Genomic DNA, 70658 nt, shown 5'->3' on the forward strand with positions numbered 1-70658 from the left:
AACTAGTTTTTCGAACTGATGGTCTTGGTGCTTTCTGTGCCCATGTGCTGTGGTAGCAGTTAAGATTGCTTGGAGTGGGTAGGTAGCAGAAGCAGAACATCACCAAACCCTACCAGTAATTGGTAACTATCGGGTTGAGAGCTGCTGTGTGGTTGCTGGCACGTTTGCAGTTCGGGTTCCTGGCTGTTGGTCCTTAGCAGGAACCTAGATTAAGTTGCAGCAGCATCCGATGACGGCATCCAGCATCTCCAAGAACTTTCCGTTCTTCGTGGTGCTCTTCCGGCTTTGAACCACCGGTCTTAACTGCGCGTTCTGGTACTCAATGAGATGACTCAGTTTCAAAGGTGCTTGGGCTTTTTTTACTTGTAGTTGACAGTAGCTGTCACCTTGTTGTTTTTCAGTGGAATCGAATGGAATCTCGGAGTTTGCAGCCTGGTCGTTTGCCTAGGGCTCGTTGTGGACGCGCACACCCCTAGCCGCGGCAGAGCTGTGTTCCAAGGGTTGTCCTTTTTAGACGTTTGACAGATGCACGTCCCCAGCCCCCGCGTGTTCGCTGTGAGCCAAGGCGCGGCACAGCGTCCTGCGGCCTTCCCGGCCACGGCGCCCTTCCCCGGGGGCGAGGCAGGCCGGCCGCTGGGAGGAGCGGAGCGCGGGCAGGCGGCCCGGCCGGGCCGCGCTCGGGAGGCGGCGGTGCCCGGCGGGTCCGGCCGTGCGGCTCCCCGGGCTCAGCCCCGCCCCGCCCCGGCCCGGCCCGGCCGTGCCACGTAGCAGCGCAGGCGCGGCGGGCGCTTCCGCGGGGGGAGCGGGAGCGCCGGGCTCGGCCGAGCCGCCATGAACTTCTTGCGGGGCGTCATGGGCGGCCCCAGCGCCGGCCCGCAGCCCTCGGGAGCCGACACGGTGAGCGGGGGAGCGGCAGGGCCGGGGGGCCGGGACAGCTCGGCTGGGGCCGCGCTGGGGCCGCCGGCTGCGCCGCTGCCGCTGGCAGGCCCGGGTGGTGCCCGGGGCCGAGAGCCGCGGGCTGGAGCGGGGAAGGAGCGGCTCTGGGCTCCGAGCGGTTCCTGACCTTCGGCTGTGTGTCGGGAGCCTGCCCTGCGGCCCCGCCGTGCCGGCTTACCCCGTGTGTTTGTTGCGCGTACCCTTCCAGATCCAGAAGCTGTGTGACCGAGTAGCTTCGTCCACGTTACTGGATGACCGGAGGGATGCTGTCCGTGCTCTCAAGTCCTTATCCAAGGTACGTAGCCGACTTCCTGAGTAGCGGCGTGAATTTCAAGTAGCTTTGTCAGATGTTGTCAAAAAGGCATTGTTTGGAGTTCTGGCTTCGCTATTAACGATTTGTCGCTTGTCCGAACAGAAATACCGGTTGGAGGTCGGCATACAAGCCATGGAACACCTCATCCACGTTCTCCAGACAGACCGGTAAGCGTCCTGCAGCTGCTCTGGGCTGCTGACACAGCAGGTGCACAGCTGGTGCTGTACTGATGGAGCTGGGAGGGCGGCTGGGTTTCTGGCAACTCCACTGCTGCCTTGGCTTTTTATGCTGGTAAACATCCTCAGAGCCTATTTGGAGGTAAAAAGAACAGAATTCCAGGATGAGGGACAGAATGACAAGCTCTAGAGTAAAGGTGCTGCCAAAGTAGGTCTTAATGCTTCTCAGGGGCATCTTTCCACTACTGCAGCAAGGTGAGCATAAAGGGACGGCATGAACAAAATCTGTTATTTGGAATGACCTAGATCAAGCTGTTATTGGGCAAAAAGTGAGCTAGACGGAAGAGGGAAAGAATGAGGTCGGCAGGTGTGTTTTTGCTCATGTGTGTTAAAAAGCAGAAAAAGCAGTTGGGTTCAGGTAAACAAGAGAACAGGACCCCAGGGCTGCTGCTGAGGCAGATGGCATGGTTCTGAGTGCTCTGTGGACTAGAATGTAATAACTATGCACTCCAGTGTTTGGAATATCTTTACTATCTATCTCTGCCATCACTGCTGTAGCTGGTAGTGTCTACATGTTGTACTGTGGAACCTGTTTGCACTCTTTGGTTTTAAGCTTCAAATACTGGTGTTTAGGTAGGCAAAGGTATGCGGAGAGTCCTTCAGTCTGGATTTGAATGTCAAGCCAGTAAATTTATGAGACAGTTAGGAGGCTGTGCAATACCTACATGTGCATACCCTGGAAGGAGCAGCGTGTCCTTTGATGCCAGTACTGAGGAGAATTCGGAAAGCTCCAGTTCAGTGTCTGCAGAGAGGCCTCCTGCTCCAGTTATGGATACAGGACATGAAACTCTTCAGTGCTCAACCAAAGGCTGCTGATTGAGGCCTTCCTTGCCTGGCCAGTTATGCCAGCTGGGAAGTAGGTGGCAGCCTGCTGTCTAGGCAAGTCCATGTTGTTGGTATTCTGTGGGCTGGGTGGTTGAAGTGGAATGTCTGACCTGATGCAAACAGTGAAAGGGAAGGAAGGCTATGGGAGTAACTGTCAGGGATGTGAAGGGAAGCCCTTTGAAAAACTGGGTTAAGGAGCCTGCCTTCATCCACTTATCTGCTCTGAGGGCGGATTTGAACTTTGAAAATGGAGGCGGGGCTGTACTGATCCACTTGAGAAGGCGACCTGAACCCTTTAGGGCAGGGACCTGGGACTTTTCAGTGCTTCTTGGGCTCCAGGTGGTCCTTCGTGATTCGTGTGTGCTGGGGTTCTGTGCACATATCTTGTGTGACTCAGGCTGCAGTTGAAATAAAATCATAAATACCTGGGGGTTTTGGGTTTTCAGCTGAGGAAGTGCTGGCTTCTAGGATATGGTGCTGGAGTCATTTGCTGTTGCATGTTTGCTGGGCCGGGTGTTGGGTGCTGTGGCTTCTTGGAGAGAGAGTTGTGGTGTCTGTGTGCGAGGAGTGCAGGTGTAATGTGCTGGACTTGGTGTTACTCTTGGTTGTCAGTAACGGTAGAGGTGAGGTTTCATGGACTCTCACTGGAAATCAAAACCAGTTGAGCTGATTAAGTTGGTAGAGCAGTCACAGGCTCAGCTGTGCCTAAGACCTGGTGTGCTGGGTTTGTTGAACTGGGAGGCTGCTGATGTGACAGAGGCTGCTCTTCTGGTGTGTGCCTACTAATCTTTGGACCTTTGCAGTGTCCACCTGAAGTACCCTGAAGCTTTCTGAAGGAGTGGAACATGCTATCTTCCACCTATTGATTTTTTTTTTTTTTCATTTTGCACTGCAGCTGTTTTAGAAGAGAGGTCAGTGACTGACTAAAGTTGTCTTCTCACATATCACGGTACTCATGTACATCATGCACATGGGCTGGCTTGTGGCCCAGTGTCTGTGTTGCTGTGAACTTTAAGATGACTGCAGGTTTAATCTGATTTGAAAAATGTAAGCACTGCCTGTGTCCTGTTCTCAGTTCCTTGGATCCACAGTTTTCCTTTGAATTAGTTACAGCCTTTACGCTGAAACAGCAACATACCACTTCATAAGGGGAAGACGTCATTCCACTTCTTAAACACTTTACTTGTAAGTTGCCTTAAGCTCTGTCTCCTGCTCAAGGGCTTACAACTTGTTCTATAGAGAACTGATTTCTTTTAAGTTTTCCAGTTTTGTGAATTTGGCATCCCAGAGCCTGAGTCAGCTTTTACATGTTCCAGATTTACATACACCAGATTTCTTATGCCATATGTTTATTTTGTAATATGAAGTAGCGATCTGGTAGTGGACTCCTATGAACTTGTTGTTGAGATGTTGCTACATCTCACCAGGGGTTATTTTGAAAAAAAAATGGCATTTGACTGTGGAACAGAGCAATACTGCTCAGCTGTTGGTGTAAGAGGAGGCACAGGAGTAAGAAGTCATGATCCTTAACTGCTTTGTTCCTACTTACTTTAAAAGGTTTTTGAATTTCAGTGTGACAATTGAAAGAGTTGAAACAATTTGGTGTTTAATATGTGGACCTAAGATGTCCTTTTTTTTTCCCCTAAGACACAAACCTCAGTTATCCATGTGCAGGACAGTCCATGCACAGGCACCCTCAGGTCCACATGGTTCTGTTCTGCAGCTGTTCGTGAACTGGGGGGCCCTGACATCTCATTTGAGTGCTGTGGGAAAGCACCCCTAGCTGGGGCAGGTTGGCTGAGGTGGCTTGTGCTGCACTGTTGCGTTGCACAAAAGCTGCCTCTTACAGATGCCTGAGCAGTCTTGTTTCTTCACTGGCCTCTACTGTAGAGTACAAGCTGGACAGCTTCAGCATGAGCAGAATAATCAATGAGATGTGGGATGTGCTGAACAGCAGATGGTGGCAAGGTGGTGAACCGCAGAGGTGGGATGCTGCTGTCCTCATTTTGTGATGTCTTATGTTTCAGCCAGAGAAACAAGACCTGGTTTTCATCATGTGTACATTAAATGTCCTTATTCTTTCAGAGCTGTTGTCATTTCCCTAACAAGGGACGTTAAGAAACTCACCAAGCTGCGGCTTTGCATTTCAAGTTTCCAGAAAAGAGTTTGTGTGTTTTTAGATGAGGATCTGTTTCATTTCTGTGAAAAGGGAAGCATAGACTTTGTGGTAGTGTTTTCAAGAACTCAAATGATAGTAAAGGGAAAGCATAAGCAGGCTGGAGATGTGATCATACCTGCTAGATGAGACTGTTTCCTTTCCTAACTCAAAGATTGTGTGGATGTTCAGGCCTGTGTTCTGAACTGGCCTTAGCAGCCTTACAAAATGCAAATTTATCTTTGGTGTGGAGGCCTTACTTGAAATGCCTTGGAGATCAGGGAGAGTAAATACTTAAAAGCTAGACTGAGATTTATTTTTTTTTTTCTGACAGTGTTCTTTTCAGCTGCTTGAAAGGGTCATGAAAGTGCTGTGAGGGTGTCCTTCTGCATTGGGTGTACCTTTCTCTGTGGTTTTAGCTTTTTTTTTCCTTTTTATTTTTTAAGCCAACTTCTTACTTTTTCTTTTGGTTTAAGAGCAACAGAGCAAGTAGCAGAAATGGTTATGTTCTGCCCCTTAAGCTCTTATGCCATGTCTTGATTGTAGCACAGGGTTTAGAGATGGTTCAGCCTTGGTAATGCAGAAGAAACAGGTATTTCCTGAGAGGAGAGTCTGGGTGTGAGCAGGTGAACTAATGCTTTGGGGTTCCCTGCAGCTGCCTGGGGATGCTGGGGTTCCAACCCCTGTAATTATTCGATTTAGTGGCTTTAGTGACACAAGAGGCTGCCTGTTTGTGAGAATCCACAGCTGCTGCTGCTGCTGCTGCATTCCCCTGGAGCTCCCAAGTTTGGCTCTGGTTCTGTCTGACAGCGTAGCACGGAGGGTCCCACCTGGGCAATGCTGGAGCTTGTCTGCAGCTGCTTTGGGGGATCTTGAGGCAAGTGTGAAGCATTGCTAGGGATTTCTGATGTTATTGGAGCAGGTTGGAGGGACTGACTCAGAAAATTGAAGACACACCTACAGTGGAGAGTCCTATGGTCATCTGGTTTCACCAGACTTTCCGAGGCACACCTCAGGAAATGGAACTGGGAAAAGGAGCTTTACTCTGTTCATGGAGCACATAGCTCATGGTTATGTGGTGCTGCAATAAATCTGTGCTTCTAACTTGGCCTTGTGCTGCAAAGGGAGCTGCCTGGGCAGAAGAGCGGTGTTGTGAGAGTAGTTGGAAATACGTCATTAAAGAAAAGTGGTTCTTTCATTTGCAGTTCAGATTCTGAAATAATTGGCTATGCTTTGGACACACTCTACAATGTTATATCGAATGACCTAGAAGAAGAGGAGCAAGGTAAGCACTTGGTAGTAATAGTAGTATTAACTGTGCAATTGCTTTCCTTGGTGCTTTGAGTTATCAGCTGTAATACTGTGATTTACTAACACTTACCTAGACCTGCTTTGTTACTGTGTATAGCTCTTAGGATAATGCTGGAGATCTTGTATGCAATTTGCATTTAAATAACACTGGACCTCTTGCTTATTAATTTAAAAAACTTGTTCTGTCAACAGGAGCCAGGTTGAAATGTGCTAACTTTTCTTCTAGTTAGTCGGTCAAGAATCAAGTCCTTGGCTGTTGGGAAAGGACAGTTCTGGCTGTTACTGTGAAATGAGATGTTACCATCTCATGATTTTACAAGGATGTTCAGATGTAAAATCTCAGGTACCTGTGATAAGGTGCCACATGCAAGTGTGAAAACTGTTTTCAACCCTGCTGTGGCAGTGGAGAAAGAGATTTAGAAAGATTCTGTCTATCTTGATACAGCTGGGTTGTGAACATCCATGCCACTCCTACCTGTCTGATTTTCTTCAAGGCCATCAAACCGGTCTCCAAGGCCATTGCATGTTGTTCTAAACCATGTTTCAAATTGTGCTTGGTTTACTTTTCCATGTTTCTCCAGTTCCCCATCTTAATTAACAAGGTTTAGGACAAGATCAGAATTCGATAGCGCTGGGGAATTCATGTTTGTGGTAGAGGCCTGGATTATGGACTGACAATAGTGTTGGCAAGTTTTTGCCCAGAGCAGAGAAATGTCCAGCTGGAGCTGTGTGAGAGAGACCAGGGTTGTAAGGGTTATGGAGTGCTTCAGTCTGACCCCTTCCATAAGAACTTCCCACAGGAGTCCAGGTGCTGTAGGAAGCTGGGATGGCTGCTTTGGGAACCTAAGTTGATGCTGTAATTGGTTGTGCTTTGTGGAAAGCTGTTCAACTGGTAAACCTGTCTCTTCTTTCTTTTTATTTTACCTGCACTGACAGATGACTCTGAAGGTAAAAGAACCTTTATTTGTGTAAACATGGCACTTTGTTTTAGCCCTAGTTTACTCATGCTGGTAACACCTGCTGCTGTTTAAAAAGGACACTGTAAGAGCTTGCACTAGAACTCAGGGAAGGAATTTTGCCTTCTGCTCTATCCTTACTCGTTGGAGCTCAAGTGTGTTTCCCATTTGATTTCTCCTGTGACTTGGCATGTTGAATGTCAGCAGATCCCCAGAGGCTGCAGTGACGGTGAATTCTTGATGAGGGTGTCAGAGGTGTGCAGCCCCAAACTGGTAGGATTTTAAGGGACCAAAGTTTGCGAGCAGAGTTTCTGTTTGCAAGAAGCCCTGAAGCTGGACACCAGTGCATGAGCTGCACAAGAGCGTCCTTCACAGTGTCTCTTTTAAGCAATGCGTGTTAAAATGCAGTATTCACTTCTACCCTGGGTTACCACTAATGCTTTGCATGCTTTCTTTTTAAAACTAATTTTATTTTTTACAACTAAATTCTAGTCTGTAGTGCTGCTGGGTAGTGAGTTGATAAGAGCTGATCTTAGTAGATGGAAGCTGTTGGCTTGCTTTGAGATAGCCCTGGGAATGTGTAGATTAAGGAACAATTATGGGTAGAAGGCTGGTTGCAAGATCTCTGGTTTAAGTGGAAACTAATTTCCCTTTGCCTGCTTGATTTTTTTTATTAAACGTAGTCGTAGCAACGCTTGGAAAAAAAAAATGTGATTTGGCCCTTTGATAGAAGAACGCTGAGTTACAGTAGGAAAAATGAACTATAGCCTGGGAGAGGCTGTGCCAGTTATCTATGCTGCTCAGGTTTTGCCTTAGAACTTGAAGCTTGTGCAAGAGCAACAGTTAGCATCCAAGAGTTCAAACACTTGCTATTTGCAGCTGAGGGTGGGACAAGGACAAGATGTTCAGCCACAGCTCGTGGAAAAGTCCAAGTGGAGTATTCAGACTTAATTTTGAAAGCAAAATGTTTAGGTTTTCTGGGCTGTTTCTCCTTGGCCTGCAGCCAGCTGCAGGATGTGCAATCCGTGTGTGATTTGATTCCCAGCTGAGTTGCCTCTTGTTCTACAGCAGCAAGTGCAGAAGCTGAACTTGTATGGAGTTTTTAATCTTCATTTCTGTAAATGAATATATTTCAGCTCAGGAATGGCCTAGACTTGATAATACCCTCAGCTTCAGAGCAGCCACAATAGGATTCATGTCCTGCAAGGTGCTACTTGCCTGGGCTAGAGCTGTTTTTGAACCTAGTCTGTCTTCCCATTAAACATTTTTTGTAATACTTGTAATTTCTGCAGCTGGAAATTTAGAGCAGAGAATTTTTGGGAGGAGAAGATCCAAAGACTCCTGGATTTGGTCAGAAACTCGCTTGCTTCACTGTTTATTTTCTGTTTATTTCTATTAAAACATTATTTGAATAAACATATTTGAATTAGAGTTGCTCTTGCTTAGTTTTTCAGCTGATGTTCCTTCATTATGTCAACCAGTAGTACCTACATGCCACTGTTTTGTGGAACAGTTACATAAGTTCTCACTCAGCCTAGAAAAATAGCAGTGGTGCAGAGATGTTGCTTGCATGGGGTTTGGTCATTTTGTGAGATACTTTTGCATTTCTTTTTTTGTTCATGCAGCAGTGATGCATGAAATAATTACATGAGACAACTCATGTGCTAGCCCAATTCTGTGTAACTGTAGAGCGAAGAATGCAATGGCACTCAGGTCTGGCACATTTGAAATCAGTTGACATTCCAAGACTGAGAGGTTTTGATGCTTGTCTGTGTGACTCTTCTTTTCCTTTCGTGATGTTTAGGTTTTGTTCTGTTGCTAAACCCAGTAGAATAATTAAGCTATTTGGGCCCATTTAGCTCTAGATGATTTATGTTACTTAGGATTCAAGGCTCTTGGTGTGAAATGTACTTTGCTTTTGCCCATCAGTGCAGGGTACTCATGAGGGCTCGTGTGGATTAGTGGAGCTATATGGGGATGTAACTGCTGAGATTGAGAAGTTACATTTGGAAGAATGCAGTGCTTTTGTTAATGTGAAAAGCTTGTTTTGGTGCTTGTTTTGCCAATAATGCAGTTAATACTTGTAACGGTGACTCAAAATCCTATGGTCACCCATGGCCTTACTTTAGTAAGAATAAAAATCACAGCTGCTGAAGTTGTTCCAGTTGTGTTGTAATATGTTGTTTTTTGCTGTTACAGAAGAAAACTCAGCCAAACAAGTGGATGATCTGGGGAGTCAGTTCACCGAGATTTTCATTAAGCAGCAAGAAAATGTCACTCTGCTGTTGACTCTTGTGGAGGTGAGTAACTGTGTCATGTTTAGGCTCCTGAGAGATAGGTGGTGCTTTACCTAATGGGGAGAGTCATATTTTGTCCAGTGAAGCTGGTGTCAGGGGTGAGGTGTGCCAAGATCCAGTGAAGGTGGGGCTGGAGGTGAGTGAGGACTGATGTGACCTGGCTGAACACCATTGGTGCAGCTTTTAAAGCAGGGCAACAGGGAACAGAATCACAGGACCATATAGGCTGGGAAATGCCTCCAGGATCATAGAGGCCAACTGTTAACCCAGTGCCGCTATGTTCACTGCTAAACCATGTCCCAAAGTGCCACATCCATGGATCCTGAACACTTCCAGGTATGACTGCCCCGCTGCCCTGGGCCGTCTTTTGAATGTCCAACCACCTGTTCAGTGATGAAATTTCCTTCAGCAGCTGATCTGAAACTTCCCCTGGTGCACCTTCTGGCCCTTTACTCTGATCCTGTTGCTCGAGAAGGGGCTTTAATTACTTAATTAGAAACAATCAAGTTATTGCTCCCCAAACAGCCTTGGTTGTCCCTTGTGCAAGGGACATAACAGACATGACTGTATGAGATGCAGTTTGGGTGGAAAGGATGACTGCTTTCCAGCAGGATGGTGTTTAACTCATTTTCCAATGGCCTTGTCCTCATGGACTGCCTTTTTACTTTGAGCTGTTAAAGTTCTTGTTCCCAAACTAAGAATATGATTGTGCTTGAGGGAGAGAACAATACAATACTCTCTTTTTTTCATTTCCTTTGTAGTCCAATAAAAAAACATGGTATTCTACTTTTCCCGTATAGCACCTGTGTTGTGCTTTGAGCAGTGGTAAGGAACTGTCAGTATAGGAGTTAAATACTGAGGAGTTGATTACTTAACGTGTTCCTTTGCATCCTTTCAGGAGTTTGATTTCCATGTTCGCTGGCCTGGAGTGAAGCTCCTGACCTCTCTGTTAAAGCAGCAAGGGCCTCAAGTGCAGCAGATCATTCTGGTCAGCCCCATGGGTAAGTGCTCGAATCCGCTGCTGACATACTTGGAGCTTGGTGCTCAGCAGACATGGCAGAGGCCTATAGGAGCCTCGAGCAAGGTGTTTTAAACACCTCCAGCATGAAGAAACTGCACCTTTTCAATTGTTTTTTAAAAGCAACCTGTTCCTTGCAGGAGTTTCTCGCCTCATGGATTTGCTGGCAGACTCCAGGGAGGTGATCCGCAATGATGTGAGTGCAGAGGTTCTGCAGGGCCCCTTGGCGTCCTCTGTGTCAGTGCATCAAGGCCTGAGGAGCCAGTGCCTGCTGTCCATGGGGGCTGTGCATGTGCTGGGCTGTGGGGTGTTGGGGTGTGCCTCTGCTCCTGGCTGAGGATTATGCTGCTGATGCAGCATCTTCCCAGGAGCTGTGACTTGTGAAAAAACAATGGAGTTGTATTAAAACCCACGTTTGATTTCTTTTCTTCTCCGTCTGTCCAGGGGGTCCTGTTGTTACAGCAGTTGACCAAAAGTAATGCAGCCATACAGAAGATTGTTGCCTTTGAAAATGCCTTTGAGAGACTTCTGGATATCATAACAGAGGAAGGAAACAGTGATGGAGGTACAGTGGAGTCTAGGACTTAGCCTTGTGCTTCTGCAACTATGAGCTGGTTGAAGCTCTGTCAGTGGGTATAAGGATCCAAATTTATAGACTGGTTTAACAAAATAAGCAAAACCAGATGGACCAGGTAGCTCTGTTTCAGTGCCGTGCTTAGTTAAAACATCAGGGTGCTCCTCTGAGCGTGTGTGTGTGAGTTAGTGTGTTCTTGTTTGATCTAGGCCTGTGCACTTAGCTACTGGGAATGGCAGTGGCACATGTGTGCGCTGCATTTGTCACTTACCCAGTTAAGCATGTGCACTCTTCCCACGAGATCCTTGGATGCTTGCGGTGGCTGGAATTAACAGCTTGCTGAGTTCCTTCAGCTGCCCCAACAACTTCGGTTTTCTGCTCAGCTTCTTGACAAGTCAGTCACCTGTTGGGAGGGGAAAACCATTTTAAAAAGGAGCAAAAAAGAGTGCAGCACTTGAGAGCTTGGTTCTTTTTACTAGCAATATGTGATGGGTTTACTACAGTCTATTTCAGTAGCATGAAGGTTGCTGTTCCGTGACCTTTCTGTAGGCTGCAGGAGCAGTTACTGCTTCTCTCCCAGCTTTATTATTCCAGGTATGTTGGCATGGAATTACTCAGCAAACCTTTGATTTCAAGCTGTTATTTTTAGGCGTTTAATATCCTCAGGAGACTTGTTATGTAAGTTCCTGTGTGCTAAGACTTCTCTGATTTCCCCCCACCCCCAGCTACTTATCTGTTCCTCTGATAGGAGCGGCCTTTATCTGAGTTTAGTTAGAAAAGTCAAAAGTGGCTTTGAAATGAGTTGAAGATGGTAGCCAGTAACTGTAGAGAAGGAATGCGTGAGCCAGGAAGAGTTGCTGCCTTGGAATTATGGTTGAGTTCAGGAGGAACTTCATTTGAGTGCATTTGGTAGGGACAGTGTAGTCTGATTGTGGAGCGGGTGAACTTCAGGACACAAAGTGATGGTGAGGTTTTGTTGGCAGTTTTTCCGGTTTACCCATTTGATAGGACCTGTACACACTTTGGAAATTTGCCTTGGGCTTGTGGAAGAAAAGGAGGCATGGTTTCACAAGGTTCCTAGTTATTGATCCAAGCTTAATGTGTGTTGAGAATCCAGAGGCCAGAAATGTATGCTCTGTTCTGTCTAGAACATCCTCCGTGTGTGGACAACAGAATTTGTTTCCATGTAGCATGTCTTGATTCACCATGTGGTACCTTGTCTCATCAGGCATAGTGGTGGAAGACTGTCTCCTCCTATTGCAAAACTTGTTGAAGAATAATAATTCCAATCAGAATTTCTTCAAGGAAGGCTCATACATTCAGCGTATGAAGCCTTGGTTTGAGGTTGGAGATGACAACTGTGGGTGGTCTGCACAGAAAGTAACTAATCTTCACCTGATGCTGCAGGTAAGGTGCCATTACAACTCCTAATTAGCAATGCCAGCTGTCAGCTCTCGTGCAGTGGGAAGTGTCATGTTACAACTGTGAAACCCAGTCCTACAGCTCAGGATTAGCTGTGCTCGGGAGCTGTGCTGCTTTCAGCACAAACCCTGTCAGAGGTGAATCTGTGATGGCTGGCGTAGCACACGACTTGATGTTACTTGAGATGCAACAGAAATTTAAACTAAAAGCATAATTAGGACTGTTCTATATAAAGAATCCCCCAGCATGAAACTGAAAAGCAAGCGGCCATACGTAGCAATGAAATAAATTAGGTTCTGTTCATTGTCTCCATTTCAAGGATCAGTTCTGTTTCATAGTGAAGCCGCGCACGAGTTTGGTTTGGTTTCAGAAGGTCCCAGGCTCTGTTCACACGGCTGTGTTTCCTTCTCTGTAGCTTGTGCGGGTCCTGGTGTCCCCCACAAACCCTCCTGGTGCCACCAGCAGCTGTCAGAAGGCCATGTTCCACTGCGGGCTCCTGCAGCAGCTCTGCACCATCCTCATGGCAACCGGGGTTCCTGCTGATATCCTCACGGAAGTAAGAGGGGCCCTGGGTGGAGGGAGGGGTGGGAGCGACCCCATGGGTGATGGCAGCAGACTGCAGGGATAACCAGCTGCTGCAGGGACTTACTGAGGATTTGCTGAGCAGCTGCTTCAGATGCCAGGGATGTCAGCTTCCTGTGTGGGCAGCATAAATGGAGAAGTCATTTACTTTGATAAATTTCTGGTGTTCTGCAACCAGAGAGGAGTTGGATTTGCCTGTTTTTTTTGTTTTTTTTTTTTTGTTTTTTTTGTTTTTTTTTTTTTTCATTTGGTTTCAGAATATCCCAGAGAAGCCGAGTTCATTAATGACTTTTGCTGGTTTGGGGGAGTGTGTTAATTGCTGTGTTTATTTTTGGGAGAGTTGTCAAATATTGTAATTTGATAGGCTTCCAGTGATGAGGGATTTTAGCTTACGGAAAGCCCTGCTAGCAATGTAGGATGAGGGGTTTCTCCTTTGATAAAACCATGTGCTTGGATTTAGTGTGGACTCCTCTATTCCAGTTCTTAAATTCTAAAAAGGTTTTACCTTCCCACTTCTTAAAAACCTCCAGTTGAGCTGTTATTTTGCTGTCATAGAAAAACTGATCTGGCATACAAAATGCAGCTGAAAGGGACTTGAGCTAGGTGTCCCTTAACCTTTGTTCAGCATCTTTCTCAGCTGTTAAATGCCTTGATTTAATGCACACTGGTTTTACTTAAGTCTCTGAGATGAGACTTGGTGCTTTTCAGTACTGAACTGTCAGGGTAAACTGGAGTAACTTGGAAAGATCTAGGTGGTGGACCTTGGCTCAGGTTTAAACATGGATTTGACTTTCCTCTCTGCCCTTTTCCTAGACCATTAATACTGTATCGGAGGTCATCCGGGGATGCCAGACAAATCAAGACTACTTTGCCTCTGTAAATGCACCTTCTAATCCACCAAGGTAGAGGAAAAAAAAATGTTTAAATTCTGTTAGGCGATGAGGCATTGGTATGGACAGTCCAGAGGGTTTTTTAAATTCCACACTTGGCATTATGATCAGGACTAACGGCTTCAAGTCCCTGTAGGGTGTATTGGATATGGCGTGAAGGTATCAGGTGTGTTTACAGAGAAACGAGGCCTAGAGCTGCTGTTAGGTTATGGGTTGTAGGTTAAATATATCACATAGGTGATATTTTAATTATCACATATTAGATTAGTGATATTTTATTTATCACTTATTACATATGAGGCATGTGATATATAGTATGTTATATATAATATACAAGATGCATAATTTATAATAGATTATATATAGTAGATTGTGTTATGCATTGTGTTATATTATATAATGCTAGAACTGGTATTATGTGGCACCTGAACAAGAAATGAGCAATACCTGAGAAATTCCTCCTTCGGGATGAGCTGCTGTTGCAGTCCAAAGAGGATTTGGAGGCAAGGGAGACAGATGATCAATCTCTTGTTCTGTGTATAAATAACTGAAAAACTTGTAAAACCTTGGTTTTTAATAACCTTGTTTGTAATAGTAGGAGATGCAGTGATAGGCCGCAGTATCTTTCCTTACCTGTAGAGTTCATTCATATTACATACCTGCAGCTGTGTTCATTCTCAGTTTAGTTCTCAGCTTTTCCTTGCTCTTACTTCTCTGTTCTTCCTTGCTTTCCCAACAGGCCTGCAATCGTAGTGCTGCTCATGTCCATGGTGAATGAGAGGCAGCCGTTCGTGCTGCGCTGTGCTGTTCTCTACTGCTTCCAGTGCTTTCTGTACAAAAACCAGAAAGGACAGGGAGAAATTGTCTCAACTCTCCTGCCATCCACCATTGACGGTAGGCCGGGGCACCACCTCTGCAGTGGGTTGTGAACTAGCACCTGCTCCGTGCGCCGCCCGGAGCCTCGTGGAAAATGAGTTACCCGTTGTTCAGTGACTGGTCTGGGGCAGGGTGATTTGGCTTAGATTTGACCGAAACCTCCTTAGTTGGGTTTTTTCGGTGTTTTAGCTGCATTGTCTTAAATATTTTGCTGGTTATGTGGCTTGTTTTAATCTTCCTCGTACCTCTTGGCCGCTCTGGTAGCTACAGGTAGCTCTGTCTCGGCGGGTCAGCTGCTCTGCGGGGGCCTCTTCTCCACGGACTCCCTGTCCAACTGGTGTGCTGCCGTGGCCCTGGCCCACGCCCTGCAGGAGAATGCCACGCTCAAGGAGCAGCTGCTGCGGGTCCAGCTGGCCACCAGCATCGGCAACCCCCCAGTGTCGCTGCTGCAGCAGTGCACCAACATCCTCTCGCAGGTACTGCACCACGACCTGCCCGCTGCGGCCCGGGTGTCCAGGCCAGTGTCCCTCCTGGGCAGGGCCACCACTGGGACACAGCTCAGGTGTCCAGGCCAGTGTCCCTCCTGGGCAGGGCCACCACAGGGACACAGCTCAGGTGTCCAGGCCAATGTCCTTCCTGGGCTGGGCCATCATGGGGACTCAAAGGGTTCTCTTTTGCAGGGTGTTTTTTGAGCTTTGTTTAAAGCTCCTTCGAGGGGAGGAGAATAGCAGCAAATCTTGGTTTTCCATCAGCTTGGTGCTGCCTGTTCTTTGGCCCTAAAGCATTCAGGCCTTAAATGTGGTTTAAAGGACAAGGCAAACTGGCAGAATTCCTACGTCTGTTGGGTTTTTTTGCTGAAGTGCCTGTTTGGTATTTAGCCTCAACCTGCAAACTGGAAACATCATGAGAAAAACAGGCTGTCATGTGCTGATGGTTGGCTTTGCTATGCAGAGATAAAAGTTTTTTGAGCTTGTTCAGCATGTTAATACCTGGCTTGGTAAATGTCAAGTGAGTCAAGTTCACCCTCTGGCCCATGCCTCCTTGGGACATTAGCCTGTGTTGGAACCATTCAAGGAAAAAGCCTATGTAGTAGTAGGGAGTCGGTTAACTCTGATGGCAATTAGACTTTGCTGCGAGTGAAAATAACAGCTGGAATTTGGAATTTGTTCTATTACTTTTCTCCTGCTTTAGCTAAAAATAGCCAGTATTCATTTTTATCCTATTCCTGGCATTTCTGTGTAAAGTAAATTTGAGTCAGTAAAAATGGTTGTGATTCTGGAGCAGGACAAAAGGGGCTCAGATATGGGAGGATGTTTCTCACATGTTCCACTTGAAGGTTCTCAAGTAATATGTGTGTAACTTGCAGGGTGATAAGATCGACAGACGGGTATGTATTTTTTGGCACAGCTTGTGCGTTTTCCTGCCAAAAGCAGGCCTTTCCCTCTTGTCTGGGGTCTGCTGGGGAGGATTTCTTTAACTGCTTTTTGATGTGTTTCCACTTACAGCTTTGTGTTGCAGTGGTTTGGGTTTTCCCTGGCATAACAAACTCTTGGTGCCTCCAGGGGAATCTCTGGGGATGCTCCCCAAAACTATGGGATATGTGTCTTGGGCAGCACGGGTGCTTGCTTTCCTGGGGGGAAGACTAATGGACCATCTGTTCACTTAACAGGCAGAGCTTCTTGTAAGGAAAACTCCAACTGTTAGAAATAGTGTTTTCTGAAGGGCCTAGAGCAAATAGTTGGTACCTTGAGAAGTGGCCATGTGCTAGAGGAAAAGCAGTTTTGCCTGCCTAATTGTGAATAGGAGATAGCTTGTTATGAGCAGGTGACCCCTGAAGAGTTGTTTGATTTCCAGGTTTGAAACACAGCTGAGCTGGATATTGGTGGCACAAAAAAAAAAAAGTGTTTCTGCTGCGGAGTTGTGTTGTTTTACCCTATTGATCACAGCTCAGGCTTGTTACCAGCCCTGAACTGTGGAACAGCAGCCTCGGGGAGCTGTCATCTGTCAGAATAGGTGTTGTTATCATGGTATGTCTAGAACGTAGATGTTTTTAGAGAGGCTGCTTTGGGCTATGTGAAAATCCTTGGGCAGACCACATCCATTTGACCTCTGAGCAGCAAGCAGTGCCTGAGAAGAAATGTGGTTTGCAGCTGCTTCCAGCATATGGGTGTGCTGAAATGTTGGGCTGCACAAGCACAACTAACTCCATGTTTTTCAAGAGGGAAGGGCCAGTGGTAGCAAGGTTGGGAAGGCTGAGGTATGGCCGTGTAGGGCCACTGCCACTTGCAGGAGTTATTCCCAGTGTGCCAGGGCTGGCAAATCCTGCTGGGACAATTAGAGCCAGTGTTGGTGAATGGGGGAGGGAACACTTCCCTTGGTTGCTGTCCGAATGTTGACTGTCAGAAGAGATGGATGCTTGTCTTAACTTAGCTGGGCCCAAATACCTGCAGCAGAGACACAATTGATAAGAGTCAGTTTGGAGATGAAAACTAATTTTGTCTTAACAAAAATAAAATGCTGCAGTTAGCATTGGCCTTGCTAGCTTAATGTGCATATTGTGTGACCCAAAGGCCACTACAGGATTATTCTTGTTTCACTCAGAAAATAATACTAGGAACACCTGGAACTTTTAAGTCAGCACACTAGGTCTTGGTGATGCATCTTTTCCAGGGAATCGTAATGTGACTCAATGTACACCTTGTTCCTCCTTTTAAAGGGTTTTTGTGTATGTTCCTTCATGTCACCCTTGTATTAAAAATGCAGAACTAACACGTTATGATGTTCTATTGGTGCTGATTTGCATTGAGTAATATTTCACATCTGTGTTGCTTGCTGGTTTGCTCTGAAAACAGTTTGACCTGAATGGTTTGATCCTTGTTTTATCCAAGCTGTTCAGTATAATAAACAAATGGGTGTTTGGAAAGACATGACTTGTGGTTTATAAAACAACAAGGTGGGATTAGGTGATTTCTGATCCAGTACAGCTTGGATTTGTATTTTAACTGTCTCTGTGGAAGGGTAATGATGGGGGTGTCTATTCTTCACAGGGCAGCAAAGTGCAGACCAGGGTTGGACTACTGATGTTGCTTTGTACGTGGCTGAGCAACTGTTCCATTGCTGTCACCCACTTCCTTCACAATCCAGCCAACGTGCCTTTTGTATCCTTTACCTGCTTGTGGAGTGAAGCCCCTTGCTTAGGCTTGTCTTGGATTATTTTTGTTCAAGTGTTTGTCTGCATCCGTTTACGGGGAGTCTGCAAAACAGAAAATGCACGGGGCCAAGAGACAAAATGGGCCTTCTGTTGCCAGTGCTCTGGGTGCACTGACTTGCGTGGAAGAGGCATGTGCCAGAGTAGTGTGGATAACTGTCTGCCAGCCAAGTGAGTTTGTAATGCAACAAGCCTGCTGGTATTTTTAGTGTGAATTAAACTTAGAGGAAAGAAGAATGCTTGGTGCTTCTCTTAAGTTCTGTGCTTGCTTTATGGGAAAAACCTGGTCAAGTACATGAGCACATAAAGCTAAACTAGCCCCTTTATCTACACTGCAGGTGTGCTTTGGAACAAGTAAGTCCCTCAGGTTAAACAGAGAGCTACTGGGAAACTTAAGGGAAACCACTGATCCCCCAAGTCCTTCAAAATAGGAATGAACTTGGCAAGGGTTTTGGCTGCTCTTATATTTTACTTCCTAATGAAGATTGGGTTTGTGGGTAAAAAAAAAGGGAATGGATAGAGGAAGATGTGTTAAATGTGTTGTGGTTATCAAATATTTCCAGTGTCCTTATCAAGAGTTCTAGCTCACAGGGCAGATAGCTGAAAACCTTGGAGAAGAGGAGCAGCTTGTCCAAGGCCTGTGTGCACTTTTGCTGGGCATTTCCATCTACTACAATGACAATTCCCTTGAGAATTACAGGAAGTAAGTATGATAGAGAGGTAAGAGGACTGTAGGGAAAGGTTCTACGAAAGGCAGATGGTGGTTCAAGAGGCTTTTAAGTGGGACAGCAGTGAGATTAAGACTTGAGACCGAGAATGCAGAACCCACCTCGATGGAATGATGGGCTCACTCCTTGTCCAGTTGTTGCACTGTCACTGATTTCTCTTCCTTGTAGAGAGAAACTGAAGCAGCTGATTGAGAAGAGGATTGGCAGGGAGAACTTCATTGAGAAGCTTGGCTTCATTAGCAAACATGAACTTTATTCCAGAGCTGCTCAGAAACCACAGCCTAGTTTCTCTAGTCCAGACCACATGATGTTTGACCATGAGTTTACCAAGCTGGTAAAGGAATTGGAGGGTGAGATGTTCCGCTCGTTTCTCTAGTTTTTGTCATAAACTGATGGATGAGCTACCATCACAAATATGTCGTGTTACTCTTGAAAGTAGTGTGATGATACGAAAGGTTATGGTAATAGCTGTCAGTAATCATATACCGAAGTTGCAGTTTAAGTGTTAAGATTGCCTGGTTTTCTTAGATTCTTAGGAGATGATGATCAGTAGTTTCTGAGAGTTATCACAATGGCCAAGAGGTGTTTGCCTATGCTCACATGGAAACTCAAACACTGAGCACATGCAGTGGTCATAGCAACTTCATTTGTTCAAGTACATAATCCACGTATTTGCCACTTAAAATTGATATATTCAAGAAGGTGAATGCTGGAATTTTTGGCTTGTTAGGAAATGCGCACTTGTTTTAGTCTGTGCTGCAGGCATTGTCAACATCTGACTGGCGTCCGGTTTATTAATACTGCTCTAAACTTAAATCAGTCTAGAGAAAGAAGGAAAGAAAAAACGTTTAAGCAACAGCGGTCAAGATAAATTTGTCCAAGCAGTTTCATCTGCATGTTGCTTTACAGTCCTAAGTCTTTCACTTATTTGCAGAATGTTCTGGCTGCAGCTGTAGTGGAGCTATAGTGCAAGTAGACCACAGCTGTTTTGATAGGGAGTACTCAAAGCATCCAGTTTTACAAAACATCCAGACATTTACTTGTCTGAAACAGAATACCAGTAAATGTGCAAACTGCAGTGAAATCACCATTTCTGTTAAACCTTTGTGACAATCCCTTTTTTAATGTGCAGGTTGAGTTTGTGATGTGATGAACTCAAACTGTGAGGCTGTGAGACTGTTTTGAGGACAAAGATGTGAACTGGGCTCCAGTTGACACAAACTGTTTTTGACAGGTGTCATAAGTAAAGCAATTTACAAGTCCAGCGAGGAAGATAAAAAGGAAGAGGAGGTCAAGAAGACATTGGAACAGCATGACAACATTGTGACTCACTACAAAAAAGTCATTAGGGAGCAGGTAAGAGGGAGCTGGACTGTACGTGTACCTCTAAAAGCTGTCGGTTTTGTCTTTTGGACGCGCTGCCGTGCACTTGGATCCCCCTGGTGCCAAAGTAAGTCACAAGGAATCTAGCAATGCAGAAATGTTTCTAACAGCCCTCATGTCCAGGTTCAAGTGAAATGTCACTGTTTGGAACACTAGTTAAGCTATTTTTTTTTCCTTGGGCTACATGCTCTCAGCTGTTGGAGTGTTTCGTTTCCAATGAACTGGAGAACTTGCAGTTCTTTGGAGATGTAATTCTTTGTTCTGTGCTGTCATTTTGGTGGCAGCTGAAGTGGGGCTCAATGAAGTAATGGTTTGTTGGTGACGTTTTGCTTTACGTGCTGGGACTGGACTCTAAATGCCTTTTTCTGGGGTAGTTAACTTGTGCTTGCCTGCTCATCAGTCCCAGCTAGCACTGAGTGGTGGGGCTCAGGTTTTGTTTCTTTCCTTCCCCTTCCTGACAGAATTGTATTCAAGAGTTACTGGTATAACTGTGTATGTGACTACTGTGTGCATGTGGTATGGTGCCTTTTTTTCATTCACAGGACCAGGAGCTTGAAGAACTAAAACAACGCATCAACACTTTAACATCTCAAAATGAACAGCTCCAGGCTACAGTCACACAGCAAGTGTCTCAGATCCAGCAGCATAAGGACCAGTATAATCTCCTGAAAGTACAGCTAGGTAGGCTTCCTGAGTGACAATGTAAAATCATCTTGCTTGTGCCAAGATGTTGTGTCTGCTAGGAAGCTGCAGCAGAGCTCCAGCAGACACTGCCTTGAGGGTGTAAGAGCTGACACTTGCTGTGGGAGCTGCTGAGAGAGGCTGTGTCGGCCTTGGATCAAGTTAATCCATACCAGTTGCTGCCTGTCCAGGTTCAAACATGACCAGATGGGCCCTGAAGTGGGCTGGAATGAAAGTGTGAGGTGGGGAAGATGGTATAGCAGATAGGTGAGATGAAGCCTGTTAATGGCACTAGAGAAATTGCTGATTTAGTGTGTAAATCAGGGCAGTGTGCTCTCCTTATCCCAAGGTCAAAATGCCTGGTAAGGTGTACATGACATGATGAAAAATAGCCAAACTGGTTTCATGATTACTTATGATTAAAAACGTGTAAGGAATCCATTAGCTTCAGGATTTCAGTGCCCTTTTTTTGGATGGGCAGAATGGCTGAAGCAGCGGGAATCACATGTACATGGAGTGGCAAATGAGAGCTCTTCACTGTCTATTCTGTTTTATAGGCAGAGAATTCTTAGTGGGGCAGGAGCAGGATGGGTAACGGGTACTTTGATTGGTGTGCTGGAAACTAGAGTCGTAGAACTGCTTGTCTGACCTTGGCTGTGAACTCTTGCTGCTTAGGAAAGGACACCCAGCATCATAATTCCCATGGTGACGCGTTTCAGATGAATGGCATTCAGACAGAAGAAGTGAGCAAATTGAAAGAGGAATTGGAAGACTGGAAAAACAAGCATGAGCTGTTGCAAGGGCAGTTAAAGGAAAAGGATTCTGTGATAGAAAAATTGGTAAGTGCTGTCTCAGCAGAACTTGATCCAGCTGCCAATTCCTGGTTTCAAGTGTAACTTGCCTTAAGCTGTGCGTGTCCTCATTGTGGTGACAACCAAGCCATCCTGACTGAGTGCACACCCAAAATGGGGAATCTGGTGGGAGGATGGCTTGAACAGAGCCTTGTCTGCCTTGCACTGTTGCCAAGAACAGTAAGTGCAGCTGTAGAATCCATGGTTTTCAGCCTGTTATCAAGTGTGGGGAAGAAATGGTAGAGGGCTGCTAGGAGCTCAGTGCCTTGTCACAGTGCAGGGTTTATCTGGTGCATGTCTCCTGCATTTCCCTGGTGCAAGGTCCTGCTGCACCCATCTCACAGCACACAACCAGCTGCTCTCATCAGAGAGCTCTGGTGTGCATTGCTTAGCCTGCTTGTGGCTTCTCTGCTGGGAATTGGATAATGCAAGAACAGCTAGGGGCTTTTTGACAACATGCATGCGTTTAGGATTCTAGTACTAAAGCAGATTTATTTCTCTATTTTTTTTAGAGTTCTTCCCAATTGGAAATGGGAACTACAGAGCAGGCTTCACAGATGAACAAATTGGGTGGCTTGGAGCACAATAATGAGCTACAGAAGGTGAACTTGTGGTATTTCAGCGCAGCTGGGGTGAACAGGGGTAGCTTGGGATGGGAAGGGAGCTTTACACTTAAGGGAGGAATGTTGTTTCCTGCATGTGTTGCTATTTATCATCAGGTGTCTTTGTGATAATGGTCCTAATCTTGGTGCGGCAGGGTTATGTGTCTAAAACTCCTTGTTTTCACTAAGCATGTTTGAGCCAGCAGAAGACACTTGGACTGACTTGCAAAATGTGTTTATCCAGGGGGAAACATAGGTTTAAATGTTGATATGGAAGTTTACAGGTATTGCATGTACAGCACAGAATAAATAACTGCAGATTCAATTCTTTAAGTTAGCTGTTGCTCAAAAAATACTTGGCAGAGTTCCTCTGTTAGGAGAACTAATGGTGCCTGGATCGATAAGTCACCATGGGTTTCTGCACCAAGAGGGGTAGTGCGCAGAGGACGCTAGTGGTATGAAACACCTTTATGAAGTGACTGAGGCTCAGACAGGTGCCTTGTTTGGACATGGCACAGAAAAGGATTTGTAAGAGCAGGGTGTAAAATGGTGCGTACTGCTGTCGAGCCTTGTCAATTAAGGGAAGACCTGTTGTGGTCTCACTGAGAGGCAGCTCTCCTGTTGAATTTGCTAGTATTAAGCAGTTAGTCTGGGATCATTTAACATCAAGAAAACTTCATGTGAATGTGTTGTTTTGTAAGATTAACTGAAAAGTTTTGTCTCTGTTTCCCAAAGGAGTTAGAAATGCTCAGGAGTCAGATACAACTCCAGTCTGCAGAAATCTCGAAGCTTCAGATGGAGAATCAAAAGCTCCAAGTAATGGTACCAGTGAACTGTTTCTTTTATCTGTGGTAACTGAATCTTCAAGACTTGCCTTCCTGCTCTTGTCTGTAGCTGCTTTCGTAAACCAAGCTGGTTTTAAGTGCACACATCAGCAAGTGATTCCAACAGGGTTTCAAATTAAGTAATGAGTTATCCAGACACATCCTCGGTGAGCATCGAGAGGACTTGCAGTGAAGTTGGTTCTCTCTGGTGGCACTGGTCCTTGCTATTTTTAAACAATTATAAACTATGGCCTGTTCCAAGCTTATGCTGTAATTAAAGTACATAGCCTTTGTGAGACCCAGCTGTGTGATAGCATACACATGAAAGAGATGATTCTTATGAGCAGTTGAGGATACTGCTTTGAAAGGTGATGTGTCGTTGAAGGGCAAATGATAGGGCATCTGTCTGTGCAGGCCTGCAAATGGTGCAGAGGTTTTTTTGGCTGTGTACTGAACTTAGGAGGCAGTCAAGCCTTGTGGCTAAATCAATGTGACTGTCTTCAAAACTAATGAACAGCTGTAGGAAGGGGATGTTGGGCTATAGACCCTGAACAAGTTGTGTGAAAATGTCCCAGACTGGTCCCCAGCAGAGCTAACAAATGGTGCTGCAGAACAGTGCCCACTGCCAGCTGACAGTCAAGTCTTGAATGTACCCAGGCTCTGAGAGAGGCAGACTCAGCTGCTGGGAGGGAAGATGCCATTGCACAGGTGTGGCTATGTGTGCTTGTGAGGATGCCTTTGGAGGCAGAGGTGTGTCCTGGTGTCCCTCCAGCTGTCAGGCCTCCTCATGGCCGTCCTACATCCTGCTGCCTCCTGTGCTTGGAGGACTGACTTCAGTGTGCTCCAGCTGGAGAGGCGTTGCTCTCAAACCTGTGCTGTGTGGAGTTGTAGCTGACAGGCAGCTGCCACACTTTGGAAATAACTGTGTAGGACTGACTGAGATAGAACTGCTCTTATTTTTAGTAGTCTTACGCAAAGAACTGGATCTCTAGCCTAATAAAAAGACTCCTGTGGCACTTCAGAAGTATCAGAGCAAAGGTGGATTGCCTGTAATAGGGTCTGCCTAGAAAAAAACCTGCAAGTCTTTCAAGTGCAGCTGCTGTGAAATAAAGGCTTCACTTTTTGTTCTTCTTGGTGTGCATGAGTCTTAGACCCGAGGAAGCACAGTTTTATTTGCTGATGCCTTGCTGCATGGGGTGTATGTCATCACTGTACCTCTAAAAACAACTGTCTAATGCCTCAGCTTATCTTAGCTTGTGCAGCACTGAGAGGGAATTCTTTGTCCACAGAATGCAACTGCAGGTCCCACATTAGGAGATGGTGGAGCAACAGCAGCAAGGAGCTCAGAACTGGAGGGACGATTGGAGCAAGAAGTAAAAGAACTGAAGGTGAGTAGTGAGTGAGCACCAAACCAAGCTGTTGGGTAGTCAGCCTTCAGTTAGGAGGCTTCTGCAGTAGCCAGGGCTGGTGGAAGTGGTTTGTTTCCTCAGCATCCACAGTGTTGCAGGCTCTGGAAGGGCAGCTGGATGTCTTCCTCATTTTTCACTTGGGAAATATAAACTTGTCTGCCCTTGAGGAGTTGGTGAGGACAGTCCAGGGTGTAGCTTTACTCGGAACAGGTCAGTTTGACTGGGAGGAAGGTAACCACTGATAATCCTGTTCCTACTTTATCCAAGTTGTAATAGTTTGTGTAAGGATGTGAAAGTGTGTGTAGGAACAAGGCTACAGGAGCCAACTTTGGGCTGGAGCTGCTAAAGGTTGGGTGTAGAATGTGTTTGAACAATACAGGGCTTCAGCTTGTATTGTAATTGGATGTGGGATTTTCCCCGTTGCCAGACTGAAGTCAAAGCCCTTTCTGAGGAGAAGGAATCCCTGAAGCAGCAGCTGGACTCATCCAGTAGCACGGTTGCCATATTGCAAGATGAGAAATGTAAACTGCAGCGAGAAGTTGCAGAATCCAAGAAAGAACAAGATGATCTCCTGGTGCTTTTGGCTGACCAGGATCAGAAAATATCTGCACTGAAGATGAAGTTGAAGGACCTTGGTGTACCGGTAAGCAAAGGAATGGGATCCAGGCAGTTCCTGGCTCTGAGACAGGTCTGGGTACAGTAATACTTGATCCACAAAGTCTGGAGAGGCCCCATTCTATAAGTCCAGGGAAGTTAAATCTATCAGCTAGTTTTTTCAGTCTGACAGATGTCAATGCAAGTTGACCACTGCCTGCTGTCCCCAGTAGTCAGGCATCTTCGGCATAGAAATAATCAACTGTGGACATTGCAAGATAACAGCTGCATTTAATGAGCATTAATTGATGTGGCACAGGTCATCTTTAAGCTTACTTTCACTCGGCATTGGCCTTGTCTTGAAAATGTTGCATCAGACTAAGGGATGTTACTGCTCACAACAAGTATTTTATTTCAGGTTGAAGATGAAGACGATACTGAATCTGGAGATCAAGGGGATGAAGATGAGGATGGGGATGAAGAGGAACAAGATGAGAATGCTGTTGTGTGTTACCATGAGAACTAGATTGCATTGTTCTGGGGGGAAAATCTATTACTGTTGTACAAAGGAAAACATCTGCTTATGGGAAGCAGATGGGGAAATGACGACCATGGGCCTAGTTATAAGTTACTCAAGTGTTGGAAAATCCTTTGTACTAAGTAAAGCAAACAAAAAATCCACAGTTTCAGTTCTTCGTGAATATCCCAGGTTGTACTTGTTTAGAAGTTGCTTCAGACACTGTTTAAAGCAGGAAATGACAATGTTGCTGCCTTGGTTCATTGTCATTTGCAGTTCTGTGCATTTGTCTATGGTTTTAACTTCTTTGAGCTCTTAACATAATTAAATACACAAGTATTTGGTTTAACATCTGTCACATGGAGTCATTCCCCCTGCCTTCAGCATGGAGCTTCAGTGTAGTTTGTGGCTTCCTCTCAGGAGCAGTGAGAGGCAGAAGGGTTGGGGTGGCCTCTGCCAGCCTGGGGTGTGGTTCTGGGGGTGCCAGGGGCCCTGCACACAGGTCTGGGCACTGCCCAACTGCACTTGGGAGCTCCTGGGGAAAACGGTGCTCTGCTAATACCATCCAAGAGTTTGCATTGGAAGCTGTGCAAGAAATGTAGCCTCGGGGTGAAGAGTTGCTGTGGAAAACCAAGACCCGTACACTCAAAGATCTAAGGTGCTACTGAGGCAGCAAAAATTTAAGTTAAAATCTTATTGACTACTTCAGTAAGGAAATGAACACTACTCTGATTTATATAACTTATTGGCTCTTTATGAGTAAATAAAAGATGAAATTTTAAAAGAAAATAGAGATGGTAAAAAATGCGTCAAATTCTTTTCATTTGCTAATAAAGAGAATATGTCTACTTTGTTCTCCTTTAATTCTCTTGTCCTAATTTAAAAACAGCTATTTTAATATGCATGAGGGCATCTACAGTCTGCTCTGGTGGATTAAGGTAATAACACGCCACATACTAAGGCTCTCACCACAGGACAAGAGAGAGATGTGGATTCAGTTTTTGTTTCTTTGGAGCACTGCAGTCTTCACTGACTGTTGGCTTCTGCGTGGTCTAAGGAAGTTAAATGAAATCGTTGTGGAATCAACAGCTAGTTGGAAGACCACCTGGACTCACGGACCAGTAGTGGTTACAGGCTCCAGGGCTCTGGTGGGTGCTGGGCTGGCTCTTTCTTGCTGGCAGCAGTGCCCCCCCCCCCCCGTCAGTGCGCAGCTGCTGCTTTCCCCCTCCTAAGCTGAGCAAGGCAGCCACAGGCGCTCCTGTCTGCTGGAGTCCTTTCCCCCTCGCTGGCAGCCGCCTCAGGAAGCAGGTGACACGCTGGGGGGTAGGGAGTTCAGGAGACAGACAAACTGGTTCCAAACAGGTTGTAAAAAAGCCTGTTCCAAGTGCCTTTCCCAATTAGAACGACTGGTTCGTGGATTATTTTATTGCACCATGCCAGGGGTCTGTCTTCCTGCTGGTAGCGGATCTGTCTGGTGGTAACTGTTACTGTCAAATGGAGGTATTCACTTGTCTGCCTTCTTGGCTGTGTTATGGAAGTCAGATTTAGTCTTAGTTATTTGGAATCTTTTCTTGTCCCATGGTGGCCGGGATATTACAAACGCAGGGTGGTTTTCCTCACTCTGCACAGTGTTTGGATCCCTTGTGCAGAGTCTCTGTCAAAGTAAGCAGCTGCTGCCAGCAAGAAGGGAAATCCATCACCGGTTTCTCCTTTGCTTGTTGCATGTGCTCACAGTGATCCGGAGAAACAGAGATGCTGAGCTGCAGAGAGCACCAGCAAAGAGCAGGAGCAAGTAGTTCTGATGAGGATGTGCTAAGAGCAGAGCTGGGGCCTGACACACCATGTCCAGACCAGGCACTGGGGGTCCCTTCATGTACGCCCTTCCCATGATGGGTTTCCAGGAACAGTCAAGTGCTGTATGCTCTGAACGTGGCAAGACTTTGCCAGTTCTTTTAACACAGGTTTTACACTATTTTCTGGACCAGTTGTTTGCAAAATATGGATTTCAGGGAAGCAAAAGCAGCCGGACCTGTGTTACCAGCCTCTGCCAGCTGCTGGTCTACAAGCTCAAAAACTGCCAGACCTTCTTAATTTGTCTGAAGTTTTTCCTATACTTTATTTTCAACAAACGGATCAGCAGTGCATACAAGCCTAAGAGAGATTTCTTTTTGAGTATACTTGATGGGAAAGATTGTCTCCCTTTCTTTAAACCACCGCAATGAGAAGAAGTTTGAATGGGGAGAGACCGGAGACTAATTGAGGGGGAAACTGGTCGCCAAGCAATCAGCCCCTGGCCTGTGTGGCACTTGGGTGGGGCAGATGTGGGGGTCTGTGGAACACAGCTACTCACTACAGCCCTTGGGACAGCTGTCAGTGCCGTGAGTGGCCGGTGGTAGAGGGGGATTTAATGCTGGCAAACACCCCTTGGGGTAGGGAGGGGCCCCTGTGCCACCTGCAGTGTCATTTGCCATTGTCCTATTGCAGGGCTCCTCCCTTAGCCCCTAAGAGACCTGGAAGAGAATCAAGACCTTTTCTCCTGTTCCTCATGAGTACCCAGTTGTTCAGCAAGCAACATCTCCTTTAAATAGAATCCTGACTGGGTTACCCCAGCTTTGTGCATTTATGTGCAGATGGACAGCAGCAAAAGGACAACTGCCATCAAACAAGACAAGAGCCCCTGTGGGGGCCCAGGCTTGCACTTTGCTTCTAAAGACAAACTCTGTTGTGGAAAGAGAAGCGCAATAGGTTGCTTTTTGCTCCCTGCCCCTCTCAGTTGCTCTTGAAGGTGTGACTCTCTCATGCCACCTGGCCCATTTGTACCTCACACCTGCATGGCACTGCTGAGGAACAGCCTCAAAGCCTCCCTCTGCTGAAATGGCTGTGGAGAAGTGTCTCCTCCAGCTCGAGTCCCGATGCTCACCTGGTATGCTGATCAAGCTAAAACAACTTTTGAAAGCCCACAAGCCCTCTCTGTGGAGGCAGCTGGTGAAGCTGTCACTACATTGGTAGCTGTGGTACGCCCAAGCTGCTCTTTGCTAATTTTACAGCTCCATTGTGCAGGCTCTGGGTTTTACTCTACGTATCAGCTTCTTTTCTCCATGAAGCAGATGCTAGAACATTACATGTATTTCAGAATCAAGAACTGGGTCTGAACAAGCTTGTGATCAAGTCCTATCACTTCTATAAGAAACCAGTAACCTTATGCCACTGCTCTTGATTAAGGACATCCTACTGGGAGCAAACAGTGATGCAACGGCTTTACAGTGGCATCAGCTGAGGTTGATGTGAAGGTCAGGCCAAGGCCGAAAATACCATTGGTGCTTTGTTGTGCCTTGAGGCTCAAAGCGTCACTGCTGGGCAAGGAGGGAGCAGTCAGGGGTCATTAACTACTGGCAGGCAGCACGTGCCGTACCAGAAGCAGCCGAACAGACCCCAGGGCAAACAGCCCGCCGGACTGCAGGGAAATACCAGTGCCACTCAAGAAGGGATGTGGCTCTTCAAGGCTGGCGCCCCTACACACGGGAAGGTCCTTGAGAAAAAACGTGCTCCAGGGTTAGTGTTACAGAGTGGCCTCAGGTCGGCCCCGGGACAGCAAGTCACCAAGAAAAATGAATGAGCCCTGATCCCTGGTGAGAGCTGAGGCACAGCACAGCTGGGACTCCCAGCCGTTTCAGCAGGTGCAGCCCCCGCAGCCTGATCCCATCTCCGTGCCGACACGAGGTGGCCGGGCTACGTGACAGACACGGCAGAGACGTGCTCCCCCTGCTCCCCCTGCTCCCCGCGCTCCCCCTGCTCCCCGCGCTCCCCCTGCTCCCCCTGCTCCCCGCGCTCCCCCTGCTCCCCCTGCTCCCCCTGCTCCCCCTGCTCCCCCTGCTCCCCGCGCTCCCCGCGCTCCCCCTGCTCCCCGCGCTCCCCCTGCTCCCCCTGCTCCCCGCGCTCCCCCTGCTCCCCGCGCTCCCCCTGCTCCCCGCGCTCCCCCTGCTCCCCCTGCTCCCCGCGCTCCCCCTGCTCCCCCTGCTCCCCGCGCTCCCCCTGCTCCCCGCGCTCCCCGCGCTCCCCGCGCTCCCCGCGCTCCCCGCGCTCCCCCTGCTCCCCCTGCTCCCCGCGCTCCCCCTGCTCCCCGCGCTCCCCGCGCTCCCCGCGCTCCCCCTGCTCCCCGCGCTCCCCCTGCTCCCCCTGCTCCCCGCGCTCCCCCTGCTCCCCCTGCTCCCCCTGCTCCCCGCGCTCCCCCTGCTCCCCCTGCTCCCCGCGCTCCCCCTGCTCCCCCTGCTCCCCCTGCTCCCCGCGCTCCCCCTGCTCCCCGCGCTCCCCCTGCTCCCCCTGCTCCCCCTGTTCCCCCTGCTCCCCGCGCTCCCCCTGCTCCCCCTGCTCCCCGCGCTCCCCGCGCTCCCCGTGCATCCCATGCTCCCCGTGCTTCCCAGCTCCCAGAGCAGGCACCAGGCACACAGCCTATAACATCCGGCCTGTGCTATAGGAATGAACCATTTCTGACTCCCCTCCTCCTGCACCTCCAGTTAGACAAGGGCAGAACAGCCTGGCTTTTGTGCAAGTCCCTGGCTGTGGCTTGAAATGTCACCGGGAAAATGAGCAGAGAGCATGGATGTGTGCCTGGCTCTGCGCTCCCTGTATCCAAGGGATGCACGAGGGCACCTAAGACAGCACAAGAGGACTACACTCTAGGGCGTGAGAAGGCTCTCATCCGAGTTTTATCACCAAAGAGGGATTCCCAGAGCTTCCCTGACAGCTCCAGAGCTGTCAGGTGCAGCAGGACTGTAGGCAAGAGAGGAAATCCTAAACACTCTGTCTTAGGCCTGAGGAAGGCAACTTCTGCATCCACAACAGGAAACCAGCTTGCTCTTGGGCTTCTTGGCTCTACACTGAAGCCATGCTGGGGCCAAAGATAGAGCTGGTGCTTATGCCCTTCTCAATGATGCTGACCCCAGAATTCCAACAAAATAGGATCTCACTCACAGAAGCACACAAGTCCAAGGAGAAGCTTTGTCAGCCCTTGCATGACTATAAATTTGTTCCTTTAACTCCCAAATCACCTGCTCCTCCTCTGCAGACATACTTATTGCCTGTACCTTGTAACGCACTTCTACGGATGTTGCCTAAAAGATCTCACTCATTCTGAATCATTGTGTATCATTAGTCCAGGTTTCAGCCTGCCCTGTCTGCTCCTACCTTCTCTCTCAGAACAAAGGGTACACAGAGTTGCTATTTTCAGCTTAAGACACAAAGTAGGTGCACAGAGGGGCCAGGCTGCAGCACGCTCAGCACCTCTCACTCTACAGGTTCCTTCTCTGGGGAGCATTTACACCTGTAAATCCCTCCCACACCTAGACATGGCACTGGGTGAAGAACTTATCCCCCAGAGAGACCTATGGTTCTAAGGCAAAGGAGAAATGGGACTTCCACATTAATTAGGGGAGTCCCGATAGGCTCAGATTTAAGTTTTTTGATACAGGCCTTCCTGGCCCACAAGGGACAGATTCTCACCACTGAACACTCACAGTGACATTCAGGCTAAACTGAGACCAGGCCAGAAGGTTTGCCCCAGGCTGCCTTCTTCTCCCGGGGCTCAGGGACATGGGTGCAGCTGGGAGGAAGAAAGCTGCCACGCTGATTATTTAGCCCTTGTTTATCCCCTGCCATGGTTCTGTATTCATCACGGCCGGCCCGGGTGACCCTGGGGAGGTTTTCCTACCAGGGATCCCAGCACTTGCCAAGATCGGGTTTGGCCAGAAGATGTCAGGGTTTACTCACGGATGGACCACCCCAGGCGGCTGCGGGCTGCAATGAAAGCCTTGCGGATGCGGAGGTTACAGGAGTGGAATGGTTTCCAAGCTAACTAGATGGCTGCTTTTGGTTTTAAACACGTCTGTCAGCGAACAACTATAATATAACTTACTCTCCTGCTCTCTAATCCTGGTAATTCTCATCCCAAAACAGTTCTAGCAGCTGGCTCCAGGTCAGGATATAATTTTATTTAAAACAAGGGAAAAACAATTTCCAAGGTGGCTAAAGCAAAGACGGATTAGGATGCCTGGTGATGAGCAAAAGGGCAAAGGGCTCGTGTGGCCTGTCACAGCCACAGATGAGTACAGGAAGAGGAGGGGCTACCAAGGGTCTGCTTGTGGCAGGAGGCAGTTTTGGACCAAAGCAGCAAGTGAAGACAGCAGGCATGGCATGCCAAGGTGGCAGCAGCAAGATGCTCTCCCTGGAGTTCTGCCCCACTCCCTCCCACTGAGCTGCCTCGGAGGGGGCACAAGGGCAGGAGCTGGTGCAGCAGAGGAAGGGACAGAGCAGGCTCCAACCCAGTAATTTTAAGGGCAACTGCTCCTTTCTCACTAGAAATGAATGAGGTTGTGTCCGCCTGCCAAATGTACAGGCATATGCCCAAGGTAGAGTGGAAACGTGCCAGGCTCACTCATCGCTGCAGGAAATCCGCTTGGATAAGAACAAATTTTCTCTGTTGTTTTTTTTTAAACCTCTGAGACACCTACACTCACCTTGTCATCAGCTGTCTCCAGCTGATGTTATCTGACACACTATGTGCTTCACTGGGAACGACAGGGGCAATTGTTGGGCAACTCATACAAGCTTCTGCTGGGAAGAATCCTCAACTGCAGGTACCCCATTACCCCCTGCTCTTGCTGGCAGCTCCCAGCAAGACGTTCCCTTCCTGTGAGAGGGAAAGGCAGCCACGGGGGCTGCCTCTTGCCCTCAGTTACCGTGTGCTCTGCAAGTCCACAGCGGTCTGGTCTCAGTGCAGCTCCACCAGGCGCCCTTACCCGAAGCTGAGTGCTGGTTGTGCACTCTGAGGCACTCTAGTTGCATCACCCCTACAGTCCCTGACCCGGCCACCTGAAGTCGAGTGCCCCTGCCCCACACGCAGAGCGTGTGAGGGCCTGAGCTGGGCCCTGTGCTGGGGGTGAAGTGCTCTGATGTCAGTACTGTGGCACTTGAGACAATTTCCCAGCAAAGTTTCATGCACGCTTGAGTCACTATGCCCTTTGCTCTACAAATCTCCTGCTTTGACCTCAACAGAGAGCAGAAAAGAACAAGTGAGAAATTCCCCCCCACATTTCTGCTTTTACCCCTTACTGCGACTTTTACAATGGGATGGCTGTGTGGAAATTTTCTTCAACCTTCAACTCCTGTTTCAATGTTCCTGGCGGCGTTCCCAGCTCCTCATCAGAGGAGCAGACTTCTGATTCAGCAGATAACATGACTGTCATATTCCTTCCTTCCTGTGGCTTGGGAATACAACATTAACAAAAATATTTGTTTCTCAGGTACACGCTGTTTAACCTGTCTAGGCCCCCAAAGACCCCCCCAAGTCCTAGACTCCTCAGGAAAGAAAAAGAGCAATGGAAATACCCATTTCAGATGGCTTCCCTCACAAAAGGTGTCAGACCAAGAGACCAAGGGGCAAAGGAAACTCTAGAGGAATGCATGGCTCATTGGCAGATGAACAAAGATTACTGGGAAGCTGTGCTTCCGTGTTGCTCTCTTTCTTTCTATTTGGTTTCCCTTTCTATACTCTCAAGGTAATTTTTGGCAAAACAAAACTAAGCAAACTCTGTGGCTTTACAGCAGGCAGAAGGCACAGACAGCTGCCAGGATAGATTCTGCCAGTTGCAGAAGGCAGGCCTCACTCCCCCAGTCATAAAATTAGAAATGAGTTAAACATGCAGCAGGTGTTAATGGGAGGCACAAACCAGCTGGCAAACCACAGGCCTTGGAAAAGGTACAAACCAAACGCAGACAGGAAATCCCCCACCCAGCCAGGACCTGGAAGTTGTCTACACCTAAAGGAAAAGCACCAGATGATTTACTTTAGATGGATTATTTGCAAATGACTGATTGTAAATGACGTTCATTCTTGGTTCTACAGTGGCACTATCAAAGGAGTGAAAAATCAGCCCTTGATATCTCCTGTGACTGGTTTCCTCTGAGCACTGGGCTCCCTTGGTGCTGAAGACCTGCTCCTGACCTCCTTGAGTCACTTCATCATGACGCAAGTGTCAGAGGAGCGCTCCTGCCAGCCAGCCTCTGCCTATACAGCCAGGTCACAGTCTGACACAGGACAGTCAGGGCTGGCTGAGGGATGTGGAAAAGGAATTATGTCCATGAGCTGCAAGGAAGGCTACATTTATTGGTAGAACCAAACCGGGATGCCTCGAGGATTGCTGCTGACATAAAACATGTTTGCTCCCACTTTCACTATTCCCCCACAGCGATCCAAAAAGCTGGAAAGATTACAGGGCAACACCTAGAGGTGGGTATTTTACAGATAAGGCAAATATGGACAATAGTCACAAGGAGGAAACTGGCTGGGACTAGAGACCCATACTTTCCTCCCTGGCATGCCCTTTCGCCAGGCCTGAATATCTGCTTGAGCAGCACGCCTCTTGTGAACCCCCACTCATCCCTTCGAGTAGTCAACTTTTCATTTCCCTATTCCCACCCCTCCCCCTGCCCCATCATGCCCTCGTTGGCTCACACTGGCTCCAGCCAACTCTACGCATATTTATCTCCTAGAAATAATCCATCACTTACATTTTGTGCTTCATTGACCTTCGCCCATCTGGCACAAGGCTCCATTACGGTTCGTCTGGTTACGTGACCTCCGCGTCCTCACGGAGACACTGCCATGGCTCCCAGCCCCAGATCATCACCAACACCCTCGCTTAGGTCCTCCAACACCATGGGGAAGGACCATGTCTCCCCACTGGCCAGTAACTCCTCTGGATTCACAGGCATGCTTTAGTTGGGAAAATGAATGTCATTTTAATTGTCTGCTGGCAAAGGTGGACTGTGCTGGGTGAATTTTGGAATTCTTTGACTATTGCTACGGATGAGACATTAAACTGGTCAGAGAGACACCCAGCATAGACACTTCCACGAGGCATTTTTTTGGCATGGAAAACACTCAATGTGAATAAAGGGAAAAGGCCTCTGAGGGACGCTCTGGCAGTGACAAGCTGTGCTCCTAAAAGAGGTATAAACTTGTTATCTAATTCTTAGTGTACCAAGGGAGCATATTTACATTGCAAAGTGTTCCTCAGTAAGTAAGTATTTTTAAAGCTTTCCAAACAAACTTCAAAGCAGAAGCACTTCCTTTTGGTAGGGAAGGGCTGGCTACCAGTGGGAGCTCTGAATGTCACCGTCTAATCACTTCCTTCCTACCATCAGGACTCTCCCCACAGGTGGGCTTCTCTTTCCTTTGTTTCCTACCAGAAAAGCCTCATAAAATACAAAAAGGTTCCAGGCAGAGGGCTCAGAGTGGGCTGCTTATCACCTCTGTCCCAGTCAGTACTACTGCAAGGAAAGTCAGGTGTCAGGGGAGGACGCCCAGGGGCTCCGGGCCTGCTCTCCCCATACCCACCACATTTCCCAGGGTCAGGCCCAGATTGCAGGGCACACCCTGTTTTAACTGCACACACAGTGTAATTCAGAAATGTGTGTCTTTTGGAAATATGACTGACCCTTTGAAACTGTCACACCACGAAGGTGAAGTTAAGAAAAGCCACAATGCATTGAGAATATTTGGGCAATTTCCTCTTGGCACATAGTTGCTTGTTTTGTGACCTAAACCCCAGTATTCTTTCTAGTCCTTCACAAGGGGACAGGTTACTTAAACTATTTATATATGCTTTGATCCTTTCTGCAATCAAGGCGGATCAACCAGACGTGACAGAGTTCCTGGTGCTGCCATGTTGAGCCATGCCTCATGTGACCTACTCCTGGTAGGAGCTGTGGGCACACGTTATCAGCTCCATCTATTGCAGCCATCGCAGAGGTCCCTCCCTAGCACAGGGGATGCTTGGGAAATGCAGGATACCAAGCATGCTATGCCATGCCATTGGCTCTTGAGGAGGAGGTGAGGGAAGTCCACCAAGGCAGTACTTTTCCACTTGCTTTCCCACCCCGGAGCTGCTAACCAGGCTGATGGGCCAGAGGTCACATGTAGCTTGGAATCCCTCAGTAGTTCAGTGATGTTAACACTGAGCTATTCTATTCTCAGGTGTTTCTTCCTTCCAGAAAGCACCTGCCATTATCTAGGGAATGATTTGTATTAATAGTCACTTGAGCCTCTTTTCAATCAGCTGTACTTTGAACCTTTTCCCATGGATGGGTAGGAGCAAAACTCCAGAGCTGTCCATTTCCCACGGAACAGGAATCCTAAAGAACATGAACTTGCTGTCTGGGCAAAGCAATTGCTTTGTTGCCACAACATTAGTGTGTTTCAATTTGACAATGGTGACAGTACTTTTACTGTCAAAAGGCAGTAATGATGTATTGCATGTAAGATATGAGATGGTAATAAACATAACTGTGAAAGCAAATTTCAACACAAAGAAATTAATGAAAATTACAGGTATCCTTTGGAGTTAGGATAAGGGAAAGGGAGCAGTCCCTCTGTAAAGGAAACTTGAAGGGAAGAAAGAGAGAGAATGGCCCGCGCAAGAGTGTGGCTGGGAAGCCAAAAGGCTGGCTGATGAGCAGATGCACCCACCCTGGGCAACGGCAGTGCTCAGGGCTGAGGATGTCAAGGATGAAGGAGGCCTGGGACAAGCTGCAGGCTTTTTGGACTGTGACCTACTGGAACAAGCTAGTCAGATTTTGATCCATTGCAAAAGAAAACTGGAAAAGGCTCCTTTTCCTTAAATTAGCATCACCACTGCAACAGCAAAGCTTAACATGGAACCTCCCACATTGATCTTCAGTTCCTGAAATCTCAGCCTTTCAAAGTCAGCATTCCCATTTGATCCCCTTCTGTGGTTCTGTTATAAAGAACTTACAGTTACATATACAGGGAAATTGCTCCATCTCCTGCCTAACAAATTGTGTGACATACAAGCAAAAGAACCTCCAAGTAGAGCATTGGAGGCAAACTTCACTAAGTGGCCTGTTCCTCAAAAATTCCATTTCCCATAAATATTTTCTCCTCTCATTTCCTGTGTGCTACTTGTTACGTTAATTGTTTAAGTCAAATCACCGTGTGGCAATTGCTAAGATATGGAAGCTGACTGTAACTGCCCCAGGAGCAAGTGAAACTCCATGGATGAGAAGGACAAGCGAGTGAAAATGGAAATCACTGATATGGCCAAGGGCAAACTGGTAAACCAATAAGAAGTCCTTTCCAACTGGCAATGGCTTACTTGGTTCAACTGGATGTTAAATATGTAGCCTGCTCTAGGAAGAGTTTTTTAAAGATCAGAGGGCACAGGTTTGGACTGATGTGGCTGTCCATGACTCAGGGCCTCTGAGGTCATTCCTGCTACTGGCATGAAAAGAAAGAAAGGGTAGAAAGTTCACATAGGACCAAGGCAGCTTCTCACTTAAAATGGGTGGGATGCCACCCACCAGCCTGGAGGAAGGCAGTGGCATCCCAGTTACCCCTGCATGTCTGCAAGCAAATTCAGGGCAGACACCATCTTTAAAGTCCCTCCTTTCTCTCCTGTCCCCAGGAGGTCAGGGGCTTTTCTGTTGTCATCCTTGCGCCCAGTGATTCCCCTTCTCCCTTTTCCATGAAGCAGCATTTTGTCCCCAGCATCGACTCATCCTCTGCAGCCTGCACAGGCAGCATCAAAGGAACCTACGGCAAGCTGTGGCCTGTCCCTAGGAATGCCATATATAGGCAGAGGGAGAAGAGGGAGCAGCGGGAAGCTCACAGGACTGACCTGGCTGCTGGAGGCAGGGAACTGCAGAAGATAAAATGCACCTGTTTTATTGAAGGTGTGTTTACATCAAGGATCAGATCCTGCCTTACTCTGCTAAAACTGTACAGTGGAGTGGCTTTTCTGGAACAGCTCCCGAATGGGCTTGTCCAAACAGCAGCCGGGGAACATCAAAAGGTGAAGTGATCACCCACAGATAAGCGATCACCCCAACTGTCTGATCCTGAGCTATCCCCAGGCACGGCTCAGCATCTCACCTGCCTGCGACGAGTTCTCTCTACAGCCTGCCCCTGTACCAGAGCCTCTTTCCATGGTGTCTGCTCCACACACATGCCAGCAAACAAGCTGAAGCCCTTGGAGCAGAGACGGGAACGGGAACACAGGATTGGGTCAGTGCTCGAGCAAGAGAGTCCTCGGAGCAGTGAGAAGTGTGTTTGCACCAACCGTGGCTCAGTAATTATAGCAACAGATGACTCAAGATCAAAGTGCTTTTTCGAATGATGTGGTGAAGTAAATCGATGGAAATCTGAGCTTTTTTATCTTTGGATCTGTCTTTAATGCTGACTTTCTGTCTGGCTTTAACCTGCCCTGGGATAACATCTCTGCTCCCAGGCAGAGCCCCGTGCAGCGTCTGGCTCTGTGCAGGCTCCTGCCTCCTGCCTGGCAGGGACCAGGGAGGGGGAGCAGGCGAGGTGGCCCTGGGGACAGCGGCCGCTGTGGGCTTTGGGGCCTGACGCCCATGGCGGTTCTCAGTGCAGAGGGGCACGTTTGCTGTCACAGTGAGTCACCAGAGCCAGGTGCCCGGGTGCTTTGTGCTGACACGCCGAGGTGCTGCTGCTGCTGCTGCTTCCAGGGGCTGCCCCTCCCATTATGAGCACCCCAGCAGGCAGCTGCTCCTGGGTTGGATGCAGCCCAAGTGCTCCAGAGATGGCTTCTGATTTAACTGCTCCTGGCCTTGCCCACCTATAAAGATAGATCCAAGGAGGGTTGGACAGGAAGGTCTCTTTATTCAGGGTGACACGGCGCACAAAAGGGTACCACTTACCAACCCCTCTGAGTATATCCCACAATCACCCCTCACCTAGGCTGCATCTGTCTCCTCATCTGCTTCCTGTCACATATGCTCCTATCAGCTTCTATTGCATGTTTATCCTGAATTTTGGAAAGAGTTAATTACTTTGCTAAGATGCTAAACTCCAGTTGTTGCCACACCAAGTGCTCTCTTGGTGCCATGGATTGGCGAGTGCTCCATTGATTCCACACACTGGTCTCTGGTGTGGTTGCACACTGGCTCCAGACATCCTCCCTGCACAGTTCCTGGCTAAAGGTGTTTGAGTCACAGGTGGCAGAGTGTGGAGAGAAGGCCAGGGCGGCTATGGGTTAGGTGAACAGAACAAATCTGGACTTACAAAGTGCTCCTCAGGTGTCTCCTCTGAGACAGTCTTGATCTCTGTTGCTTTAATTTGCTGCTTTAATCCCACAGGCAGTGCCTCCTGCACAGTTATCATGTGGCAAGGAGGCCCACCTTGGATAAAGCTGGATAAAGTTTGCCTGCCTGGGACTAGGCACCAAGGCCATCTAAACATGGGATTTCCCAAATCACATCAATTACCTGGGCTTTTCCTGGCTTATGCTGAGATGCTCCTACCTGCTTATTTCCCAATGGAGCAGAGATGCTTAATTATTGGGTTGCAAAGGTCCCAAGGGTCTTATGAATATTGAACTGGAAAAGCAAAGTATCATGACGCCCTAAACTGTGATAAATTGCAACCCCAACATTTGTTGTAGTCCAGAGGAAGTCTGCCCCCCAAACCAGCCACCTGATGTGCATTGTTTTGGTTGCTCTCATCAAAGTCTACAAGATGAACAGGCAATTCATTACCATTTCGAGTAGTGCTTTGAATGTTATCATTTGAGCTTCTTAAAAGGTTAATCTTCTGTCCCTGAGATCCCAATGAGGAGCAATTAGAGTATCCTGTGGTGAAACACTGGATTATTATTAATGAAACCTGTGCTGCCCCAGAGTTTTAATTGACTCAAGTGTTTAAACACATGCCTGACTTACAACAGCGGCCATTCTCATTCCTGCCACAGGAGCTACCAATGGTTTTCCCGCAACGCCAAGAAATGTTAACCATGTTTGGTCATTTGTTAACCTTAGTTCCTCACATGTCCTACCCAAAATCCCTGAACAGGAAGGGCTGCGCATTTAATGTGCCTTCGAGACAAAGCAGGGCTTTGACTACATTTTTCTTCTCCTTAGGACTTAAAGGAAGAAATGTCTGGATTCTGTCAGGGCAATAGGTATCCAGAGATTTTTGGGTTTCTCTGAGACACCTTCAGCAGGGGCCTGTAATATCAGGAAGTGCTTTTGCCAAAAGTTTCAAGACAGGAGCTAAGCTTGGACACTTTCACGTGCAACTGAACTATCAGGATGTTTGACAGTGCCCAAGGCAGCAGCAAGCTGTAGGGGCCTTGCAGCTGAGGTGCCAGGCTCCAGCAGGTTACGCGCGAGGCACTAAGCGGGTCCCCTGGGCCACAGCTGCACCTGGCTCACGCTGTAAAGACAACAGAACTGAGGGTTTTGCTCACATGCAGAAGGCAAAGGCTTGCTGATTATTTAAAGGAAGACAGGGTTTGACATCAGTCTGTTCCCTCGTCCTGCCCTTGCAGTTTTCCTTTCCCATTGCAAGCTATCAGACAGAGACAGAGAGGTGTCAGGACCAGGCCTGGTGTGCTGCCTGTGTGTACGGCCGGGATCCAGCTGCATCTCAGTTCCTGCATGGAGATTCCCAACCACTCCCTCACTACTGGCTGGATTTCCTGGGCCATGTGCTGGAGCAGATGCAAGCTTCTTGCACAAGAAGGCGCAGACCTGGCTGGATTTGGATCTTCCTGGGAGCAGGACCACAAGAAGCAAAGGCACTGGTTGCTGCCAATGGCTCTCAGTGAGGACCTCTTCATGCAAGTCCCATCTGTGTCCCTGTTTAATGTCATGATCTAGGAATGCAGCTACTGCTCAGGCAGTTGCCAGCTGGCCACAGAGACTGCAGGTGTGTGTTTTTTATTTGTTTATATATGTAAATTGAGTCCAAAGTCTCAAATGATTAAGTCATGCAATGCAAGGCATGTGACAGGGTGGTTAATAGTGAGGGGTAGACAAGGATGACAGGAAGAAAGCATTTCAAAGTGGCAGCTGTGAGGCAAATCATACTGGAATTGGGTAACCTCATTTTAAGGGAGAGGTTGGAAAGGAAGGGCGTAGCACTGGGAGAGCTTTTTTTTTTTTTTTTCCCCTGGGAAGGGTGCTGGTCCTCAGACTTGAGCCCTGATTTTTATTTTACATCTGCTACGGTAGGGCTGATTGTGCCCACCAATCTCAGTGGAGAGGGCCTTGATTGACACCAAGAGAAGCCTGAAGTTATTAGGGTTTGCTACAGATTTTGGGACATGCTCACAGCATAAGCAGTGGCTCTCCCTTCTCTCCTCCTGGCTTCTCCGTGGCACATGAGAAAGGGCAGAGGGGTGAATGAAATGGGCTTGTGGATGGGACTCTGCTGGACTCACACCGGATCACACAAGGAAGTCTTAACCTGAGTGGAAAATGTCCACGTGAATAGCAGCTGGATCTGAACCCATAATTACCTCTGCCATCACGTGTCTGCTCTGCAGCTGTGCGAACAAACAAATGGCTTATCCGTGGCTGCTTGTTCTGCACATTAAACACTCCTCCATCCTGGTCTTTGAGAAAAGAACAAAACGCCTGGCCCAGTCCTCATGGAGAGCAGTGGGGACCTCTGTAAGGACTTCCAGGAGAGCTGTACCCTGATACACCACCAGCCCTGTGGCAGACATCAAATGCTGTTGTTCCTTAGCAGTCTGCTGATGTTATCACTGTTTCTTTGAGGAGTCAGAAACAACAAGATCCCACAATGACAAACCACAACGTCTCTTGTGGTACACAAAGACTGGCGCAAAAAACCACCACCACCAAAAAACAACCAAGTAATTGCCAAAAAAAGAGCATTTTGTGTCCTTTGTGTTTTTTGGGACAGAGCACCTTAGAGACAATTAGCTCATGATCTGCCAAAGTGGGCAAGGGATCATCATGAAAGACAGATATAAAGCAGCTAGAAAATCGGATTTGGAGAGGAGAACAGGACTGTTACAGGGGAATCATTACTCTTATACTCAAAACTCTAAATAAGAACCACATTTACTGAGCTTTCAGGCTCACAATCCCCAGGGACAAGGAAAAGGTTATGTTATATTAATTGGTATGTTACTTTGTAGGTTCGTGTCGGTGGCTGCTGTCACCCAGAGACTAAATGCTGTTTAGGGCACTGCCTCATGCAAAGCACCACAACAGCCAGAAATTGTTTTACCTTCACCAACTACTGGCCTGGTAGAAATTAAGGATTTTCATTTTTTGCTATGAGTCTTTTTTTAATTTTTGAAGTATAAGGCTAATACAAAACCAGAATGAATAACTGGAACAGAATCTCTGATAAGCATGACTGTCAAATTTTACAGGCTGTTGTGGCCTGTATAGTTTTGTTTCATTTGTTTGTTTTTTTTCAAAAGGGATTTCCAAACTCTTAAGCTCAAATCTTCCAAGGTTCTGAGTCCATCATAAACCAGCAAGGTGATGTGAAATGTGTAAAGGACCAAACTTGTGTCCAAAGCCAGTCCAACTGAGAGTAAGAGGCGTGCAGGCACTCAGCAGGGATGTACACGGCATCCTAATGGGATCCTTCAGCCAGGGAAGCTGGGGCAGGAAAACTAAGTGGGTTTAGACTGGAGCGTGATAAATGACTTAACTGAATTATATAAAGTGTTGGTTTGCCATGTCAGAGCCTGGACTTGATGCACTCAATTACTTCCCAGTCCTGCATGAAAGTGCTTCTTCATCTCCCGGGATGTTGCATGGATGTGGCACAGAAGGGAATAATCAGACTGTCTGTATGCAAAATTTACTCATTAGATATTTCCACTAACATTACAATTTACAGGACTGCTGTACGTAGATGCTGGCATGCATTTTGAGGTTGGATTGAAGGCATTTACTCCAACAAGCCATATTAGCTTGGCCATTTCCTTGCTAGATGCCCTCGGCAGGTCTGCCCTAGAAAAGGAGCCACTCCAGATCTAGAGAGATGCCAGGAGGGTTGAGCAATGTGCCCCTAGACTGCTGTGTCCTGTCATCAGGAGGCCATATGATTTCATACAATTACCACGGCCTAATGCTCTCGCGGCCCTTTGGACTGACTGTCCGTTGCCTTTTCCAGAGCTGTTAGACAGAGGGGGAAAGTATTTTTTCCAAGTGGTGCTGTTTGTTTTCCCACTGTGAACTCCCCAACTCCCTGGTGTAAAAACACCTGGCAGGGCTGCCATGTTGGTACTGCTTGTTTGTCCTGTTGCTCTGATGCTGCGGTGGCTGGGAATTTGGCTGGCCCAGGGGAAAGGAGCCACATCAAACACCCGCGCTCAGAGGCGCACGGGGATTGTGCTGCCTGTTTATTCCCTGCTGGCATTCAAGTAGGTCGGAGCTCTGGGGTAAGATCATCCTCCAAGACGGTGTTGTTGCACCAATGAGAGTGATGGGAAGGATCTCCACGAATGATGCGGGGTTAATGTGGAGCACGGTTATTCTGGATGACACCACCAGTGCAGGAGACACCCCAGGCCGCTGGTACTGGACACATATGGGGTCACAGAAGACACACAGAAGACAAGCTGGAAGCTTGAGGGAAGAAATACCACATAACCCTACAGGACTGAAGTGCTACATCCACATCTGCATCACCAGGCTTGGTTGCCCTCTTTTCAGAAGGCCCACATACTCAGCCAGGTCAGCTGCAGCCCCTTCTACTGTACAGCCTCACATAGAGAGAAGCACCTGCAGATCCAGTTCAGGCCCCAGGAAAACGTGAGCTGAGCAGTGGTACAGGCCATACTTCAGGGTGAAGACTCTTCTCCCCAAACCAGCTGCAACTGTTTGCTGTGTAATGGTGCCAATGAAGTTTTGTAACTCCCTCTCACACTGGGAGGATTCATTTGATCAAAAGAGCAATTTCACTTTCTGGCATCTACCATCCATCAGGAATTCCAGACCAGAGCTTTAAAGAGCAACTAATGACTTAGGATCTTATGACTGCTAAACATTTCAACTGAGGCACCTCAGCAGGCATGCAGAGTCCTCCAAACCTCTTCCTCAGAAGAGACGTCAAAACTGTGGGTCACCCCAAAAGCCCTACCCAGGCTGCGGAGTTAACAGTTGCTCAAGATGAGTCACAGAAGTCCTCCTGAACCAAAATGCCTGCTCTAGTCCCCACATGAAGATCCCTGCCCAGGATCCCACCAGAGAGCACATGCACCCTTCCCTCAGCTATGGGACCACGTCCAAGCTTTAGGTGCAGCACTGCCACAGGCACGAGGGGCACAGCCTAGGAACGCTTGAGGGCTGTGCAGAAGCTACAAGTCCTGGCAGTGCTGACCAGCTTATGACAACACCAAAACACAACCACTCTCAGCTTCGTGCCAGGCTCTGAAGCTCACACAACCAGCTGGCAACACGTGAGGGGGACACGGACACAGGGCAGGGTTGAACACTGAGGATCTGATGGAAGCCAGTTCTGCTTTGGACAAGACTGGGCTTTCTTTGTGGGGTCCTGCAGATAGTCCCTGCAGGGACACCCAGCTAAGCAGCTCCAAGACCTTTCCACCCAGCAAGACTGACCCTGTCGGGGAGTGTGAATTGTCAGTGACTCATCGTCACAATCCTTATTCATGCATTTATTGCCCAGATAACTCTCCATTAAGCTAATGAATCATTCTTTTACACCCACCAAATGCATAGTTTGAATGCTGCTGATTTCTGCTATTCATAAGTCGGAAGAAGAAGAACAGACAAGAGCCTTGATCCAGAAAATTTGCCTCTAGTGGCAAGCTCAAGGAATTCAAGGTTTCCCATGTATGTTACCAGGAATGAGCAAGGCTCCAGTACCTTCTCCAGACAAGCACTGGGAGAGCTAGTGCTGCTTGGTGAAGTGCCTCCCACCAGTCTGCTTCTACAGCCAGGGCTTCGCAGGCCTTGGGTGCCCAGGACTTGTTGGCCATGTTTGAAGCAGCTTTGCTGAGATGAGCAGGCAGCTTTATTCCAGGCATCACTAAATCTGAAGTAGGGCAGGAGATAAAAAAATTGGCATAGCATTAACCATATGGATGCACAATCCATGCAAACTTTTCCGACATATTAAACTAAGAACTTCCAGGTGTTGCTAGTTTGGCAATATTTTGAGTCATATATTTTCCACATGCCTGGTGTGGTCCATAACATAATGCTGTAGCTAAATGCTCCCTTGACCTCTTTCAGCAGTGTTCTGCAGCTGAGATGAGCTGCCTGTCCCCTGTAAATAACACAGGGGACCAGAAAAGCTCCACCGGCTTTGGCTCGGGTTTGTGCTGCCCACACAGGCCAGGCATATGACAGCAGCCCTTGGTTTCACACTGACCCCTCAGCCAGGCACTGACAGCTGCTTGTGGCAGCAGCCAACCGGTTCAGCTTCTTGAGGCTTATCACACTGTTTGCATAAACACCAGGATCAGAGCAAGAATGAAGGAAGCATGGGCTGAGCTTTAGAAAGGCTTTATCCTGCAGTTTTCTTATCGGCTCTACTCTGTCTGTCGGTCTGTCCCCCCCATGCCCATATAAAGGACTTGCTCCCCAGGAACTCGTGATCCCAGGTTTCCTCTGGACTGGTGTCTAGAGCTGGAGCCTGCAGGCTCTCTGAGGCGAGCTTGCAGTGCTCTTGCAGTTCCATCCAATGTAGTTCCCTCTCTGGTCAGTTCAGCTTTGAATCCAAGGAGACTGAATTCTGGAAGGGAAGGTAAACCAGTCCACATGCACTCGTGAGGAGTCAGGTCCTGTAGCTCCCCTCTGCCTCTGGATTGCCAGACTCCTCGCTGGACTGCGGGAGCTTTTGCAAATATCCCATGCTTCTTTGTTTCTGGACAACTAGGCACGTATTTAAATGCTGAGCTCTTCTTGCTAGACACTGCAGTTAGTTCCCTGAACTTGCAGAGGATGCCAGGACTATCACATCTGCTAAGAAAAAAGTTCTCCCATCTGTTCAAAAGGGGAAGGACGTAATACTGACCAATATTGAGAAATGTGTTCTCCTGGTTTCAGAGGCACTTATTGGAATGTGCTTGGTATACAAATGATAACTTACACCTGTAGCAACTTGCTGAGTGATGCCTTAAATCAGACTGTGATAAAGGGACGTGTTTGAAGTTTTTGAAGGCAGTACCTCACTATCATTCTCTTTCAGTGCTGTCACTCAGAGCTCTGCAGCCTTGCCTGTGTCAGCAGGTAGTCAGACTAAACTTTGCATTCATCTAAATCTGAAACTCATCTGGATGCACTCAGTCATTGATTAAAAACAGGCACTGGATAAAACAAGGAAAACAACATTTTCCTGAGCACGTTCCCTTAATACAAAGAGCAGTGCTGTGTTGTCCCCCAGCGGATGCGAGCTGCAGACCAAGACCCTCCCAGCCACCGCTGGAACCCAGTGCAGGCCACGTCACGCGGATTTTGGGGTGTTGGCTTTTCTCGTTTAGAGGCTCTCTCCTTCAGAGATGGGTTTTAATTGCTCCTGCCATCAAGCCTGACAGGGGAGCACTAACACACCCACCGGCTGTGAGCAGGCCTGTGACTGCACATCAAAGCTGATCCCACCTCACAGCAGCAGCCACGAGCACATTCCAGAGCAACAAGGGCCCTGTGAAAGGTAGACGGAGAGCCCTGTGGTCTCTGAACCTCCCCACCCACTGCCGACTTCCATTAATTAATTAACTCTGCAGCTTTGTTCCTTTATCACAATCCTCCCAGCAACAGCATGATAAACTGTACTTGCAACAGATGCCTAAATGAGATGATCCCAGGTCTTTGCAACTTGAATCAAGGGTGGGAAACTCGCAGCTTTGCGGTGACCTCCAATTCATTCATTATACAATCGGATCTTAATTGCTTTAAGAATGTGATTCGAGTAAATCTGGCCTCTAGTACCACTCCTATTAGAGACTTCTGTTGCTAAATCTCTGCTGCTAAACACAGTCAGTCCACCCCTTGAAGTCTTTTTTATTTCAGTGGGTCGGAAGTATTGAATTATCTGTAGAAATTAACACATGTTCACCCACCCCACATTTACCCAGTGAATCGACAGGCACCAAACCCAATTCAGCTGTTCCCAACAGCAGCAGTTTTCAATAGCTCACGGAGGAGCCCCATGCTATGAATGGGTAATATAGAGAAACATCCTTGGGTTGCTTTTGAAGGCGATCCTTCCCTACAAGAAAACACTGCATGGAGCAAACTCATCCCAAAGTCCTGCGATCCAAACACAATATGTCTAAATATAAACACAGTACAAGAAATTGCTGCCACTTGTGAAAACTTCAGATTCAAGGGACCCTGACTGAGATCCTCCCCTCCAGCAGTGTGCCAGCTGGGAAACCTCAAAGGCACTGTCAAGTGTCCCCAGAGCCAGCCCTGGGGACTCAGTAGGTGGCAGTCTTCACCTTGGCTTTGCAGAGATCTGTCACCCTGAGAAAGGTGCTGGGGGATCGCTGGGCACGGAGGACACGCGGTGGGCTGGCTGCAGTTGACAGCCCAGGAGGTGCTGCCTCTCTGACTCCAGTGTGCTCCAGAGGATCTTTATGCATAACCAATGCAATTAAACAGACAAAATGAATGGGTTTTCTATTTGGAAGAGGTTTGGATCATCAGAATCACTGCTCAGTCATAGGGTAAGCTAGAAGAGGGAGCAGGGTAGTCTTTTCCTATTTTTTAGGGGGAAAATTTGGTACAGGGATGAAAATGGAACCCATGAGAGAGCTGTGTTTTGGGACAGAGACAAGTTGGGGCAGAGAAGAGAACCCAGCAGAGCTTTATGTGGGATGTAACTCACAAGCCCACAAAGAGGGGAACACCTTCACCCATGCAAGTCAACATTCCCTCTTCAAAGGAAGGTGGAAGGAGAAACTAGGGGAGTGGGATCTGACCACAGAAGAGGTGAGACAGGCTCCTGACCATGATTTCAGCCTACCTCCTCCTAGAGCCAAGAACAGGGACCAGCCCCAAGGGAACAGTTTGGTGAGGACCAGCATCCTCCACCTGAGTAGGACAGGGCTGAGTAACAGGGGCAGAAGCCTCTTCACGTGGTACATCTGGAATGGCCTAGGTGATCCTGGCCTTGGCCTTTGCATCCCTGCAAACCCAAGGTGCTCCTAGGCACTGTAATTTTGAGCTAAGACACTGGACTGCTTTCCCAAAGCTCTTGTAATCTCAGGCACTGTCAAGCTGAAAATGAGAGGAGGAGCCCTTGCTAATATGAGAAAACATCCTGGTTTCCCCCGTTGGGTACTGACAACACCTTCCTTAGTACTCGGCATTATGCCTGCCTGCCTTTCTCTCTCCCCCTGAGTGAGCTTCAATGAAATAGCAAGCATATTTTCCCCTCTTACCCAAAGGCAGATGTATACTCACACTCCTGCCATTCTCTCACAGCATCTTACATAATTTGTATTACCATTGTTTTTGGGGAGATGCCAAAACAAGTCAGAAGGAATGTGTACAAGATCTACCAGAACAGGGTTTCCCCATGTTTCTGACTCTATAATCCCCTTATTCAGAGCTAAACCAATAGGCTCAGGTCTCCTAAACTGAAAACCTTTGCCAACTCCATCCACTGTCTTCAAAAACAAACAAGGAAACCCAAAAATTCATGCCCAGTTATTACCATGACAGAGAAAACAAGAAACACAAAGCAAAAGAGTTTGCCACATGCAGCTCTGTAAGTGCTAAGTCCGTGAGTGAGGAGACACTTTTCTTTGTTCCGTGTAGACAAACATGTCCTAATCTTTAAAACACCTTCACTCCAAAATTGCAGCTGATTGCTTAGTCACAGGGCTTTTGCCATTTAAGCAAGGGCCTTTGCTCAGGCCCCAGAGCGGTGATGCTCCTACTAGACCATAAATTCAAGCAATGAGCAAGGTTTAGGGAAGAGACTTCAGTGAACAGCTGCCTGAAGTTACCAGGGGTGTTATGTGAAGTTACCAGGACTTGCCTAGGATCCCTGTATTGCCACCACAAGTAAACTCAAAGCTGCAACTCAGAATAGCTCCTTACAGTGAGTGCCAGGTATGGAAATCGTTGGGGGTCCACTAAAGGCTTTGGTGATCAGCTCTGGGGGGAGGTGATGATGAAGGGCTGAGTTCTCTCAGTGGTCCAGCCCTGACCCCCCTAAAGCGAGCAGTCTGTCACACCAACAGTGACAGAATGTGGCTAAGGCTGACAACACATTTACAATAACAGCTAAATATCTACAGGGTCTAAAACAGTAAATTGGAGAAAGGCACATCTGGGGGGGCCATGCTTACAGCATGGCTTTTGAAAGATGTTCCTCCTAGCCCAAGGAGAACAGGCAAGAAGCAGTGGATATACTCAGGGAGTCTCCTCTAAGCACCACCTCCTACAGCATGATGTGGCAGACAGCCCCCTGTGAACCCCTGAGTGTCCAACCTGCTCTGGTGCTTGAAAGACTCCCCTGGCTATTCCTTCATCCTTAAATCTCTACAGATACCCCAAAACAGCCCAGGGTCCTTGCGTGGCACAGACCAAGCTATGTGTACACAGCTAAATGTGCTTCTGCTGTCTGACTATGGAACAGGAATGCTCAGGCTTGCAAAACACCGTGAGAACATGTGAATTAAGTCTGCAGACTTCTTCCTTGTTCCCAGTTTACTCCGGAATAATAGTTTACTCTACCCAAGCTCTTCCTGATCCATATCCACAGATCAGCATTAGGCTCAGCACTGCAGCCTGGCTGGCAGACAACAGGGCAATTTTCTGCTCAACACCTCTCTCTGGCAGCTTTGAGGATGTCGTGGCTTTTTGAAGCAAGATGGTGAATCTGAGGTTTGTACTGGCTTTGAGTCACTGACTTTCAAGCTTGAGCATCTGGCCAGCTGTTGGCCCCAAAAGTGCAGCGCCATTTTCCAGAGCAAGTGTGGTTGTTCTGGGGTTTCTACTGTTTACATGCTTGAGAACCCTGGCTTTTATTTCCCGGTTCCCTGCCCACCTCCTGCCAGTCGTTCAGATCTCGTCTTTGACCAAGAGCATCCTGGGGATCTCCAGGGGCACCTTGCTGGTCCCAGCAACGTGGCTGGCCTGGGCTCCTGCCTGTGCCTGTTTAATGTGTGCCCCTCACCCAGGAGGCTTCGGCAAACAAAGGAGTGACCCACCTCTGGGTGCCACCCAGGGGAAGGCTGTGCTCAGACACCCTGTCCTGATGCTAATCACCCGCCTTTGATCCGGCTGCCTTTCAACTGCACAGACCATCTTCTCCCTGTCTCCCTCCAGGCTCCCAAGGGAGCCCTGCACAGCTGCCAGGGAACATGACAGCAAGTGCCACATCCAAGCAGACCACAAATCTCAAGCCTCAGCCAGGATTTTTGACGAGTAATTGAGGGGATTTGCGCTTTGCACCAGCAAAGTCAGCTCCTGTTTGTGTGCTCAGTCCACGGCTGCATCGCTGCCTAGTCTGGGCACGCAGATAGTCCTTGGTCAGAGCTAGTGCAGCCTCTGGGGAGACAACACTAACCTGAGACCCAAACTTCATGCCTGTCAGCCCCAGAAAAGTAGGGTTCACTTCACTAGCCCAAAAACAACTAAGAAATTCAGTCACTAGAAACCCATCTCTAATTTCTTGACTTCAGTGATCTATTAGAGATGGGTAAAGCTGCACTTACAGCCCCTGCAGATCTTTCTGCCTGCTTCTAAGCATATTTTCTATATACCAGTATCAGAAATGTTAGCATTTGATAGTTATTTTCATTTTACTCAAAATAAGAATTGAATGAGGTTACCATGGCAGGTTATCTTCACGGTCTGGGGATTTTGATTTTTACTTAGAAGGTTTTAAAGTGTTGCCTTTGTCCCCTCAATCCTTGTATCAGGCTGGATATCGAACTCACAAGCATTTGGTAGACATTATTCCTAACCAGAATGCAAATTTGACCCCAGAGACAGCTTGTTTATTTAGCTTTTGAAATCCAGGAAGAGCAGACCCTTGTCTGGGTCTGGATCCAGGTATCCAAGAGAGGACCCAAGTACACAAGGCCCCTCTGCTCCATATGACTCCCCAGACAAATCCAAAGGAGTACATCCTGGGCAGCCTGTTTCTAGGAACAGTATATGAGCCTTGTAACTCATGCTAATAGCAGTTGCATAACTCACAGCTGAAATGTGGTTGTACAGTGAGCTAAGAACATATCCCAGGTATACAAGGTACAATTGCCAGGCAGAGTTTCTAATGGGCAGCTTTCCTTAGCATTACAGCTGAATTTATCTTTGATTATAAGGCTCTGGAGAGGCCAAATTTCCAGATACCAAAAAGTTGTGCTTCAAATTTGAGCATAATTCTCTGCTTAAATGCTGCATGAATGGCCATGTTCCAAAAGGAGGCATGAGCTCACCTTGTCACTGCTCTCGGTGCAGGAGCAGAACCCCAGGAGATGTCCAGAAGAGCCTTGGTCAGTCACTGCATCTAACTAAAAGGGATTAGGATTCTTAATCGTTAGGATTAGGGATGTCTTTGAACCCACAGGGAGGCCTGAAGCACTGAGACAGAATGGAAATCTCAACCTTGACAAAAACTGCTATAGGCTGGTGTGCTGCACACAGGTGCAGAATTGATTTCTTTCACATTCTACAGCTTTGGTCAGTTCCCATGACTCAGAGTAGCTGTACCATTTGTAGTTGGCTTGCTATGAAAATGTTAACTGTGCCTTCTTAAGGCCCTGTTTCTCTTCTTCTGCCATAGCCTCACTTCAATGCCCTTGACTGTCTTAAAACAAGCTTTGGACCATATTTAAAATCCAAGGCCGCCTATATCCCAGGGCCATCAGATAGCAGCCAATGGAGCTCCCTATGTACAAGCAGGACTTAGCCCTTAGTTGCTATAGCAAACAGCTTTCTACCACGTGCTCCCTGCCAGTGAAAGTGTGGTGGGTAATTCCCTCAGGAGACACTTCTCTGTGCCTGCCCCTTGACCTGACCGCACCAACTCGGCACGACGCAGCAACAACACACAACGCGCACCTGGCTGCTCGAGGCTGCTCCCTACCTTCCCCTGTCTGGGGGGCTCTGATGTCCCTGTGGTGCCCAGAGGGATGTGGGGATTTATCCTGCCCTCCACTCGGACCAGAGCCTGCCCTGACTGAGGCCCTTGCCTGAGGACTCCCCCACGTGTCTCCCTGAAACCAGGGCTCATCAGGTAGTGGCTCCCTGGCTCCTCAAGCCTCCCTGTTCTTACTTGGATCACCCTTTTGCTCTGGAGGCTAGGCTTTTGCCCAGAGCCATAGAAAATAGTGTTTAGCTGTGTTGAAGGTTGCTCCCTCACAGCTTCTGTGCCTGTTTCCATTGTCACTTCCAGTGTCACTTCCATTTGGGAATGTGTCCTGATTGGATCTGAGTGAAATGAATGATGAGGCTGAATTATAAAGACATGAGGCTGTGACAGGATGAAGAATGGTTCTACGAATTTGAAACAATGGCAAATATGAAATAAAACCGAACTTCCTTTTGGCACAGATAGGCAGTATGTATAAACATTATGTCAATAGCACACAGCTCCTAGGAGCTGGATCACCCTCTGGAACAGCAGGCAGAGGAGTCTGCTACTCTGCAATAGAGGGATCGTGCCTGGCTAAGTTATGTAATTCACTCAAATTCACATTGTACAGTAACATAATTTTTGAAAACCATACTGTTTGGCCCTCCAAAGTGATTCCCAGAAGTTATTCCTGCACACACCCAAGCCAGTCAGAACTTCTGGAATGACATTCCAGTTGCTCAACACCTGCTTATGCAGATAGAAGAGAAAACAGAGCGACGCCTTAGCCAGTATAATAGATAAGGGTGTGAGAATCCAACTTGCTGGCTAGCACATGAAAGGGTGAATGACCTCGCCCCACGTCCAGGATTACTCAAACCAGAGGAGATGTCAGTATCAATACACACATCTTCCTTCATAGTCACAGGACTCTCCTCCATGCTTGCTGCTGTCCTCAGATCTTAACCCCAGAACACAGGGAAAGCACCATGCCTGTTGAACAACCAGCTTGAAAAGTTCTTTGCTTCTGCAAACCAAATGCAGAGAAGGATTAAGGAAATTCTCTTTTATTATTCCGTCCTGTGGAAGACCTTCCACCTCTGCAGATCAACTCATGTGCAATTAGAGGGAGGTCAAATTAACAGGCTCTCCGTTTGCTTTAAAATGAGACTCGTGGCTTCACTGTTTCCAGCAGTTATAGGAACTGAGCACACCCATTCTGTCCCGTGGAATGACTGAGATACATTCCCTCTACTAAACAGAAAGCAGCTCCTCTGGGTCAAAATCACTCAGTGTATCCAATTTCTTGACTTACTCAACACCTAACAGCTTGAAGTAAATACCACTTCCTTCTGTGTCCTCAGTACCCATCAGGACTAGGCTAAGAATTCTCAATTTGCCTCCCTAACCAGAAGAAAATATGTGTGCAAATACACACATTTTCTTGTTTTTTATCTCAATGTCAATTATTGACTACTAACAGCCTTCCAAAAGACTGACGTTGCCACACCAAGTACTCCCAATCCATAATGAACCTTCCTTCTGCCTCCTTCCACCTGTGCCTCATGGAAGACCTCCAAGCATAAGTTACACCCGGCCATGCCCAGAATTTTCCTTCATCAGTTCGCTTTAATTGAAGCCAATGGGCCAGACTGTTTACCTGTTCAGCAGGTAAACATCAGTAAAATCCACAAAGGGGTTCATTTTCGACTTTTTGCACGAAGTCTCTGTTGGTGTCTACAACTCAGATAAAAAAGAGAAAAGGAGGCGAGAAAAAACAATTTCTCTAACAGACAGATGTGAGACACTGACTAGCCAAGGAAACCCCCTTGGCCAGCACTAGAAAGCCCTCCTGAAGTTTTTTAGTGTTTGCCAGCCAGCTCTCTACCCAGAAAGCAGAGCATGGGATAAGTGGCCAAGGGTGTTCATTTCATTAAACCTATGCCACTGAGAACAGGTACATTAACAACTCCTTTGATTTAAAATGGAACAAAAGACATGAAGTCAGTAGAAGGTTTGGGTTTACCTCAAAGCACTGCCGTGCCTGTCAGCTTAACGAGTGAGCTTGCCTTCAATATCACTTTGGTTCTATATGCTTTCTGGGAATGGCACGGGCTTCTAGGCCATTCAATATTTGCCTGCATGACCAGCGTGTTTTCCCTGCTGCTCATGTGCACTGCTAACGTACTTTCCCCAAGAGATGGAATGTTTGTCATACCAAAATAGCAGCTAAATGAATGAAAGTTCAAGCAGGGCTATAAATAGAAAGGTCAGCAGCCTTTCACAGTGCACATATAAGCTACTTCACACCCACTTCCTTTTGTCTGCCATTAACTCTGAGATCTGAAGCAGAATAACCTTTCTGCACTTCAGAAGAATGAACAGCAGAACAATTAAGAGACCAATTTGTTATGAGGAAGTCACTGAAGTGCTGTGTAGAAAAAAAATGGACAGACTATTAGATGGATGGATGGATGGATAGATGGATGGATGGATGGACGGATGGATGGATGGATGGATGGATGGATGGATGGATAGATAGATAGATAGCGCTACGCCCCAACACCAGAGTTGCCAAATAGTAAATTTTACCAAGACTTAGAGGGAAATCTGGGGTAGCTGAATGCAAGTGCTTTGAGTGAAATTTAGCTATGCCTGTCCGGCCCTCTTTAGCCATCCCTCTCATGCATGATGTGTAGCAGAGACAGAGCTCAGCAAAGGCACGGTGGCCCCTTCTGATGGAAACCAGCTTCTAGGGCTGTGGGTTGCAAGGGAGGGAGAAAATCAGGTGATGAGGTGTAAAATAAGACAGAAAAGCAAAAAAAAAAAAAAAAAAAAAAAAAACCAACAAAAAAAAAAAAAAACCAACAAAAAAAACCAAAACAAAACCAAAAAAAATTTAAAGGACAAAACCCACTTGCTTGTCCTAGCAAAGGCAGAACACACTGGCACTATTCCAGTGTTGCTTTTCCACGTAAATCAGTAACTTCGCACATGGCCACAAGGTGTGCTTAGGACAACTATGGGTGGAAGGGAGGGGGTTACAAAAGCAGAGGGTAGGGAAGGGCTCCAAGGGGTCATGTCAGCTCAGGTCTCAGAGTTCTCAAGCCCTCACACTCCACTGCATTTCCCTGTGCTCACCCTGGACCTGGCCAGAAGCTGTCCTGTGGAAAGCTGTTAATAGTCAATAACTGACATTGAGATAAAAACCAGATACACCTGGGAGAAAGTAGCTGAGTCACACAAGGTTAGATTAGGTGCAATTTACTATTTTTAGTTTTAGTTGTTGGACACCAAAGACAACCTCACTAAAAAGAAACACCTGCCCCAAATGTAGGCTCATAAAATTGTAACAAGTTCACAGGTTGGGTTTATTGGGGTTTCAGTGTGCAATATGAGAAGTGTATGGATAAAGGGAGCCTTTCCTAAGTTTATGGAAGTTCTTTGGAGTTTGCCATGTGGGACATTGGCCTGCTGGGAATTTCATGCTGTTTCTAGGTACAAATGCAATACTGAGTAATACAGCAAAGTATCACAACATGTTCCCATGTGTCTCCTTGTCTGCTGAGAACTCCAGACCATTTTTGCACATGTGTCTGAACGGAGCTCCCAGCTGATCCTCGTAATTTTGCTCCTTGCAATGGAGGTGGCTGTACTTTATTTTTTTTCCACTTTAAAAATGTTGAGGAAATGAGATGGAAATGCTGACAGACCAACTTCCTGCCTTTTCTTCTGAACAACTGGATATGCCAGATATTTGCTCTCTCTTCTCCTTTACCTTACTGTGTACTGTGCTGAGGCTGGCTGGAGGGGCGACTGCAGCTCTCCTGTGATCCCCTGGTGCATTGCCACTTGTTACCCTGGGACTACATTCACCTAGTTAGATGCACTGCCAGCCTGTTTTCTGTTTTGTCCATTCCAAAACACCCCTAAAGGGAAGGGGCCTGCATGAGAAAGGAACTCTTACTGTGTTAGGAAAAGTGCTGCAGCGCAAAGCTGCTTATGCCAGGAGTTGCACGTCTGTACACAATGTGAGCAAGGAAATAATCTGTCTGGGAAGATGCTGTTTCACATGAAAGCATCTGCCTGCAGCTAGATTCCATCAAAGAGCAGATCCGTGGATTGATTTTCCCAGTATGACATGTTCCATCTGCAGAGCACTCAAAAGTTCTTTTATTAGCACCGCTGTTATTCTTGATCGAAGCAGCAAGATGGAACAGCTCACAAAGAGCCACGGTGCAGGGGCAAGGGAGTACCCCAGGAAATGCTATGAGCACAGACAAGAGGAGTGGTGATGTCCAGTGCTCCCAGCTGCATTTCCCAATCTGTGTTTTTAGGGAAGCCCTCCTCATCCTCTGGGGACAAAGGCTGAGATTTAGCCTGTGCCAGCACAGCTCACCTGATCCTGAGCGCAGCACCAGGAGCGCTGCAGGTGCCGGCACTGAAAGCTGGCACGTTTGTTTGCCTTTTCTGTCTCTCCACAAGCACAGGCTTGTTTCAATGCATTTTTATTTTATTTGCAATGATGTCAGAGGCAACCTTTTGATGACTTATGACCCACAGAATGCTAGGTACCACTGGCTTATGAAACAATGAAGGAAGAAGAAAGTCAGGAAGAAAGTTGGAATAACATTAATTAAATAAACTCAGCAACCAAAAGGACAGAAGTGGCCCATAATTTCACAGTGACCTGCCACAGATGTTTCAGGAGGAGCCAGTGAATACGGGAGGCTTTCAGAGTACCTAAGAGATTTGGACACAACAGAATATGTTCTCTAGAGCTGAGCCTGGACAGCCACATCAAACATTTTTGGGCCATAGCACACAGCACATCAATTTGCTGGGGACTGGGTTCTGCCACAGGATATGTGAATACTGCACAAGTGGTCTCACTTGTGGTCTCAGAATCCTTGGAAAAACCACAAAGATTTGCATATCCATCTTCAGGAATGGATTTTATTAGATGGCCTGAACAATGAATTTGGCACAAGTGTGCTTTTATATCCTCAGCCTAGCAGAAAGCCTTATTAGATCATTACGTTGTTGAAATACAGTCCCTGATGTGTCAGAGGGAAACTCTTTCTGGGTCATTCTCTGCACTTATAATTGATGGGAGAGAAGTAGACTGCTCCCCAAAAGCATTTCCTACTGATTCACTTTATCATCTGATTTACAGGTCTGATCTTGACTTCTCACCACACCCACATCTCCCACTGACTTCAAGGAACAGGGCTCTGTGGGGGCAGTGTGAAAGTCACCCAATAAAGGTTTTCAAGAGGAAGCTGCCTAATTCATTAACACCAAAATTTACATAGGTCTAAAAGATGTCAACAGGTTCTCTGTGGCAATGAAGAGCTGTGTCAGTGGAAGTGGCCTGCTGCCCTGAAGAGGGACGGTGCAGCAGGGCCCACGTGTTTGCAGTGAGAATCCTTCCCAGTGACAGTCCTGGACAGGGTACAGCACATCCACTGCGTGCTCTGCCTGCATCTCTGGCACTCCCAGGAGTGAAGGAGCTCTCTTAACTATTATTTGTGGCTCATGAGGGACTGCAAGGTGTACAAACTCACTGCCTCCCTCCACAACGATACCAGAACCATCACCTCTAAGAGAAGCTGGAACACATGACAATGATTTCATTTTCTCCATGAAGAATTTGCCACAGACACTTAGATAATCCTCAACTCAAATTAGAGACCATTGTGTGAGATGCCCCATAACCACAGGAAGCACGAGCTCCCTTTAGAGAGGAACAAAACACAGCACTTACAGAGGGCTGTGACGCAGCGCAGACGACCACATGCAACGCTGCAGCAAGGGAAATGTTGACCCAGACCCCCTCCCCAGGCCCTGGTCTTGGAGAGGCACTGGGACACACTGAGGCTTTGCCAGCTGCACCCTCAGCACATGGTACATCCACAGCAGAGTGGTCTTGTGTCTAGATAAAACCTAATAATGCAGTACTGAATTATAAACACTGCTTCTGTAACATCAGGATGGAGGAACTTTTCCTTCTCCTAGGGAGAAAGAGAAATGACACCTTTGAACAGCATCATTTGTATAAATTACTGTGCTTTTTACCCATGGCTCATCTGCCAAGTTCTCTTGTTTGGGAGGAGCCTGCATGTGTTTTGATGTGCAAAGCAGGATAAAGGATTACCATTATTAAAGGGCTTACAAATTGGACTGGCAAGCCCCGGGTGAGAGGTCACTCTGACTGTACAAAAGAAAGCTGGAGCTGAGTGAGGAAGCTCGGGTTTGACTGAGAGGACAAGGAGAAGAGTTTTCTTCTGCAAGACTGCAGGTCTGTCTGTCTGTCTGCAGAGAAACCAGCCTCAGGCCCTTGGTTTTGTTCTGAGTTTCTCACTCTGCCCATCTATAAGGGTGCTGAGCACATGTGACAACGGAATACATCCCACCTCGGGCTCCTCAAAATCTCTCTGCTACAGAGAGGAATTGGAAATAAACTCCTCATCGTGTGCGGCTGGGGAGGGGTAAGGAACAGGAAGACAACTGTCTGAATGGCCAGGGAAGCTTCAGCTGTCCTTCCCAGAGGGTGACATCTCCCTGGGATGGAGATGGAGCCACAGCTTCATTTGCTCCAACAGGAGGAGCCCTAGACAGATGCATGCCTGCCTTGGGTATGGGGCTAAAGGGCCATATCATAATTACAGGAACAATACTTGTTTAAAGGACATCAGTGTTGCAGCTCAAAGGGATGCTGCAGCCCTCAGGAGAAAAAATCCATCATTGTGCCAGACAAGACAGAGCTGATGAACTTAGACTGGGGCCTCTGCTTACCTATTGCTGCTCCCCACATCTCAGGCAGACATTGCCACCAGTTTCAGGGGTTCGTGGAAAACACAGGCCTCAGACACACAGGAGAAATGTCATGAAACAAAACCAGAAAAAGAAATCAACAGCTTGTGTTTCCCAAAAGGCTGAAGAGGGGCCTAGTCCAGCACTTCCCAGAAAACAGTCTGGTGTCACTAGCTGTGGTGATAGTGGTCTTAGATCAGTCCTTCCCTTTTACAGCTTTACCTCTGGCGATTATATGACGCTACCACTGTTCATTTTAAAGAAAGAAAGAAAAAGGAAATACCTTGGTAGCCCACGGGGTTTCAGAAAGACAGTGAACTGCTTGACCCCTGAATTCTGAAGAATGATTAGTAAATAAACGCAGTGCAAAATATTTAGTCTAAGATACCATGTTATATCAAGTTTATACCAAGTCTAAGAGTTTTTTGAGGGCTATACTTGGGATTTCTGAGTATGAGGGTTTAGTTACACTGTGCTGTAAGACAGCTGTGCTTGTTGTCCTAGAAATTTCCTATCAAATGCACTTCATTTACAAGCAAAGAAATGCAAATGCAACTTGTGATTTGAGACTTCTGACTCCTTACTCTTTGGCCCAAGCTGTGCTCTGGCAGCAATAGTCTAGACAGGACAATTTGGGATGGCAGCTTTTACTCAAGGCCTCTGGAGAAGCCCGAGGTACACTTTTGAGCTTTTGATTCCCATTCAAACTCTTGCATACAGCCCCTACTTTAGCCCAAGCCAAAGAGGCTTCCTTTGGTTTTTAACTCCTTCCCGTTGTGAATCTCACCCAAATGTCTTCCTAGAACAGAATTCTCTCTGCCCTTAGACACTGCTGGTCTCCAAGCTGCCAAAGCTTTGCCCGTTCTTCCTTTACAGTTTCATCAGGCTGTGGATTTAAACCCCAAAGACCTTGCTAGAGGTGTGTAGCCTGGATGCAGCATGTCTCCCTCCTCCTACACAGTGTCCTGCAGAGGCCAGAAAGACCAGGAGGATGACAGAAGATATTAAGAAAACAGAGTTGAGCCACCATGTCCTTTAATAATGTGGTACTGTCTTGAATCCACTTGCAGCCTTGCCTATCCATTTTTCTTTTTTTCCTTCAGAACTACAGAACTCTAAGGTGACACATTTTAAATGGCTGTAACAGCAGGAGAGATGAGGCCCCTTCCACTTGAAAAGAAGCAGCTGAAGGGGAGGATGCTGGAGATCAGCAGCGAAGCAAAGAATGTAAAGAGGGAATGATTTTTCAGTTTGTCCGGTAATGCAAGAAGTAGGCAAAAAATAATGGTATTTATGAGACTGCAGGTGTGACTTGCAAGAGCCGTTTCACCCAGTGATGTGCTGTTCTGAGGCTGCTGCCTGAATGACATCACTGAACCCAGCATTCTTTTTCACCTTTTTTGTCCACCTTGTGCATGTGGAACTCACTGCCACTGTCTAAAGTAAAAATCTCAAGTATAAACTGGTTCAAAAACTACCTGAAAGAATTCAAAGACACATCATCAAAGTCTAGAGGACATACTGGTGTGAATGTAATGCTATTGTTCCTGTTTTCTCTTTTTTCCTAATTCTTTTCCCGCTTTCCGATTTTCCTTTCTTAAACCTATATACCATCTCCTGGGCCACAAAAGTTTTCTATATTGGTCCTGGGCTTGAGGAGATGATTCCTTTTCTTTGCCCTTCAGCCATAAGGTGCAACTACATCTCACTATAGTTGAGTTAACAATGAGGTTTTAGGATGTGATGAGATGTTTTTCTCCAGGAAACAGATTTCAAGGTAGCAGAAAGCTTGGCAGGACCACGGACTGACAACAAATAGAGAGAATACATTGTCCCAGACAGGTGGACTCAGCCCCAGAAGTGTTTCCTAAGGGCTGCAAGTTTTTGTTCATTGGATCCTTGTTTATTTTTCAACTTAGTGCATCACTGTATCTTGGATTTCAAGTACTGAACATCACAGAAAGGCACATGACCATGTCATCGGAATGTGCGGGGTTCTGGATCTGTAAAGTCATAAACATTTGACCACTGTCTGTGCACGGAAGAGGTCATTACCAGAAATGATCCATGATACACAAGACACCCATGTCCGGCCCAGAGGAGAGCTGCCATCTGCCGTGTGGCAACACGGCTTCCTGTGCAGAAGAGGGCTCTCACAGACCCACCAAAACCAACAAGGAACTTTGTCAAGTTACTGATTTAGCTCTGTATCCAGCACCCCTACAGAGTGGTTTATAGTTTGTGAAATACTAAATAAACACCAAAAGACACTTTGGTTTTACGTCAGAGACGTGAACTCTTTTCCATCCCTTGCTCCCCCCATCACTGTCCCATGGGTTTGCAGAGATGGGCCTGGCGTTAGGTAAGAGAGGGGGGGGAAAGGGCACAGGGAGATTGCTTGCCCAGGGGCAAAACTCTAAATCCCCCCGGCAGGAGAAGGAAGTAGCACGCCAAAACCAAGAAACCCTTGTAAGACCCTCAGGTGTTTTGTCTGAGGCAGGGCTGGAAAAGCAACGCTGCTCTTTACCAGAGCAGAAAGAAATAGGGCTGAGGGAAGAGCTTTGTGCCACACATGAGACACTGGTGCTTTGTGAAGGACCAGCTGCGATGCCTGTCCTGCTTGAACAGCTCGCTGTGGCGCGGAAGCCTCATCAGTGAGAGGAGCGTTTCCCCCAGCTGCGGAAGGACAAGTCCACAAGCGGCGCATGGGCGGGAGGTTTGTGCTGCGGCGCTGCGCCCCTCTGCATGGCTCAGCCACCTCACTGCTGCGGCAAGAAGGTGCCACTGTCAGGAGAGAAAGCACGGACAGGTTTTTCTCCGGGGAAGCGGGTAATTCAGGGCAAAAGACAAGAAAGAAAAGCAGGGGATGCAGTACCAGGCTGGCTGTGCTGGGGCGCTGCTTCCCAGCACAAATCTAAAAGGCGCTGGCAGAAGGCAGCGATCCCTCAGCAAGAGTCAGCGGAGGAGGAGGAAAGGCAGCCGAAGGGTGCAACCTTCCTGTCAACCTTCCTGTCAACCTTCCTCGTGGCTCTCAGGTGAGCATGAGCCTGCGTAGCCAAAACGGTAGGAGGGAGTTAGAGAGTGCTTTTGCTTTGCATCTGTTGAACAAAACAAGCAAACCCTAAAAGGATTCATTCCTCCACAAAATGTGAGCTGCGCAAACACAAGAAACTGCTTTGTTTTCACTGGAAGGCCAGTAGAGACTTCTGCACAAACAAGCAGAGATGAAGTCACGCTAGATCTCTTTTTCTCTTAATTGCTATGTCATAGCCAAAATTATTATGGATATCTAGGAAGCTTCTCTGATAGCCTGGGTACTGTGCACCCAGCACTAGAAGTTTGATGTCTAATTTATTCTACATATTCAATGCAAAACCTACATGTTGATCTGACAGGTGGTTTTGGTTGCTATGTATATCAATGTATTTTGTTTATGCTCTGCCAGACTTCCCAAACGGTCACAGAGCTGTGTGGATGATGCGATACACTATAGAGACTATGGAGACCTCTGGACAGGTCACTTTCTCACAAAGGTCACTTTGAAGCCTCTTGGAGCACCAGGGATTTACTCTACCTCCTTCACCATCTTAAGCTACATCAGAGGCAATAAGAGATGCTGCTAGCAGAAGCCTAAAGGAGGATGGGAGACTGAAGCTGAAGGTTTTGTCTCCCCTCATGCCTAAGCAAAGATCCCAAATCTTCATTAATCATTCCCTGGGTGCACTGTTCAAGGGCCTCTCCCTCCCTGTCAGGATGAAATACCTGCTCTTGCTGCCCTGACAGCCCCCAGGTGCTGAGAGTTGCAACATGCTTCAGAAGGCAGCACTGAAACCCTCGCCCCCCTGATGGTATCACAGCAACAACGGAAGAGCTGCAGGTCATGCAGAGGAAGGGTACCATGACCTGGGAGGTCAGCAGCTCCATGACACTGAGAGGTGGCTCTGGGAGAAATGAAACACTTGAGACCCAAAACCAGCAGAACAGGACTCTGAAGCAGTGCTTTATCTCAGGCAGGTGCCCAGATCAATGGGCTGTAAACTGGGTCTTTTTCTCTCCCCTCAGCCTCTTCTGCTGGAGCTGCCCTTCCCCATGAGGCGCTTAGTGGTCTGTTTTACCTCCCTGCCTCCACAGTCCAACAGAGCTGCCAGGAGCAGGACAGCCAGCAAGGTCCCTGCTTACTACACAGTCCGACCAACCTCTCCTTTCATAAACGTGGCGTTCTCTTAGATCTTCTGATCTAACGGTTCCTCTGCACTAATACTGAGCTGAGCTGAGGTTTAGACTCCAGATGCATGTGGCCCTGGTTTGAGGGAACATGGCACAGCTGTTCTTACAAGCTACACCGGGGAGTGACCCTGAGCCTCTCTCAAATCTCACTAAGCAGATGACACCAAAGCTGAAGCACCTCAACAAGAGAGGAGATACAGTAGAGGCTCCCACTGGCTTTAACAGCCTGCAGATAAACACGTTCTCAGCAGGAACAAGAGGCAGTTCAAGCCTCAGTCTGCACCTCACCAAGGACATTTTCTTGAGGGCTGACTGGCAATACTTGCAGCCACCACCTGTCCCTAGAAAATGTTGTTCCCTCTCAGCTGTACCAGGACACTTGGTAGTGCATTGGAAACCAGTTACTACAGTAAAAAAGTGATATTGTCTGAGATCAACCCAGAGAAAGACCTGCTACAGCTGCTATGGTCCAAGCACACAGACTAAATTTAAGAACCAGTGGTTTGGAAGAAGCCTTTTCTAAGGCTGACCAAGTTGATCCTGACTAGTGTCCAGGCTTTTTCAATTCACAGCACTGCTATACAAAGGTGTGACTGCTCGAGGAACGGCTCAGTGGTCTGACATCAGCACCCTCACCCACAGTGCTCACCCCCAAGCTGTACAGACTGCTAAGCATACTCTAGGTTCACCCCAAGAGCTGGCTGGTTCACAAATCTGTCAAAATAGGGCCCTTAAAAAGCAAGCAGGAAGTTTGATTTATTTTGGGTACCCTTCAGAAACAATTTGGCTCTCCTGTGTGAATGTCTTATGAAACAGACTCATTACACACACAGATAATACTGTATTTTTGCCTCCTTTCCTACACAGGACAGGGCCTGCTCCAAGGATGAATCAGAGAACGCTATTGTCTGTAGCACCCCAGCTTCAACGTATGTTGAAATTGGATGATAGTGTGTTAAGTGAAGCAGGAAACTGTAGGAAGAGGAAGGATTAGGGCAGCCAATTGCTGCCCTGAGGATCTGGCTGCTCTCCTGCCCTGCTGTGCAAAAGAATGAACCAATATTGTTCAGGGTCCCTCACTAAGAATGTGTGCACATAGCCCTTTTCTGAATGTTCCTCTGCATAGCCTTGCACTGGCCCTGCAGAAACACCAAGAAACTCAGACACCGAAAGGAAGGAATAAGTTTGTTTTTAAGCTTAGTGTGTTGCCAGCCTCAGTTTAGTCTGCACTACATGGGCCAGCTGAGTTTTTCAACAAGACTTGCCAAATACACAGGGTTGGAGGGCTCAGAAAAGCTCAAGAACCATCCCATCGGTTTCGTCTGCAGGGTACCGTTTGAAGAGTGGATTGCAGCAAGGCCTCAAGACATACTTAGAGGGAAAATGAGATAACTTGGCTCAGAGCAGCCTTCTTCCAGTACAGCTGTGTGTTTCTCACAAGAGAGTGAGGAGAATCGCTGGAGCATCGCAGGCCTATAGACAACCAGATCCACCTGCAATTTAGGTTGCTACAATAGCTGAGGAAGGGAGTGTTTTGTTTAGCTGTAGCCAGGGTTACAGTCACCTCTAACTGCACACGTTTCCGTTTTGGAGCACTGGTGGGGTAATGCAAGTTTCCTTGATGCCACAGGCCTGTTAAAATGCAGTACAGTTATTTAGTGCATTGGTGACATAGTGCTCTCTGGCATGGCAGGCCCTGTGTGGGCTAGTGTGTGAAGTGAAGTCACCAGAGGTTTATGGGAGCAAGGATTCCTGCTACGCTCGCCTACTTAGGAAGGGCATTGGGTAAGAGGTTTTTGGCTCTCCAGTTGCCTAAGCACAAGGAGACCTACATTCCCCACACATGGAAACATCCAGCCCCCAAAGAGCCTCTGTGTAAAAGCCCCAGAGAGCTTAGGGCAAACCACCCACTGCCTACAGCACTAAGCTGAGATTCTGTTTTAAATGGGGAGTTGAATTTATTTTAATTTGGGATCTTCAGCTGGAATTATCTGAAGCCTTAAAAAAACACAAAAAAGATGACTAGCTTGGTTTGTGGCTCCTTCCTTGACTCTGTCTGCGTTGAGGCTTGCTGTGGAGTTATGATGAGGTGAAGTGCCAAAGAAGAGGGTACAGTAGGGTAGAATATAACAATTTTATTACAGCAATGATCCATCCAGGCAATGAAATTTACTGCAAGTGGTTGGTTCTCTGCAGTATCTTTAAAGGATAACTCCTCGAGCAGGTGCAAGAGAGTGGGTGTAAGCTTTGCCCTACTGATGTCAGTAGGAACGCCCGGTTTCTTTTGAAGCATCTCCTGTGTGGAAATGCTCCTCTGCTCCCCTCCTGGGAGCGTGTGAATTCTCAACGATCCCGGCTGCCATTTAGCTGCAGAGGTGACTGATTTACACAAAACCGGATAGCAAGAACTTCCTGAGATGACCCTGTTTTGTGAGGAGATTCTAATCTCATGACAAGTTTGTCTAGCCAGATAATGACAGTAATTAGCCAGGAGGCAAGAAGGTGGATCTAGGTATTCTGCTTCATGAGTAAGAAGGATGTTTTATGGCAGTGGAACCAGGAGGAGGATGGAAACTGCTAATACGCTCCAAAACTGAGCTGGAACAAACAGCACAGTGCAGAAGACTGCACTTGGGACTCCCCAGCCTGCTCTCCTCCCATTCCCTTTTCCAGAATAAGACAGTGCTGAGCCCATGCTGGCATTTGACATCAGCAGCACCTCCTCTACCATTCCTCCTGCACAACCCAGTTTGTCTAAACATGAAATGTGGGACAAAGAGGGCTAGTGCAATAAGCAAATGCCAGTGTTTCAGATATTCGAATACAATTTGTAGTGGACAAATGAGCAAACAGAAGAGGCAGTCTCAGTAAACACCATACTCATTCTCATACTCATGATAAGCTGAAATAATCCCTGCAGTTCCTGTGCTGCTTGGTAGGCGCTTGCCTGCTGCAGCAAGGGCAGACCTGTCTTATCTCTGGTAATTTCCAGTCAAATATTTGCAAAGTGCTTACATATGGGGTAGATAAAAACCCACAGGAATGGAGAGAATAGAGTACTTAATTCACAAGTGAATGCACTTTTTTTCCTGGAAAAAAAGGGTCTTTATAAAGGAAAGGTGAGATGTTCCTTGCAAACAGGTAGCTCTGGTGGTATCAAGTGATGCACTTTTGCCTTTCTGGGGTGCTGCCAGACACCCTGAAATGATAGAGTAGAGAGGAATGTGAGATTTCCCCCTTTCATCATAATGGTTACTTTGAAGCCTAATTACAGCCATTTAAACAGCAGCCTATTAGCCATGCTATTGCTGATGGCTGCACTGAACTGCACGGCCTGATGGGGAGCTGGCTGGGCAGCTCAGAGATCCCACTGGAGTTTGGGAAGAGCACGAAGCAGCAGCAGGCATCCTGGGCCTGGCAGCCTCTGGCCTGCCTGCTCCCGAGTGCTGTGGAGCACTGTGGGACACGTGGCACTGGTACCCACTGCGAGGTGATGCTCCATGTGCCACAAAGGCAAGTGCCTGGCAGGGACCCTGCAGGGCTTGGCCACATCACCTCAGAAACTCTGCAGCTCAGGATTCCGCCAAAGGACGGCTGCAAGAGAAAATAAAACTGAGAGGCAGCACCTCCTGAAAGCACTAAGAGCCCCTGCTGTCCCCAGCTGCTGCAGGACACTCTGTAGACAGATCCATCACAAGGCCTGGTCACATCTGGTGCTGCTTTTCTCTTGCAAGACTTGCCCCCTCCATTACGTTTCATGTTCCTGTCTCTCTGCACTCCAGAAACCAGGCAGCTCAGCTTAGACCTTTAGTGTCCAAGCACTTTGCCCTCACCCAGGAGAACTACACCTCGTAACCCAACTCTAAAATAAAGGCCTAGCACAATGGTGTCCCTTCAACAGTGGAGAAGAAGCAGAGAGCTGAGAACACTGACTTTCTACAATCTCATAGACCAACTAATTTCTGCATAGTTCCTCATGCTGCTTCTCACGGGTGGGCCACCCAGCACCAGATACTCAGCTGCTGTAACTGGAACAGCAGTGTCCTCTGCAAGTCTGAGGGGGATACTCATGAGCTGCAGCTCTGACACTAAAGAAGGCGCTGTGCGCCTGGTCACACTGCAAGGTCGGTGAAACCAGCAGGGTGCCACTTGAACTCGTTTGGTTATAAACTGTGGCAGTTCAGCTGCTCTTCGAGGACAGAGACACCCCTGCAGTGGGGGCGGGATCCTCGCAGGGCTGGAGCTGGGAGCTGGGGCAGGAATAACAACAGCTGTCCCAATGCACACTGTTCCCAGTTGTGAATCAAAGCCCTTACTAAGATCCTGTCATGTCCAGACATGTTTCATTCTTACTCTTGCAGACATAATACGAAGGCAAGGATCCATCCTTTTTCAAGGGCATCATTTTTCTCCCATTTTGCAATGGGAGAGGAAGACAAACTAAAACATGCACTTGCCGGAAGATTGGAAACAGGAAGTTCTGTTTGATTTGCACATTCCCTGTTCCTAATGAAAAGGAGGAAATATAAATCACAGTCCTTTATTTCAAATTTGGCATAAAAATTTGCCTTCAAGGCAATGCCAAATAACAGACTTCACACTCCTTGGAATTAGGCTGATGAGAAGTACAAGGTAAAGGCTCACTTCTGGGAGCATTTGATTTAGTTACAGGTCCCCATTCAAATCTCATCTTTGAGAAGCCCACAAAAATAGCAGCGGCAAGATAATAAATAATAACTGTTTTACATAACTTTTACTTATAAAAATTATTTTACATAATGTTTTACCTACAGAACACTTCTTCCCTCCTTCTGCCTCACATCATGGGGAACACATTAGTGTCGGGGAAAAGCTGAAATATTCTTATGGAAAGAAAATAAGCCTTTTTTTCCTAATTATTGTTTCCCCTCTTTTGCTTTCCTCCCCTTATGTAATTTGGCCTTGTTTTTAATCTTTTCTGGTATTCTGCTACTTCCATCTAGGAACACTTCTGGTTAGACTGGAAATTGAGACAAAGACACTCAGCAATAAAGAAAAAGTGTGAAGTGAATTTATGTTTCAAATCTGAAAGAACAAAAGCAACTTGAACCATTCAGTGGAACTGTCATGAGTCTTCTAACAAAGCAATTTGGCCCGATGTCAGGTGTGGGCACAAATGTTTTCTTGAGAAAAGCGTTTTTGTTAGAGGTGTTACCTTATTCACTACAGTTATTCTGGTCAAACTATCTTATTTATCTGACACATCTACAGACACAGAGACAAAGGGTTCTAGAGAAGAATTACAGTTTCCAGATCTATGGGAGGAAAAGAGGCTACACGGACTGCTCCTGCCATGTGGAGTTAAATCCCTGCCTTATCCCCTGCAGATACACACCTGATACTTGTGCAGCGACAAACACCAACTGGACTTGAGATAAAAACTTCACGAAATTACTCCAAATGTGTGATGCTGGCATTCAAAAGCAAGTACTTCACATTACATTCACATTCTGCTCAGTTTCTACTTCATGACTGTCACAGTGTTGGCATATTTATTTGGGAATTTATAGTGCTACAGGAAGGGAAAAGGTCTAGAGACCTGATCGTCTGCTGCCATGGTAACAGCCACGGACAACTGCACGGTCCTGAGATGAGAAAGTGCCCGGTCCTGAGATGAGAAACTGCCCTGCGAGGTGATGCGAACCTCTTCCTTGGAACTGCAAACTGTTGGAAGCCTTGAGCCACAGACACAAGTCTTTTATGGTACATCAAGTGCTGTATTCTGGCTACTCCACTCACATCCCAAGGCATCTCACTTCAGCCGGTCTGTCCCCGCTGCGGTCCCAGCCTCGGCAGGGGCTGGGCACACGCAGTCTGGGAAGGCAGGGGTGGGTGGCACCACCTCAGAGCTCAGCCACTCCCGCCCCTCAGCCAGGACAGGCGCTGCCGGGAGCGGCTCCGCAGCGCGGCTCGGCCGCTATCTGCTCCTTCCCAGCTTACCAGGAGCAATACCGGATTTGGCCTGGAGGGATGGCGCCTATGCAAGTTCTGTCTGACTACAAACAGCACTCAGGATCAGCAGTTTCTAAAGACAAAACTGAGTTTGTGTGGCTGCACTATCCTAAAGACCAGACTAGAAGTCCTTGCTGATGTTTCTCGCCTAATACCTTGGAGCACAACTCTCAGAACTCTCCTCTCTGAAGCAGCTCATCAACTTTGATGTGATTTGGCTTCTCAAAATTTAACAAACATGTAAGTGAAAATGTGCTTTGGAAGATAAACACAAACATCCCTGTCTAGCAAGCTGAAACTGAAAGATTCCCAGTATTTCAGTAAAACATTGTAATAATCACCATATAATTGCGGGAAGGTCTAGGCCCAGTGAAAGAGCATTTTCTGAGGTTAATTCCAAACAAGCTGTTATTTGAGCAGAGGAATTAATGCGTTCTAGCTCACCAAGTACCTCTGTCCTTTGTCCCTTAATCTCCCCACCACAAAAACCTCTGCCCCTGTGTCAAACATAGATGAAATTAGTCAATGCCTTCAAAAGTTATTAAGAGGAGACTGATAAATGATCAGACAGATAACACACTCGTGCAGGCTCACCTCCTCCAGAATCCAGGCTCAAAATGACCCCCACAGCTTCAGCCCAGCCTAGCAATTACCACGGCTCACAGTAAATAACAACACAATATAAACAACATAAATTCATTTGTATGTAAATATGACACTGGTGTTCCATGCGCAAGTATAATTCATGTTGTTGAGGCTATAATAATTCAATGGTTGATTTTAATAACTATTCCTCCTAGTGATAAAGGATTTAAGTCTGCAGGGAGACCTTGCAGCACCTTCCAGTACCTAAAAGGGCTCAGAGAGGGGAGAAAAGGGACTTGGCATAAGAGCGTGGAGCGAAAGGGCAACAGGGAGTGTCACTGTCCATGGCAGGGAGCTGGAACTGGAACTGGATGGTCTTCAAGGGCCCTTCCAACAGAAACCATTCTGTGATTTGTATGGTAATTCCTAAGCCTAGTAAAGATCTCAAAGAAGAAGCAGCGACCCAAAGTTTAGAATTAAACAACAGAAAAGTTCCTCTGTCTGGCCATCTGCAAGTAACCCAGTGAAACTCTTGTCACAAGCAGCACACGAGTCTTCCCCTTACCTGGGCGCTATATGATGAGTTGAGGTGGAGCCACCCATAAATTGTACCCTCAATGAAATTTCAACTAAAAGAAACCCACCCAAAATGAGATCTTTTTCTGAACGGCTCCCGTGCCTGAAACACCTAGCTCACCAGCACTAGGATCACAGTATGTGGTTTACAGAGTAGCTCTAATGATCTGGCTTGGCAGACCCACAAAAGGTCTCAAGATATCTGAAAATACATCTCAATATATCAGAATTTATCTGCTCCTACGCTACAATTCCAGCTTCTGGATGTGAAACCAGGCTTCTGCGTGTCTGCTCTACCCGTGGCTGCTCAGAGGGCTTGTTTCAGGAGATTTGTTTCACAGGATTTGTTCTAAAAAGCCTGCCTGTTCATACCTTTCCTTTATAACATCAGTCTGGGAGCTCTCATTTATGCAGTGCTATGGAGATGGTTGTCATGACGGGAGAATTCTGACTTTCAGAAGGGAATATGTAGCAGCAGATGTTCATCAGTCTGGCAGCTCCTGTAATCATCACACAAGCAAATGGCTAAGGGTTATACCACAGTTTCCGAGTTCTCAGTCCAGTTTTTATGGCTGAGTTGCTGAATTGTCCGTGTATTGAGTGGGAGATTTAAAAGCGTGTTCCTAGCTCCAGATTCCTGAGTTAAGGGAAGCATCCCCGTTAGCATATAATCCATGTTAAGACCCTGGGCTTTTGTTCTACTTGACTCTAGCCAAAGGCCGGTATCACTAATCACCTCCCTGCTGCTCACGTTAACAGAAACTTTTGCCCAGGTACAAGTACAGGCAAATCTTGGGCTGTGCACAGTGCAGCTGGCCTTGGCCTTTCCCGCTCCAAGTCCCTGTCACATGCTGCACGCAGGCCTGAACCAAAGCCCTTTGATTAAAACAGAGTTTCCTGAGGCTTTCCGAGGACTGCCTTTGGTGTGCTCCACCTGCCAAGGAGAATGCAAACAAAATTTGATTCCCAGTACCAGGTAATGTTGCCCTAATACAGATCAGCCTGTGTGCATTCAGAATCACAGCAAGTGGGGCTATTTGTCCTCCTCCAAGCCTCTTTTGCATTTCCCTTTTCCTGTCACCCACGCAAGTGTTCACCCTGGTGGCTTAAGTAAAGATGAGCCAGAGTAAAGGGCACGAACACTTCTGCATGAACAGCTCACAGTGCCCAGGTGGGAAGAGCCCCCAAGTGCTCCAGAAGAGGAAGGCAAAGAAATATGAAGGCTGATCAAAAGAAAGGTCACAGAGTGAGGAATGCTGATGTGGGCCATTCTCCCCTGTGCAAGCACTTAGGTGTGTTTACAGAGCGGGAGACAGTCTTCCTAGGGCAAGAGAGCAACAAGGGCAGCTCTTAGGATATGGATACAAAACTGGCACCTGGCAGCACAGGGAATCTGCTCCTGCTT

General features: G+C 47.4%; 1 protein-coding gene across 7 annotated transcripts; it reads left to right on the forward strand.

Annotated features, from left to right (window-relative positions):
• Nucleotides 1-782: 782 nt before the first annotated feature.
• USO1 (USO1 vesicle transport factor) lies at nt 783-25981 on the forward strand. 7 transcript variants are annotated; one of them, XM_062493208.1, is made up of 26 exons: nt 789-897; nt 1145-1231; nt 1352-1416; nt 5671-5750; nt 6713-6724; nt 8932-9032; nt 9928-10030; nt 10188-10243; nt 10492-10612; nt 11850-12028; nt 12459-12599; nt 13439-13527; nt 14255-14409; nt 14656-14867; nt 15758-15778; nt 17439-17549; nt 18184-18302; nt 18496-18677; nt 19562-19683; nt 20253-20391; nt 21067-21230; nt 21755-21844; nt 22580-22666; nt 23958-24056; nt 24505-24720; nt 25090-25981. In XM_062493208.1, exons 1-26 carry the CDS (start codon nt 832-834, stop codon nt 25195-25197), a joined length of 2925 nt encoding a protein of 974 aa, XP_062349192.1. In that variant the 5' UTR covers nt 789-831; the 3' UTR covers nt 25198-25981. The 7 variants fall into 7 exon arrangements, with proteins under 7 accessions (XP_062349193.1, XP_062349194.1, XP_062349192.1 ...); XM_062493209.1 differs by lacking the exon at nt 6713-6724 and having other exon boundaries at nt 783-897; nt 5676-5750; XM_062493204.1 differs by lacking the exon at nt 6713-6724.
• The last annotated feature ends 44677 nt before the right edge of the window (nt 25982-70658 follow it).

Source organism: Cinclus cinclus, chromosome 5 (genome assembly GCF_963662255.1).
Source record: "Cinclus cinclus chromosome 5, bCinCin1.1, whole genome shotgun sequence".
NCBI classification, from domain to species: Eukaryota; Metazoa; Chordata; class Aves; order Passeriformes; family Cinclidae; genus Cinclus; species Cinclus cinclus.

What these genes read in the sequence shown, in the direction of transcription:
- USO1 (XM_062493208.1), top strand. Translation starts at nt 832, where the DNA reads ATGAACTTCTTGCGGGGCGTCATGGGCGGCCCCAGCGCCGGCCCGCAG. An exon ending in CATTCTGGTCAGCCCCATGG is followed by an intron (nt 10,031 to 10,187) that starts GTAAGTGCTCGA and finishes TGTTCCTTGCAG; the next exon opens with GAGTTTCTCGCCTCATGGAT. An exon ending in CCTGCCATCCACCATTGACG is followed by an intron (nt 14,410 to 14,655) that starts GTAGGCCGGGGC and finishes CCGCTCTGGTAG; the next exon opens with CTACAGGTAGCTCTGTCTCG.